This window comes from Magnolia sinica, chromosome 7 (assembly GCF_029962835.1).
Source record: "Magnolia sinica isolate HGM2019 chromosome 7, MsV1, whole genome shotgun sequence".
Classification (NCBI taxonomy): domain Eukaryota; kingdom Viridiplantae; phylum Streptophyta; class Magnoliopsida; order Magnoliales; family Magnoliaceae; genus Magnolia; species Magnolia sinica.
The window spans coordinates 61,802,346-61,874,434 of record NC_080579.1 but is presented as its reverse complement, the minus strand read 5'-3'; the positions used below and the strand labels follow the sequence as shown (position 1 = coordinate 61,874,434).

The 72,089-nt window shown below is 40.6% G+C and overlaps 1 long non-coding RNA gene across 1 annotated transcript; it reads left to right on the top strand.

Moving 5' to 3' along the window:
* Positions 1-34,257: 34,257 nt before the first annotated feature.
* On the top strand, positions 34,258-37,600 carry LOC131251376 (uncharacterized). The gene is made up of 4 exons (XR_009173791.1): positions 34,258-34,497; positions 36,440-36,534; positions 36,650-36,687; positions 36,796-37,600. It is a non-coding gene; the product is annotated as an uncharacterized LOC131251376 (long non-coding RNA).
* Positions 37,601-72,089: the final 34,489 nt, after the last annotated feature.

Here is a 72,089-nt window from a genome sequence, read left to right as displayed (position 1 = left end):
GATTCATTTACCTAATGTACCCAGACAAGTTCCTGACAAAGTAAAGGAAACATCCTCAAGGAAACATGTCATAACATGGGTAGTGAAAGAAAAGAAAAATTGCCTTGTCACTCACCCCAATCATATAACAGGCAGTAGTACTAAGTGGTACCTAGATAGTGGGTGCTCAAGACATGTCATGGGTGACAAATATCTTCTCTTAAATTACTCAAATCTTAATAATGGGATAGTTTCTTATGGTTATGGAAGCACCGCTACGGTAGTAGGGCATGGAACCATAGAAGGAATGGAGATGCTCAAAAATGAGAATGCTTTTTGCATAAAAGCTCTGACTCACATCTTTTAAGTATCTCTCAAATATGTGATAATAAGCATGTGGCCATATTTGATAAGCTAAAGTGCAAGATTCAGGACTTATCAGGAAAACTAATTATGGAGGGTCTTCGCACCAGTGACCACTACTATGTCATCAAAGGCAAAGGAAAGGTTGATCCATATGCCTAGTAACAATTGAGCATTAAAAGTAAGTCCAGGTCATGACATCTAGACCTACATAAATGTGTGAAATGATGCATTCTTGGTAATTATCATGATATATCTAAGGGTTCTATACCTCAAAAACTCCTTTTGTGTATAAGCATGGTTGATGTTTATAATTTTGGTATCATAACTTTTTGTACAAATTTTGTTGTGTATACAAGCTGATAAGAATATATTTTGTGATATGCATATCTATATGATTATCGAAATCTAGAGATAAAAAGTCATATTCTTCTCCTCGATAAGTTAGTCGTCAAATCGAATGGCCCATTGGTATCATCGAGAACATATCGATATCATCGGTGGCTTCTTAGAATCAGAAATGTCGATCTAAATGATCCGTTATCGAACTCTTTTTGTGTATAAGCATGGAAGATGTTTATAATTTTAGTGTCATAACTTTTTGTACAATTTTTGCTGTGTATACAAGCTGATAAGAATATACTTTATAATATGCATATCTGTATCATTATCGAAATCTAGAGATAAAATGTCATATTCTTCTCCTCAATAAGTTAGTCATCAAATCGAATGGCCCGTCGATCATCGAGATCACATCGATATCATTGGCGGCTTCTTAGAATAAAAAATGTCAATATGAATGATCTGTTATCGAACTCCTCTTCGATAACATCGAATGAGGCATATCGATATCATCGAATAAAAACTCGATGATATCGAAGGACACTGCTCGATAACAAGTGGGCGAGCGGAAAAATCCTATTTCTTCTTCTCACTTAACTATTCATCTTCTCTAGCTGTTTTTCCCTCTTTTGTCGACCGCAAGCAGCTTAGGGTGGCTTGAATACGGTAATTTCTTGGCATTGCTTTTTTATTCCTCTAGGCATTCTTCATCCTTGGGTCTTTCAAGATTGTTTGAAAAGTTTTCTTTTGGGGAATCTCTGGTGGGTCTGTCTTCTATTAGATTCTCTTCATCTGTCAGTCCTTTTTGAATTTCTATTTGTCTAAATGAGTAAAGATAAAGGAAAAGCACTTGTTATAAGGGAATCCTCAGGCAGAAACCCCTGGCCCTAAATGATAGGGCTACGACACCGGTTCAGAGGTACTCAACACGTCAACGGAGCACCACTACTCGATAAATGTCGCGTGGTGAGGCTCCTGCTGCTACACCTGCATCCCCACCTACTGCTGTAGGCCCTTCACCACACATTATTGAAAAATACATTGGGAGGCGCCTGGTGCATGAACGAAGGGTTGACAGGGAGTGCATCAAACCCTTCAATTTAGAACCCCTGTTGGATACGATCGATTGGCTGTCCGTTCCATATTTCAGAGGTTCGTGTCATGATGAGAGGACCTACCATTTTCTTGCATATTGTCATTTTCTAATTATAGATCCACCATCCATTATTGTCACTGTCGGGGATGATAGCGTTGAAATTACTACGGAATCCATTGACAACATTTTCAATCTTACCTTGCTCCTGTCGGTCTATCCGATCTTGAGGACCCAACAACCTGATCTAAGGTTACAAAATTCCTATGCCAGGACAGAGATATCTCATGGTATCAAGGGAATGTTTTGAAAGAAAAATATATAAGTCTAAAATATCGAGTCCTGCATGGAATATTCGCCATACATGCGTACCCTCGAGGAACGAATAAATCCGATCTTACTGGGTTCATGGTTATGGTCATGTACTGTGTTGCAACTGGTATCAAGTTATGTATGCCTACGTTGATTCTTCACTAGTTGGCGAGTGTCATCCACATCTCAGAGAAGTCCATTTGCCTTTTCCTCACATCATTCATGTGTTATGCAATACAATCAATCTTCCTACGACAGATGATCCTAAGCGTCCACTACAAAATTTCAATAAGGTCAATATTTGAAAGCTGGACCTTAAGTTTCATCCATATCTAGAAGGTCAGCCTAAGGAAGAAATTCCTAGAGAAGGAGAGATGGGAGAACGAGCAGTGCCAATAGGAGGAGATCCACAAGAGCCTCGGCCAGTTCCAACTTCAACCAATTCCACATAGACTCAACGATTCGAATTTCATTAAGATAGGGTCAGGGTGACATTGCATGGAATGACTCGGATAGAGGACAAGCTAGAAAAACATAATGATCAGTTCTTAGCTTTGAAGAAAATGGTGTCTGGAGGTCTAGCAGCTCATTGATCAGATGACGTGCCATCGAGATGACACGACACCATCTTCATCGGCCCCATCATCATAGTGTCGATAGCTCTCATGCCATCACATACACCGGTTACTCATCTATACATAAGGGCATGGGTATCTTTTTGAATGCCCTATGTTCTTATGAGTGTATGTGGTGGCAAGCTAACATTGGAAAGTCTAACAAGGTTTTTTTTTGGCGGTTAGTTGTTGTGTTTTGTGGTTGTCCTCTAAATGCGGAAAATACTTGTGTTTTCATGTGCCCATGGTTGGGCTGGATATTTGGATGGTTTATTTATTTATTTATTTATTTTGGATGCTTAATTACTGCCACGCTTAGGCAGTTTCTTTTGGATATTTTGATGGCTGAATGTTAAATATATACATTTGATGCCAATTCTCTATCAAGTCTATCTACTCACATTATTCACTGATCATCTATTTGAATCTTATTATGCCTATCTATGGAATGCATGGTATAAATGGTGATTGCTTTTCTAATAATTATTGTATATCCATAGAGGTTATGAGTTGGTTGGTGATTTATAACTTTTTAATGATATTTTGCTATCTGCTATTGAGAAATCTTAACTCTCCTTTACCTTAATTCCCCTAGTTTATTATTTGTCAACTTCAGTCATTTGATCTGTTATTGGAAATATGATAAACTTTGTCAATGACTGACAAAAAGGGACAAAATACATCCCACTATGAGAACACATTTGTTATATTTTTTTAAAGCATGGTGGTACAGGTGTTAAGGGGAGCAGCTGCAAAGAAGACAGGGGGAGCAACTATTTAAGTCAACATTGTTTCAACTATGTAGTATCTTTGTAAAATTGTGTAAAGGTTCATATACACATAATTTAGGATGTTGTTCTAGGTGTGATTAGGTGTTTTACCACATAATTGATAAAGGGGGAGATTGAAAGTGTCATAGTTTGTCATTAGTGTGAGGATTGGGTCAATGAGTAAAGTGAGCTCCACATGAAGATCATTCAAGCATCTACCTCAACTGGATGTATGCTCTGAACTCGTCAAAGGTAAAATTAGCCTTACATCCTATGTCCCAAAACACCCAGGTATATAAAACCTTAAAATGAGTAGAACAACATAGGAGTATGAGTATGAAAGCTTATCTTGTAAAATAGGAAAATTTATAAGTTTTCAACCTTTCTTGATATATCAATATCACATCAATGTGATCGAACATCTGTTATTGATGTCCTCGGAAAGTACTCGATATCATCGAATTGAGGACATCTTGTGTCCAGCAACCAGCTTGATCATATGACAATATTCTCGATAAATCGATGGACTCTTTGATATCATCGACATTCAAATACCGATAACATCGAGACTACTCAATATAATCGAACTGGCTAGTTTGTGTCTAGCGTGCTGATAAGGCAAATCATATATTTATCGATATCTCGAAGTAAGCCTCAATTTCATCGAAACTCAAATTCTAATGACATTGACAAAGCTTCGATGATATCGAATTAGGACAAAACTAGTCCAGCAAGCTTTTAGGAAAATCTTCTGGATATATTCAAGGAATCGAGACACTCTCGATAATATCGATATTCAAATTTTGATAATATCGGAAATAAGTCGATAACATCGAAATCAGACAAAGTATTACCCAGCGTGTTTACAGAAAAATCTTTTGGAAAAGATCGATGTATCGAATTGGGTATCGATATCATCGACATTTGAAATCTGATGATATCGAGGGACGCTCGATAATATCAAACCCAAGGCTGCTCTCATATATTCATTATCGAGTTATCGAGCTGTGTGTCGATGAAATCGGCGTTTAAATTCCGACGCCATCAAAGCATGTTCGATATCATCGCCTTGGTCAAAAATATTTAGTTGCGTTTGACAGTTAAGTTCTTATCATCGAACATTCCTTCGACATCATCAAAAGTATATGTTCGATGATATCAAAGCCTGTTCGGTGACATCGAACTTCATAAAATATCTGACTGTTTTATTATCGTTGGATCTTTTAGCCTATTTAAGGAGAGCTTGTTCTTGGTTGCTGTATTGAGAAAAAATAGAGAGAGTAACTTCATATCATCTATCCTAAGCCCTTTTTCTCATGAGAGTTCATCCTTCAATCCACTCTCATCATTGACATTTAATAGAGTTGATTGAGGAATGAACTTTCGCATTCAAGGATCTTCCAACTACCACCATAATGGCAAATCATTGAGCTGAGATCCCTTGAATGCCTACGATCTAGGAATTACTCTGTCACTTCTATGATTATCATTTAATAAAGTAATTGCCACAATAACCTTGACCCAACCCGTCGCCATACATTGGAACATCATCAGTGTTGTGGTTTAAGGGAGCTGAAGATTCTTCATCATCAAAGGAGGAGATCTTCATCATCGTCCTTAATGGGGCTCATCTACTTATCTGTATGTGATTAGAGTCCAGAGACCCTATTGATCATTCCTTTATGTAGGATTGGGTCACAAGTGATTCTCACCCCTTTCAAGTCCTCAGAGGAGGCCTCCAACGAGAGAGTACATTTGGGTGTTGTGTGTTGACCCTTTCTCTTGTAGACCAAAAACTTAGGTCCTTAGTGTAGGTCCTTGGCATGTGTGGCCTAAAGGTTAGGTTCCTTGTGTGGATCATTGGCTTGTGTATCCTAAAAGATTAGGTTCCTTGTGTGGATCCTTTGCTCCTGTGTAGAGGATAAAATCCAGGTGTTGTGTGTTGACCCTTGCTCCTGTGTGGGGCATAAACTTGTGTCTCGTGGAGAAATATCTAGGTTCCTTATGTAGGTCCTAGAGTCGACCTTGTGTAGGTTGTGAAGGTTAGAGGTGAACCTGATTTAAAACCTCCATTACTAAGATCCTGTATACTCAAGGGATGAGTGCATCCGCCGAAAGTGGAGTAGGCACGTAGTCGAACCACTATAAACGACTATGTTTAGGATTGTTATTTGTGCATTACTCTTTTATATTTTCTTTGAATGTTCTCATGAAGCATGCCAACATGATTACTTAGAACTGATAAGAACCACATCCCATACACAGTCACATAATTCATTCATCATAGACTAAGTTGTCATATTGTTGAATTATTGAATAGTCTGATTATTAGATCCTCTGTCTAGCTTGAAAGCCAGTAGAGTTGAATTGAAGATATCTTGATAAGTTTGGTATTAATTCAAGGTTAGGATAATAGGATTTTAAATTATCATAAAATTTTATAAAGTCCTATTCACCCCCTCTAGGACACTTTGACCTATTCCTACTTCAACTAGGGCGGTCATTACCGCAATTTCATGATGATCCTAAGCGTCCTCTACAACATTTCAACAAGGTAAACATTCGGAAGATGGACCTCAAGTTCTATCCTCTCACTGAAGGATAGGATGAGGAAGAGACGCAAGGTGAGACTGAAATAGGGGAAGCAGCAACACCAACTGATGGAGAAACACAGGGATCATGAGTAAATTCGACCACTCCTAACTTCACGTTGACACAACGATAAAAGTGGCATCAGGATTGGGTTGGGGCAACTCTACGAGGTGTGGCATGACTTGAGGACCAGTTCGATCGACAAGAAGAGAGGATAGACACATAAAGGAGCGACTCTCAGGCCTGGAGCAGATGGTGGCTGCATTACAATGCACAACTTAGCAATTCATTGATCTACTAATGTACCAACGTGATGACACGACTTCATCCGACTCGGCCCCAGCACCAAAGTGTTGACTTTAACATCACATACACTGATTGATCATTCATACTCAGGACATGAGTATCTTTTTTAAATGTCCTAAGTACTCATGAGTGTATGTGATGGTCAACTAACTTAGTTTAACAGGTTGTGTTGGTTATTTGGCCCACGGGGGGCTAAAAAATGTTAAAAATGATCGGGTATTTTTTTTAGGTTGGTTGTGCATAGGCTTGATATTGCCCATGGATGGGAAAAATGCTTGGAATTTTTTATTTTTATTTATTTATTTATTATTATTATTTTTTTAGGGGGGGGGGGGTAAATGTGCCCATGGATGGGCTAGATGATTTCTTTTTGGTCTAAACACTCGGTCACTACCAAGTTTGCGCAGTTTCTATGACTACTCTTGATATATACTTCACGCTGATATTTCTGAGCCTCATGTTCAATGTCTGTGGGAATGGATGCTGACTATGGAATGGTGATTATTGCTATATGCCCATGAAAGTGTTTTCATTATGTTGTGAAATGATAATTTTAGTGCTTTATATTCAAATGCATATCTATGTTTATAATGTCATCTATGGAATGTAAATTGTTTATACATTTTGAAGATATGTTTACAAGTTATGAACTGATAATCATTTTTTCTACGAAATGAGGTTTCTCTGCCATGAGTTGATCCCCACATGGCCCTCCTATTAAATTAGTTCTCCTAGTTTCTTCAATTTCAACTTCAGTCATTTGATCTGTTATTGGTATATACTAACCTTTACCAATACTGACAAAAAGAGGGTGAACAAATCCCACCATGAGAACAATTGTGTGTATGGTTTATATGCATGGTGATACATGTGATAGGGGGAGCAACTGCAAGAAGATTGGGGGAGTAGCTACTTGAAGACTCAATGTTGTGTGGGAACTCAATAAATTATTTGTAAAATTGTGTAAAGTTCATGTACACACAATTTAGGGTGTTGTTCTAGGTATTGTTCTAGGTGTTTTGTGTTTTGTCACGTAATTGTCAAATGGGGAGATTGAAAGTTCCCAAGTTTATCAATTGGTGTGAGGGTTGAGTTGGAGATGTCAAGTGAGCCTCATATGAAGATCGTTGAAGCCATTGCCTCAACTAGATGTATGCTCTGAGGTCATCAAAGGTAAACTTAGCCTCACATCCCATGTCCCAAAACACTCAAGTATTTAAATCCATAAAAGCCTTCAAACAACATAGGAGTTAAAAGCTTGAAAACTTATTCTCAAATAGGAAATTTTTCTAAGTTTTTCATCTTAGTTCGATAACATTGAACTTGTTTGATGACATCGAACACTCAGTTTCAATCAAATCAAATAGGCCTCGATAACATCGAAATGAGGCTTTTTATGTCCAGCAACCACATAGTATTTGGATGGAATTTTTGATAGATCGAACATAATTCGATGACATCGAACATCAGTAATCGATAACATCGAAGGCTAGTCGATAAAATCTAAGGATTAGACCATTGACCAGCAACTCTTTTTGGAAAATATTCTGACATTGCTCGAGTAATCGAACAATCTTCGATGTCATCGAAATTCAAATTTCGATGACATCAAGAACGGTTCGATGACATCGAATCTGAGCATGAATGGTCCAGCAAGCTTGATGGGAAAATCATCTGAAAAGTTCGAGGAATCAAGACTACTCTGGTTGTCATCGAAATTCAAACTTCGATGATATTGAGGGAGCCTCAATGACATCGAAAAAGGATAAAGAAGTGTCCAACGATCTTTCAAGGAACATCTTCTAAAAAGATCGATGAATTGACCAAGGGTTCGATGACATCAAACTTTGAAATTCGATGACATCAAATCAGGCTCGATGACATCGTAGTTAACCTTTAATTTGTCCAGTAAGCTCTTGTGTTTATAATGTCGAGGAATTGAACTATGATTCGATGACATTGAAGTTCAAATCTTGATGACATCGAATCAGGTTCGAAGACATCGATTTTTTATCAAAAAGGTCTCGGAATGTGTTTCAGTTGAGTTCGTATCATCGAACCGATATTTGATGGCATCGAAAGTATACGTTCGATGACATTGAACTTAGTCAGAAACTAACATTTTTATTTTGGTTGAGATTTTTGCCTTTATAAGGAGAGCTTGTCCTTAGTTGCTGCATTGAGAAAAAAAGAGACAGCTTTGAGAGAATAATTGCATATCACAGACCCTAAGCCCTTTTTCTCATGAGAGTTCATCCTTCAATCCACCCTCATCATTGATATTCAATAGAGTGGATTGTTGAATGAACTTCCTCATTCAAGGATCATCCAACTACTACCATATTGAAAAATCATTGACTTGGGATCCCTTAAATGCTTACGAGCTTGGAATTACTCAGTCGCTCAAATGAGTAGTGTTCATTAGAGTAGATTCCAACATAACCTTGACCCAACCCATCACCTTACATTGGAGCATCATCAGTGTTGTGGATTAAGGAGCTGAAGAATCTTGTCATCAAGGGAGATAGTCTTCATCAACATGCAGAACGGGGCTCATCTACTTATCTATAAATCATTAGAGTCCAGAGACCCTATTGATCATTCCTTGTATAGGATTGGGTCACAGGTGCATCTCACCCCTTACAAGCCCTCATAGGAGGCTTCCAACGGGAGAGTACATTTAGGTTCTTAGAGTAGGACCTTTGCTCTTGTGTAAGGCATAAACTCAGTTCCTTTATGTAGGTCCTTAGTATGTGTGGCCTAAATTAGGGTTCTTGTATGGATCCTTGGCCCGTGTGGCTTAAACTAGAGTCTTTGTGTAGGTCCTTGGCCTGTGTGGCCTAAACTAGGGTCCTTGTGTGGATCCTTAATCTGTGTAGTCTAAACTAGGTTTCGTGTGTGGATCATTGGCCTATGTGGCTTAAAACCTAGGTTTCTTGTGTGGATCCTCTGCTCTTGTGTAAGGCATAAAACCCAGGTTCCTTGTGTGAATCCTTTGCTCTTGTGTATGGCATAAAACTTAGGTGCTTTGTTTAGGACCTTTGCTCTTGTGTAGGGCATAAACGTTTACCCTGTGTAGGCATGTTTAAGTACCTTATGTAGGTTGTAAAGGTTAGAGGTGAACCTGACTTGAAACCTCTGTTAGTGAAATCTGGTACACTCAAGGGATGAGTGCGTCCACCGGGAGTGGAGTAAGCACATAGCCGAACCACTATAAACGACTGTGTTTGGGATTGTTATTCGCATATTATTTTATTGATTTACTTTGAATGTTTACATGAAGCATGATAAAATGAATATCTAGAACTGATGAGAATCACATCCCACACACTTTCATATAGTTCATCCATCATAGACCAATTACTATATCTTGTTTAAATATTGAGTAGTCTTGTGATTGGATCATCTACTTGGCTTGGAAGCCGCTAGAGTTAGAATGAGTATATCTTGATAGTTGCACATTGGATCAAGATTAGGTTAATTGGATTTCAAATTGGCATAAAATTTTATAAAGTCCTATTCACCCCCCTCCAGGACACTTTTACATATTCCTACTTCTACTATAGTGGTCCTTACCGCAATTTCAGTTTTGACAAGAAATAAATGCATTTGGTTTGAAAATTATCTTATTCAATTACATAGAAAGAAAATAGAAAGAGAACAATCATCATATTTATTCTGAGTACATTTACATCCTTCGATTTCCCTTGATTCTAAAATAGAATATCCCAAAATACAAATGTTGAAAGAGTTTGAATATCAAATCTGCCAGCATTTCCTCTTATGATTTATTCATCTTATTTAGAGGAATGTTGTGTGGATATGATCATCATATATATCCTTCTCGAGCTCATATTCCTATATGGAAGAAAGATCTGATCTTATCTAGCGATTTTGGCAGCATTTTGACTTCTTAAGATTCATTATCATGTAACAAACAGGTTGTTGTGTGGGCCTGCGCAACACCATGCTGTTGCGCAGCCCAGCACAACTTCTCCTCTTTCTTCTTCCTTCTTTCTGTTCTTAATACGTTCAGATTTCTCTTCTTCTTTGGTGCTTTGATCTTCTCTCGAATCTTTAATGTGTACAAATGAGAGGGGGAGTGAGGTATTTATAGGCCTCCACACATGCGAACCCTCAATCTTTGTGCCATGGGGCCCACCTTTCATCAGATTTCTACTGTTCGAATTATCTTGACCACACCCATGTTGTGCAAGGGGGTGCAACCCTTCAGACCTTTTGCGCGGTCCTGCGCAACCAACATGGTTTGCGCGAGTCTATGCAAACACTATGAATTTCTTTCTTTTCTTCATTTTCTCTACATTTTTTCCCATGTATCTTCTTTTCCTTTTGATTCATTCTCAATTCTTTATTTTTATGCCTCAACAGATGTTGTCACGACCCAAACTTGGAAACCAGGCTCACAAAATTTTCAATCGTCGAAACTGGTATCGACAACCTCCGTAGTACCCCATTCTCGACTCCCATCACCCATACGCTAGATTTCGATACTGGGATCTTACAAGAAGGATTTTTCAATGTATATTTATCTCATAAGAAGCATAACCACAAGTCTACCCAAATCACAAAGGCAACATCATCATAACATATCCACTAATATAAATAATTGAATACAGTGCTAAAAGAAAAATATATATATTAAAAATCAAAGCTCTAGAAGACAGCTACATGCTCCAAGTTTAACACTGTTGTGACCTAATGCCACCTGCACGCATCTGTTGTGCATTAGCTTATAGAAAGCTTAGAGGGTGGTGAAGTGTGTACACAAGGTAAATGCCAAGTATGCAATATCAGAGCAATGCGGAAACATGCCGGTAAGACCATAAATACCATCAGCCTTATCCAGGCTTTGCGATGTAAAAATATAATAAGCCAATATTATATATTAAGGAAGTAATATAGATCAGCTATACAATGCGGAGACCTATTAAGCCAAATATCATATACTAAGGATACAATGCAATATATAAATCCTAACAAGTCCACAAATATCGTTAACCTCATCTAGGTCATATAAATGTAGAAACATAGCAACCCAAAATGTCATATGCCATGGATGTAGTGTAATATGAAGTGCGAATGAAATAACCAAGCTAGAGTGTGAAGTCAGAATGATAGTACGTAATATTGCAAGTTGTGGGGTTCATCACAATGGACTTCTATTCAAACCATTCCCATACCTAAATTTGGATAGCTAGACTCAATGTGGTAAACTCCAAATCTCAGGTTAGTCACGTGCCCCAACTGAAATCCTGGCCATTGTGAAGGTACATATAACAATTAGTTGTACACCACTCGCCCAAGTGGATAGTGAATGAATGAATGAATGAGTAAATGTTGAATATGCAACCCCTACTCAATAAGTTTAGATATCAGTACTTTACATCTTAAGGATCATCACTGGGGTCTATTATACTCTACACAGATTGCCGCCCACTAGATGCACAACCATGCAAGTGGAAGAGACCTCACTATCCGCCTAGCCAATAGTCAACTAATATTTACCCAGCACGTCGATAGGGGACCCATTTATGAGTTAGTTAAACTCAGCCTAACTATACCCCTTACCCGCGGGTGGGTAAGGCCACATCCTCTTCAAACGACCACGACACAGTGGGAGACAGGGCCTACTAGTATTCGGTATTTGGGCGCTCACGTAGACGTTGGAGTGTCTCATGACCACAGAGGTTTAGGGAGTTTCACCCAGGGACATCTATAGCACCCCATATAGAAAAAGATTTTTAGTGTCCCATCTGGCCATCCACGATATGCTTGTGGAGGCTACGACCCTATTATCGCTAGGGCATATAGTAGTCATATCCCAAAATGCAAGATGCATGAGTCATACCATTCAGTCATGCATCAAACTTGCGTGTACCATGTGCTCATGTGGGGCAAATCCATCTCTTAAGGAGTCTCATGATAATCTGTCCAATGACATGTGTTATGTAACGCCCCGGATTTCGAGGGTCGAGTAAAGCTCTACTCTCGAGATCTAGCATATCACTTATAAAATATGGATAATGATGTTCAGATTTCGTCCATATTAATGAGTTAAACATGAATGAGATTATACCAAAACAACATATCATACTTTAGATATAAATAATTTAAGCAAGCGGAAGATTAAAACATATATATTTGAACAGTTGAGTGTTTCACAACCTCCAGAGTATGATTATGTAACCGGGCTGAATATATACATGTATTGTTTCAAAATTGATAAAATATCAAAATGTAAAGCGTCCAACTAATCCATATGTCCCTGTAATCCCGTCGAATCGGCACGACGTCTACATAGACACGCCTGAGAGTTGAATGTAGGAGAATTCATCCTCCTCATCTATGAAGTATAACTCTGCTGCATAGACATCATCAACACCTAAATCTAAACCAGAGTCTGGTTGGTGTTTTAAAACACCGTCCCAGGGTGGGAGTGAGTGATCAACTCAGTTGTACTATAAGAGATGCAATGTCTTGAATTTGTAGAAGTGCTACACAAGACACAGATTCCAAGAGGTTTTGGTACTACAAAATTTGACAATAATAGGAACTAGAAAACATAACACTTACACCCTCACACAAAGCTCCCTCACAAGCGACTCTGACAACCAAGTTCACGCATGACAACCTCCCTAAAGTGCACCTTCCTCGCCAAAGCACATGTAATGCGGTGCATGGTCGTGTTAGCTGAGTACTTAATTAGGCTCATTCATACAACATGTTTGGGAAGCTAAGGTACCTCCCTTTTATATCATTGACCCAATTGAAGGATCCATCTAGGGTCGTCAATCCTAGTTAACCACATACGATAGGTAAATTATAGGGCATCACCCCTAATGGAAAGTAGTCGATAGACAAATTTAAGAGTTTATACTCGTGGTCACTATGGGGAGGCTCGTCACCTTAGCGTGGGTCAACAGCTCGAATAAGGTGTCCCATACCACTATGCCCAGGTCACGAGTCTGGGTTGCTCACTAGTAACTAAGGGGAGGCTCGTCACCGCAGCGTAGGCCGACAGCTCAACCACGGTGTCCCATACCACAATGCCCGGCTCATGAGTCTTAGCGGATCATGGTACTATGGTTGAAATAGGCTTTTACATTGGTAAGTGGTACCTTAGATTCAAGCAGTGATGTCCATACATGGTAAATACACAATAGGCCAATCGGTTTATTTGGTAAGTTCGATTAGTACAAGAACACATAGACTTGATCGACATGGAGTGCATGAGCGCCCCTTGTGGCCTAACCACTGTCCACAATCGTCGTGTGACTCAGATTTTTTGAGTTACCTAATGTGGCGAGACTAATTCAGCCATTCAAACAAGAATTGTTACCGATTGCTTGAGCTTGGTCATAGCCCCAGTCTTACTTAGATGTAGCAATTAAGTACATGGGATAACTAATTCAACATTTAAAAAATAATCCATGTGAAAATTTTCATTTGAGCATTTCATCAAACACATCGAACATGTTACCAAACACATGCATTTTATCCATAAATCGTGTAGAGACAAATAAGATTACATGAAGGAAACTATACGTATGAATAAAGTAATTAAGAATCCTATGTCAATACCCTTAATAAAAACAAATCATCAACAATTTCTCATTCAAACAATTTATCAAACACGTAAATTACACTTCACCAAAAATACATAGACTAGATTAATTACGACATATATTATGGCAATTCCTTACACAAAGAGGTCATCGTGCATATGACAAACATGAATCCTAGATTAGTAGTCATGGCAAGCACAAATCACATTTACATGATCATTCAAACATTTCAACAAACACATAGGATGCGTATTTTGTTCAACATAGTTCATACATGTAACATACATTAAAATCGGCGTGTTTAAGACGATATGGTACCAATCAAGTCAGACATAAATCATTAACTGACATTGAAAACATTGAAAACCATAACCTAAATGTTTATAGTCCGCACCTTTTGTCGAAATTCTCGATTCGGACTTAGTTTGAATTCTACATTCCCAAAAACAGAATGACTGGTACCTAAATCATGAAATAGGTTAGCTAGTTTATCGATTACTCAAACTGGATTTGTACAACGATACTAGGGTTAGGTTTTCTAACCTAAATTGTAGTAAAAAAATGATTGTGTAGTTAAGTGGGGAGGTGAATCAATACGTGGGGTAGTGGGAGAGAACCACTGCAGCAATCTCTAAAGATTTCTCATCTCTCCTTCCTCTTTTCCCTCTTCTCTCTCTTACAGTTTGGAGAAATTCGTATGAGAGAGATATGGGGTGGTTTAAGAGCTATATAGAGGCCCAGAAGTGATGCAAATGGATGCAGGGCCATGGTATACTTAATTTATATCCAAAGGGCAACTGTTTTTGACAAACAGGGCTCATAGGAAGGCCCACTGCTCACTTACGTCATAGTGTAAGTTACCTAACAATGGATCTATGTCGGGATGTGATTTTGGTGCGATTGGATAAGCAGGTCGACCGTGGAGGACCTGTTTCAGATCAATGGTCGTTCTTACTCGATCGAGGCCACTAGTATACAGATATTTGTAGGGAAATTTTCTTTTCCTAAGGGTGAAGTTTGGTCAGAAACCGACGGTTCGAAATCCCCAATTTCTCGCGTGAGCGAATGGCCCAATTCACTTAAGTTCCATTACATTCTCTAAAGATATTCGCGTTTCTTACACACTTCACTTAGGGCTCAAGTTATGCATTTCTGGACACTATCTAGGCTTGATTCCCATGATAGTTATCAAGCCTAGTAGGACGGATATAATCCTATAGTTTCACAGTCATCGGACTCTTAACGTGTGGTCTAGGTCTGATACGTAGTTTCAATGTACTCCCGAGAGCAACAAGCTCTTGGGATTTCTCCTGGGTCTTGAGATAACATTACGTTAGTGATACTCATGATTTTAAGTTTTCTTATTTGTGAAGATGGTGGTCCAAGCTAAATCCACTGATTATTTAGTTTAGTACTAAGCTAAATTTTGCCTAAATTATACTACAGGATGTGGTCCTCGGGTAGTTCTATATTTTTTTGGCACTTTTATTTAGTATATTATTTTAATAGTTCATCAGAAAGTCTACTTTATCTTCACCAAATTTTATTAAATTTCGTGTGCTAGAAAAATTCTAAAAATTCTGAAAGTAGCAGATGCCTGAACTAATAATTTTTAGACAATGGTTACATCATCCTAGATTTAATTATATTAAATATTTTATTTTATTTTTAATTTATATTTATATGAAACTAGACTTATCAAGATTCAATCTGGTATTTGAATCGCCTAAATTGGAGTTATATTGTGGGAGATATGACTTTTTGAAGTCGGCTTGGAAACACAAAAAATTTCAGCGAGGGTCCACCGAAATTCGGTGCACTGGCTGTGCACCGCCGACTGGGCAGTGCCGTCACAGCCGTCTGGTGGTCCTGGTGGTGGTTTTGCCACTCGATTTTTGAAACGAGTGTATCTTGCAAATCGGAATGAGTTATTCGACATACAATATATGATTTTGGGGTAGGAGAAGCTAAGATATCTAGATAACCTAGTTATTTTGTCAGATTCCCAAATATTATTGGTCAAAATCTATTTTATTTATGTATTTACCATTTATAGTAAATTTTAGTTTAATTATAGTTCATCATCCTTTGAGCTTTAGGATTTGTATCTAATATGAAAGTACTTAGAAAATTTTAAAGAATAAGGTGGTGAAAGGTGAGATTATTGAAGGAGATGGGTTGAAAGGGGGATTTGAACTTTGGGATTGAGTTTTAAGAGCTTGGGAAGAGAATGGGGTGATGACTTGAGAGTGAAAAGGGTATAACGTACTAGAAATGGGGTATAAGTGAAGTAGAAATGGTCCTAGGTGAAGCCCATGGGGCTTCTATGTGATTCATGAGAGCAAAGAGGGGTTGCTTCTATAGCTGAACCCTAGGCTAAGACTTTAGTGTTTAGATTAGCCGGATGGCTTGGCCCTAGGGTCCTTTAACGTCACTAAGTTCGATTGCTCCCTCCTAAGTCTACAAGGTGTTATGATAGACCCATTACCTAAGGACGTCTAACTCCAAGTTGGCAAAAATTTGGGACATTACAATCTGCCCCACTTAAAAATAATTTCATCCTTGAAATTGGCTAAGGCTTCTATTGGGTTCGTATTCAACGAGCACAGTTGTAGATACACTGACCTCGGTTATTGTAATTTAGCTCGTACCCATTGTTAGGCCTATTCTTTATTGATATAATTTTTTTAAAAATTATGAATTGGTTTAATACTTGAAGCCTAATTGTTTTCCTTCAATGACTTCATTATTGACATTCTAATAACCTGGATCAATTTCCTTCGATCTTGGGCCACTAGGCTATTAGCCCACCATGCTTCCGTTGTGCCAATGAGTGGGTAGACGTGTATACCTACTTAACCTGACTGAGTTCATAACTTTTCTACCCCGCTTAAAATTGTTTCTACTCTCAGGGTTCAAGAATTTGTGTATTGATTTGTAAGTCAGAACGAGTTGAAATTTGAGACCTATCTTTAATATGAAATGGGAAGCGATCTCTCAATACATTGGTCTTCTTTTCATCGATGATGTGTATTTTGGCATTGGTACCTATGATTATAGAAAGGATTTAAAAAATGATGGGTGTTGTGGTTGATTTCAGGGACGGGTGTGAGTTTGTGGAAAGATGCCTAATTCTACTAAAGAAGGACTTTTACCACGGTCCCGACTTACCTTCTTTAATCATGTCCAGTTTAATAGTGTAAGATAATCTATACATTATTAGTACAAAAGGAATTTAGACAAAATAGGTTAACGGGCAGACTATCTTTCTAAGTTCATATGCACAATATGTATGCCAGAGTGGTTTATGATTCGAGACCTAATTCCTAACTGTCTGTTGCCCATTTGAGAAATTTCTTGGGCAAAAAAAAAAATAATCACTATTGGCTATATGTTCTTAACACTTCTCAAAGGTGGAGTAATAAACTTTTGGTTGTAAGTGGTCGGGCCAAATGGAAGGAAGGTTGTGTAGTGGGTCTGAGCTGGATATATAGACCTTCTTCCTAGCTATGACAGAAAATTTATCATATCAGTTCTTAATCCTAGTTGATCCCGATCTTCTGCTTGATCAGAGCATTAAGTTCATTGGTAACTACTAGGATTGAGAATTCGACTCAAACCGCGAATACTTCACTTATATATAGTTTCTCTACTTTGTGTTCTCGATTGTAATAAGTCCTTGGGAAGGCAATTCTAAGGGGTGTATTGATTTGACCTAACATTCAATCCGAGGGATATATAAGTTTTCTCTAAGCGTGAGTAGTTTATAATCAAAACAAGCTTCCTAAGAGTTATTAAAGAAGCCTATCAGTATTAAGGGGATCCAACGAAGGGAATGAGGTCTCACTCCAACCTAATCAAGCCAACTAAGTAGGTCTATCTTTCAATTATGTTAGCATAATCAGTCTTTTACATTCCTTAGTATAACCAGTAACCTAGTCTTAACTTGGGAGTAGTGGTAATCCAATAGTTGTGATCCAAAGTCTACACTCATATCCTAGATGATTTCATACCATTTCTAATATAAGAAATTATTCTATCGCTTAGGGTGAAAAGTTGTCTGATTGGAATTGAGTTGCCCGAACTGGAATTTAACTGCGCTCGAGCACTTCACACATGACCATACCAGCTAAGGAGGTCCCAGGGTTCACGTTATTAATTTATTGGATTTCCTATATTGTAAGATTTTTTGAAATCTAGGAGTACCAACTTCAGGTCTAAAAACTCTAAATGTCTCAACATTTGATGATCATTGTGGTTTGTATAATCCTCATTCCCTGGGTCCTAGTTATCTTAGTATTTCACTCTAATACCACCTGGGCCCCTCTGAACTTCTTGGTTTGGGTCCCGTATGTGAGCATAGAAAGCTCATACGGTGCCTTCACTTGTGTGAGTTTTTCCTTTGAATATGGGACCCCACCTAGCTTCCATAACGATGTCCATCACTAGATATAATCCAAATAATTTCTCATTAACATGAGCTTCAAACACAACCTTTTGATCATGAAACTTACCGAGTTCGGCGCCTGCCGGTAGAGACCTTTCTATCGGGATTCGAGGGTCGAGGTCCCATTTCGACCTTCACTCGGCGCTTGCATTAGTCTCAGCACTTGTCTTCTTCCTAGAACGGCTAGGCCCGACCTCATCCAAGGCTGCAATCTTCTTTCCCATTAGGGAAAGGAGCATTGAGATGGAGAAAAGGGCGTTGATGAGCTCAAGAGATCCATCGAGGTGGGAAAGCTTAGAGAATGAAGTGGATTGGAGGATATGAAAGTATGATACACAAGAGAGGGTTTTTGTGCCCAAATACGTGAGAATAAGGAAGATGGAGAGTTGTAATGGTGCAGAGGTATAAAATGTATAAGATTTGGAAGATTTGAGTGAATGGAAGTGGGGATTTGAGAGAGAAATGGGGTTTTGGAGGGTTTAGAAGTGTTTAAAGGGTTAGAAATGATGAAATAGGGGTGAAATAGTGTGAAATGAGCAAAAGGGGGGCAAATAAGGGTTAAGTGGGGGGTCCCACACCTAGGACAGGCCCCACATGCGTGGCCAGTCGGTGGTGCACTGCCGCTCGCACGGTACCACCATACCCCACTGTGGAGGTGGGCGGTGCGTCGCTCTGCCCCCCCGGGCTGTCCGGCGGTGGCCACTCCCTCTCGAGGTGTCGTATGGCTACGTGGAACCCCATAGGCCCCACTTAATCTTGTGCATTGGGGTTTTAGGCCCGCATGGTATGTTTTCGTAATTCATCGCAGGCATATTCGGGCCCTTTGGATCTATTCTAGGTTCTAAATTTGTCGACTTATGGTTCTAACCCATCGATTGATGGCCTAAAAGTGACTGAGATCAATTCAACTGATCAAGGACGCGTACGGGCTACACTACAGTAGTCAATCTCGCCGCTCGGTGAAACTTTGGGATCCTACGATCATTTCTAAATTTTATCACCCCCTTCCTAAGTCATAGTGCTTCAGAGTGCATTGTGTTACCTATAACCTAGGTCCAGTTTAATCCAAATCATGCTCTAATGCCAACTTGTAACGCCCCAAATTTCGAGGGTCATGTAAAGCTCTACTCCCGAGAACCAACACATCACTTATGCAATATGGATAATGATGTTCAGATTTTGTCCATATTAATGAGTTAAACATGAATGAGATTATACCAAAACAACATATCATACTCCAGATATAATTAATTTAAGCAAGCGAAAGACTGAAACATATATATTTGAACAGGTGAGTGTTTCACAACCTCAAGAGTATAATTATGTAACCGAGCTGAATATATACATGTATTAATTTAAAATTAAAAAAAATATCAAAATGTAAAGTGTCCAACTAATCCATGTCCCTATAATCCCATTGAATTAGGACGAGGTCTACATAAACCCACCTGAGAGCTGAACATAGGAGAATTCTTCCTCCTCATCTATGAAGTCCAACTCCGCTGCATAGACATCATCAACACCTGCATCTAAACCAGAGTCGAGTTGGTGTTTTGAAACATCGTCCTAAGGTGGGAGTAAGTGATCAACTTAGTGGTATTATAAGGCAAAGGTTAACATGTTATTAAGTTAATCAAGAAGTAATGATAAAGCAATACAACAATCATATCCTAACTAATCTTGTTAATGCAGGGATAGTATGCAGTAATGATTTATGCCCTCGCACAAAGCTCCATCACAAGTGACTCTGACAACCAAGTTCGCGCATGACAACCTCCCTAAAGTGCACCTTCCTCGCCAAAGCACATGCAATGCAGTGCATGGTCTTGTTAGCTGAGTACTTAATTAGGCTTATTCATACAACATGTTTGAGAAGCTAAGGTCGTCAATCCTAGTTAACCACATACGATAGGCAAATTGTAGGGCATCACCCCTAATGGAAAGTAGTTGATAAGCAAATTCAAGAGTTTATACTTACGGTCACTACGAGGAGACTCATCACCTCAGCGTAGGCCAACAGCTCGAACACGGTGTCTCATACCACCATGCCTGGTTCACGAGTCTGGGTTGCTCACTGGTCACTACAGGGAGGCTCGTCACCGTAGCGTAGGCCAACAACTCGACCTCGGTGTCCCATACCAACATGCCTGGCTCATGAGTCTTAGCCGATCATAGTACCATGGTTGAAATGGGCTTTTACACTAGTAAGTGGTATCTTAGATTCAAGCAGTGATGTCCATACATGGTAAATACACAATGGGCCAATCGATTTATTTAGTAAGTTCGATTGGTATAAGCACACGTAGACTTGATCGATATGGAGCACATGAGCACCCCTTGTGGCCTAATCACTATCGACAATCGTCGTGCGACTCAGATTCGTCGAGTTATCCAATGTGGCGAGACTAATTCAGCCACCCAAACAGGAGTTGTTATCGATTGCCTTGGCTAGGTCGTAGCCCCACTCTTAATCAGATGTAGCAATTAAGTACATGGGATAACCAATTCAGCATTTAACAAACAATCCAAGTGAAAATTCTCATTTGAGCATTTCATCAAACACATCGAACATTTTACCAAACACTTGCATTTTATCCATAAATCATGTAGAGACAAATAAGATTACATGTAGGAAACTATACATATGAATAAAGTAATTGAGAATCCTATCTCAATACTCTTAATAAATATAAATCATCAACAATTTCTCATTCAGACAATTTATCAAACACGTAAGTTACACTTCACTAAAAATACATAGACTAGATTAGTTACGACATATATTATGGTAATTCCTTACACAAAGAGGTCATCATGCATATGAAAAACATGAATCCTAGATTAGTAGTCATGCCAAGTACAAATCACGTTTACATATTCATTCAAACATTTTAACAAACACATAGGATGCATATTTTGTTCAACATAGTTCATATATGTAACATTTATCAAAATCGACGTGTTTAAGACGATATGGTAGCAATCAAGTCAGACATAAATCATTAGCTAAGATTGAAAACATTGAAAACCATAACCTAAATGTTTATAATCCGCACCTCTTGTCAGAATTCTCGATTCAGACTTGGTTCGAATTCTACGTTCTCGAAAACGGAATAACGGGTACTTAAATCATGAAATAGGTTAGCTAGTTTGTCGATTACTAAATCTGGATCTTTACAACGATACTAGGGTCAGGTTTTCTTACCCAAAACGTAGTAAGAAAAGATTATGTAGCAAAGTGGGGAGGTGAATCAGTACGTGGGGTAGTGGAAAAGAACCACTGCACCATTCTCCATAGATTTCTCCTCTCCTTCCTCTTTTCTCTCTTCTCTCTCCTAGGGTTTGGAGAAATTCGTATGGGAGAGATATGGGGTGGTTTAAGGGCTATATATAGGCCAAGAAGTGATGCAAATGGCTGTAGGGCCATGGTATAGTTAATTTATATCCAAAGGATGACTATTTTTGACAAACAGTGCTCATAGGAAGGCCCACTACTTACATACATTATAGTATAAGTTCCCTGACAATTGATCTATGCCAGGATGTGATTTCGGTGCGATCGGATAAGTAGGTCGACCGTGGAGGACCTGTGTTAGACAACGATCATTTTTACTCGATCGGGGCCACCAGTATCCGGATATGTGTAGGAAAATTTCATTTTTCCCATGGGTGAAGTTTGGTCATAAACTGATGGTCCAAAATTCCTAATTTCTCACATTAATGAATGGCCCAATTCACTTAAGTTCCATTATATTTTCGAAAGATATTTGTGTTTCTCACACATTTCACTCAGGGCTCAAGTTGTGCGTTTCTGGACACTATCTGAGCTCCATTCCCACGATGGTTATCAAGCCTAATAAGGCAGATATAATCCTATAGTTTCTGGACACTCTTGACGTGCGGTCTAGGTCTGATACAGAGTTTCAATGTACTCCCGAGAGCAACAGGCTCTTGAGATTTCTCTTAGGTCTTAAGATAACATTGCACTAGTGATACTCACAATTTTAGGTCTTCTCATTTGTGAAGATGGTGGTCCAAGTTAAATCCACCAATTATTTAGTTCAGTACTTAACTAAATTTCACCTAAATTATACTACATGATGTGGTCCTCGGGTAGTTCTATATTTTTTTAGCACTTTTAGCTAGTATATTATTTTAATTATTTGTTTTTTTGTAGTTCATCATTAATTCTAATTTATCCCCACCAAATTTCATTAAATTTTGTATTCTAGAAAAATTCTAAAAATTCTGGAAGTAGCAGCTATCCGAACTAATAATTTTTAGATAGTTGTCATCCCAGATTTAATTGTATTATTTTTTTTTTCGTTTATTTTTATATGAAACTTGACTTATCAAGATTCAATCTAGATTTTGAATCGCCTAAGTTGGAGTTATATTGAGGGAGATATGACTTTTTGAAGCTGGCATGAAAACGCAGAAAACTTCAGTGACGGTCCACCGAAATTTGGTGCACCGGCGGTGCACCGCGGCCGTCTGGTGGTCCTGGTGGTGGTTCTGCCACTCGATTTTTGAAATGAGTGTATCTTGTAATCCAGAATGAGTTATTCGACGTGAAATATGTGATTTTGTGGTAGGAGAAGCTAAGCTATCCAAATAACCTGGTTATTTTGTGAGATTCCAAAAGGTTAATGGTCAAAAACCTATTTTATTTATATAATTACTATTTATAATAAATTTTAGTTTAATTATAGTTTTTCATCATTTGAGCTTTAGGATTTGTGTCTAATATGAAAGTACTTAGAAAAAAGTTGAAGAATAAGGTGGTGAAAGGTGAGATTCTTGAAGGGGATAGGTTGAAAGGGGGATTTGAGACTTTGGGATTGAGTTTTGAGAGCTTGTGAAGAGAATGGGGTGATGACTTGAGAGTGAAAAGGGTATAACGGACTATAAATTGGGTATAAGTGAAGTAGAAATGGCCCTAGGTGAAGCCCTATGGGCTTCTATGTGATTCATAAGAGCAAAGAGGGGTCGCTTCTATAGCTAAACCCTAAGCTAAGACTTTAGTGTTTAGATTAGCCAGATGGCTTAGTCCTAGGGTCCTTTAATGTTGCTAAATTTGATTACTCCCTCCTAAGTCGATAAGGTGTTATGATAGACCCATTGCCCAAGGACGTCTTACTCCAAGTTGGCAAAAATCTGGGACGTTATATGTTATGATCAATCACTCTTCATATCAAGCATGCAGATGATGCATATGGGCATGTGTCATGATGATATACTATCACGTACTCATAACTGGTATCAATAATCGGCCTAACAAAAGGCCTAAGGGAAGGTCATAATGTGGACATTTAACCATCATTGCTTATCAATGTGGACATTTAACCAACATTTCTCCCAAGGAGTGACCCACATAAAGCCTAAAATATTGTGGGGCCCATGGCCTCAAACAAGGGCCTAATGTACTTTTCAATGAGCTTTAACATACGGGCCTTGTATATATCATATTGGGCCTCATCATATAGGCCAATATACATCACATCGGGCCTCATCATATGGACCAATATACATCACATTGGGCCTCATATGCATCATATCGGTCTCATCATATTGGTCAATATACATCACATTGGGCCTCTCTCATGGGCCACATACACATCATAATGGGCCTCATCATATGGGTCATATATACATCATATTGGGCCACGTCCCATGAGCCTCGAATACATCACAATGGGCCATAACCCATGGGCCTTACACATCGCAATAGGCCACATCTCATGGACCTAACACACATCACAACGAGCCTCAAATATGGGCCGCATATACATCACAATGGGTCACATTTCAGGGCCTCATATACATCACAATGGGCCACAATAAATGGGCCGCAAATGCATCATATTGGGCCTCAAAATATGGGCCCATATATATCACATCGGGCCCCAACAGCATCATATTGGGCCTCACCAAATAGGCACAAATACATCAAGTGGGCCCTATGCACACAGCAGGTGGGCCCTGTAGATGAACAACGTGGATATACATGCATCAAGGAGGGTTCCCATGGATGCATGGAGTGGTTGAAGCACACCTAGCAGGTGTGTTCCATGGATGGATGATGTATATACAACACATTCATCAAAGTGGGGTCCATAGCTAGACGGATGGTATAGCTAAAGCACATACAACATGGCAGATCCCACTATTTAGATGGATGATGAGGATAAAACACATACATCGTAAGGTGGGTCCCACCATCTACGTGGCTGGACAGTGTGACAGCTCATACATCTAACAGGCCCCACCTTTGATGGCCAGCACGGATAAAACACATACATCACGTGGACTCCATAGTCGTGGATGGTGTGGGCATGACACATACATCATGGTGTCCATCTCCAAAGACTGGACGCATGTGGACTGAAATATATCCAGGTGGTCCCATGGATGGATGATATGGATGAAATGCAAACCACTAGGGTGGGTACCACCGTCCCATGTGAGGATGGTGTGTGCAACACATAAATCATGGTGGGGTTTCCACAGAACATGCTGACGTAATACAGTGGCCATTTAGCTGGTATGAGGTACCCTAGCCAATCCAATCCCCACCATCTAGGGATCGGACGGTGCGGATACAACACATCTTATCAAGGTGGGTCCCACGTGGATATGGCCCACCCATTTTAGAGCAGTTGACATTTTTGTTTTCCTCTCAACTAGCCCTATCTAAATGAATAGGCAGCTGGCCTGTTTGCTGGATAGGCAGTAAAGGTGGGCCGCATGTGTGGACGGTGGAGATCAAACCCATACATCACAGTGGGGTCCACGTATGTGGGCCGCTCGGATAGGATAAAGTCGATATTTGTGATTTCCTTCATCCAGGCCCACCCCAAAATGGGAGGCAAGGTGGGCCCCGGATGGATAGCGGTGTGGTCCACGTGGTGGACGGTATGGATAAAAAAACATCATGGTAGGCCGTAAGATGGGAAGGAGAGATAGAGATAGAGAGAGAGAGAGCATGATGATGGAGGGCTCTACCACTATGAGCCCTCCTAGGATTATAATACATACATCAAGATGTGTCTCAAATGGGATCCATACCATCAATCGGTTGGCCCCACTTGGTTCATCAAAAAATTGCAATCTAACCCTACAAAACACCCACCGATTCTACTCCTTCTTGGCTCCTTGGACTCCTAAACTCCTTGGCATTCCCTTTGATAAAAGTTGATGAAGGTTGAAGGGTGGAGATGGGAGATTAGGGGGTAGGAAGTGGGCCACACCTAGCTTCTCCTATTGGAAAGCTTGGACATCAACCCTTATTGCTTGGAAAGAATGGTGGAGAGAATGAGAGAGAGAGAGAGAGGAGACGTAAGGAGAGAGGGATGGGTGATGGATGGAGTGATGGGTGATGGGTGGTATGGGTTGTATAAGAGAGTGACATGAGAGGCATGAGTTGTATTGACTTTTGGGTGAGAGAGGGATGGGTATTGTACTTGATTAATTGATGGGGTTGATTTAATGATTGTAGAAATTCTCATCTCAGGATTACAATGCGTGGCATTTTCTCAAAATAAATGCGGGCCCATAACTCCTGGCTTGGATATCACATTGGTGTATGAGACACGACGTTGGAACCATAGCGACGGTGCGGTCACTAGGGTACAAGTCTCAGGTCGAGCCGACTCAGATCTATGGGATACAACTTAGGGTCACGCGCAAATGCCGATTATAGGCTGCGGGTTGCCAGAATTCGACTGGGAGGATCGTGAGTGTCTAAGGAATGGTATGAACTAGGATACGGGCCTTACAGATGCCCTCTTGATCCTTTTTGTTTATCCCTCTTTGGATAAAGGAACATGATCAACTTTACCCTCTTCTATCCATTGTCTAAAATTTGTTTGTGCAGCCCTGCATAAAGGCTAATTGGGTCTCATAAACGGGTCCGATTTTCTATAAGTATTAGAGCCAACCTTCATTCTTCATTTCATGTTTTCCTGCTGAAGTTCTACCCACCTGAATAATATTTGCACAACTGCATACCCTTACGCGCTCATTTCATGCAACGAATATTCATCTGTGCGCAGTCTTTATACTTAACGCGATACCGCATAATGAAACTCAGTTTGCGTGGGTTCGCGTAAATGATCCTTTGCCTACAAAAAGTTTCTATACTTTGAAAATTCCTTAAAAAACTGTGTTCTTTAAGAAAACCTGTGTTCTTTAAGAAAACCCTTTCACTATAATACCCATCTTCTTCTTTTTTACCATGGTCCGCACCAAAAGAACATTCCGTCTTGTAGAATCATCTACTGCACAACCTTCTCATTTAGAATTACCAAACCCTTCATCTTCTCATGCACCTGAACCTTCTCCATCTCCACCCTCAGAACAACCACAAAGGAAGCGTATCAAAACCACTAGCAAGCGCCTTGCCTACATAAAAGAACCTGTTCTTCCCACATCTAACTTCACTGACCAGATCAATACACTACATTCTCCGATTCAGAGAGCCATCTCAATGGGTGATATTGAAAGGCCTCCTAAACATGGCTGCGAATTTGATTGGGCAGAATGGCTAAAGTCGACGACTCATCTTCAGACTATCAGTCAAAAACTGCCAGTAAGAGAAGATACCCCACCTCCGTCCAGATTGAAGAAGCCTCGTCTATCACGCCGCAAACTTAGAAACTGGGCTCACATATTCTTGATCTCCGAATCTGGTGCTGACATCCTCCGTAGTACCCCATTCTCGGCTCCCAACACCCATATACTGGATTCCGATCCTGGATTCCTACAAGGAAGATTTTTAACACAATTTTTTTTACCAAGAAGCATAACTATAAGCATAACCCACAAACAAAAACATCACCACATATCCACTATAATAAAAAAAATTTAGAGTACAATTCATAAAGGGAAAATACAAGATAGATATCAAAAGTCCAGAAGGTCAGCCACACGCTCTAGCTCCTACTTGGCTACGTCCTAGCGTCACCTGCATGCAACTGTCATGTATAAGCATATAGAAAGCTTATAGGGTGGTGTAAGTGTGTGTGCAATATATGTGTCAAGTATACAATATCAAAGTAATGCGAAAGTACTGGCAAGTCCATGAATGCTCTGCGGAAATGCTAGCAAGTCCATAAATGCTATCAGCTATACCAAGGCTATACGATGCACGACTTACATGGCTAAATGTCATATGCAAGATGCAATGTAAGCACACCAGTCCTCAGCTGGATCCATATTTTAGTATAGTTCACCTCTGGAACATCATGTATCAGTACAATTCCTCTTTAAGAAATCCACATATCAGTACAGTTCCTCTTTGGACAATCACTAGGGTCTAGTACACTCTAAGCTAGCTTGCCACACCATTTAAGCACACATCTGGGCAAGTGGAAAAGACCTCACTATCCACCTGCCAATATCAGCTCAACCTGTTGATAGCGGACCCATTCCTCAAGTTGGTCAAACTCAATCTAACATTAACCCCTCCCCTCATGCAAGTAAGGCCACACCCCCTTCCAACTGACCATGACACAGTGAAAGATGCAGCCTTCTGGTATTAAGCACTCTGGCACTCATGTATCTACTCGGTCTCGATGTTGGAATATCCTCCTAGTACCATAAGGGTTTAGGGACTTTCATCCAAAGACATCTATAGCGCCCCATGTCTAGAACCAAAACATTTCCGATGTCTAATCCTTCCATCCACAATATGCTTGTTGAGGCTACAACCTTGATGTTGTTAGGGCATATAGTAATCATGTCACATAAATGTGAGATGCATGGGTCACACTATCCAGTCATGCAATAATCCTGCGCATATCACGCGCTCATATAGAGCAACTTTGTCTCTCGGGGAGTCCCAAAAATAACCAGCCCAATGGAACATGTTATGATCAATCACTCCTCATAACAAGCATGCAAATGATGCATATGGGCATGTATTATGATGTTCTACTATGCATATCCAATGGTGATGTTGTACTCTCCTATAATCAATCGATGGCCTAAATACTACACTTATATCAAGGATGAGCCTAAGTAGAAAGAGTGGGTTTCCTCACCCTCTCCATCACGTAGTAACTGGGCTTCCTATGGGGCCGAATAAGCACAAGATGGGCTTTATCTCTTGCACAAATCTACAAGACATGGTGAAAGCACTATCAATAATGGGGGCCCAATAGTTTGGATTAGCCCACTACGAGATGATGAGAATGGGCCTAGGAAGGTTACAACGTGGATATTTAACCACCATTGCCTCCTAAAGTGTGGCCCGCTATAGAAATTATCTCACAATGGGGCCCATGGCCCTTAAACTAGCAAAAAAATGAATGAGAAGCATACATATTATTCAATCGTTATGGTGGGCCTCTTGGGTCAGCTCATGTAATGCCTTGAAAATCGAGGGTCGAGCAGATGCTCAACTCCTGAGTTCCAATGCATCACTTATGCAACATAGATAATGATGATTAAATGTTGTCTATATTTGTGCATTAAACATGAGTGGGATTATACCAAATCAACATATCATACTCCAGAGGCGATTAAATTAAGCAAGATGAAGACTGTGATAGATATATAAAGTGTGTAAGTGGATATAAACCCAAGAGTATGATCATGTCACTAAGATGAGTAATTACATGTATAGTTCCAAAATATATAAAATAATAAAGTGTAATGTCATCTAATTCATATTCCTGCAGCCCCGGTGACGCAACTTCAGGTCTACATAGACCCGCCAGAGAGTTGCAGGTAGGAGAACTCCTCATCGTCGCAGAAGGCCGGCTCCAACTCGTAAGCCTCGCCATCATCTGAAACTACAACAGAGTCTGGTTGGTGTTTTAAAACACCATCCCATAGTGGGAGTGAGTGATCAACTCAGTGGAGCAATAAGGCAAAGGTTAACATGTCATCAATTCAGTCAAGCAGTAATGATAAAGTAGTACAACAAGCATTCCTTAGTACTCTGGTTAATGCAATGATGATATGTATTAATGATGCATGTCGTCGCCTGCACTCCCTCTGCGACATCATCTCACAATCGCGCATGTTAGACTCCCACTATGCTCAACACCCACGCCAAAGGCACATGCAATGCAGTGCATGGTCGTGTTAGCCAAGTTCTTAATTAGACCTACTCATACAGTAGATTTGGGAAGCTAAGGTACCTCCCTTAATATCATTTACCCAAACAATGATCCATCTAGGCTCGTTAATCCTTGTTAATCATATACGATAGGCAAGTTCATGAGTTTACACTATAGGTTACTACGAGAGGCTCGTCACCTCAGCGTAGGCTTAATTCACACTCAATTTCACTACGAGGGGCTCGTCACCCGATCGTAGGCCTATTTTATACTTAAGGTCACTATAGGAAAGGCTCGTCACCTTAGCGTAGGCCGACAGCTCGAATACAGTATCCCATACCACCGTATTCGGTTCACGAGTTTGGTTTGCTCACTGGACACTGCGGGGAGGCTCGCCACCCCAGCATAGGCTGACGGCTTGACCACGGTGTCCCATACCACCGTACCTGCCTCATGAGTCTTAGCAGATCATGGTAACATGGTTAAATGGGTTTTTCAATGGTAAGTGGTACCTTAGATTCAAACAGTAGCATCCATACATGGTGAATATACATTTGGCCAATCGGGTTACTTGACAAGCTCGACTGGTATGAGCGTACTTTGAATTAATCGACATGAAGCGCACACGCACTCCTTGTAGTCTAACCACTATCGATTATCACTGTACGACTCGGATTCATTGAACGTATCCGTCATGGCAAAACTAGTTCGGCCACTGATCGTAAATCATTACCGATTGCATGGACTACGTATTAGTCCCAATCGTACTCAAACATGATAGGCATTCATATGTGATAGTCCAAGCAGCATATGACAACCAATTTAAACATAAATCTCATTTGATCCTTTCACAAACATATAGTGCACATGTTATTATACATAGGCATTTCATCCATAAATTACATAATAGTAAGAGAGGTTACATAAAGGAAACTGTAACTATAGATAAGGTAATTGAGAATCCTATATCAACACCCTCATTAAATACATTTCAACAAATATTTTCTCATTCAGGCATTTTATCAAACACTTAGACTACACATATCAATATACATGTAATAAATTAGTTATAACATATATTATAACAAATCCTTTCACAAGGGAGTTGCTACACATACAACAATTATGTACTCACAAACAACAATCATGACAAGCACAAATCAAAATTCCATATTCATACAAACATTTCAACAAAAACATGGAACGCATTAATTTCAACATAGTTCATAAATATATGTCATACATGGAAAACATCGCATCTAAGCATATGTGATAGCAATTAAGTCAGTCATAAATCATTAACTGACATTGAAAGCCTTGAAAACTATAACGTAAACATTTATAGTCCACACCTTTTATCGGTAAACTTGTATCAAACTCAGTTCGAACACTATGCCTTTGTCTACGGCACAACGGCTACCTAAATCGTGAAATAGGTTAGCTATTTCACCGATCTACCTATCTGGATACCTAAAGCAGATTGGGGTTAGGATTCCTTATCCAAAAGTGGAGTCAAAATCGCCAGTATAACGACATGAAAGAGGTGATTTAGCACGTAGAGTGGCGGGAACGAATCCCAACAACTATCTCTCACTCTCTCTCTCCTCTTCTCTCTCTTTCCTTCTCTTTTCTCTCTTCTCTCTCCTAAGGTTAGGAAATTCATATGGAATGAGAGAGGGGTAGGTTAAGGCCCTTATATAGGCCCAGAACTGATGTTAATGGCCCCAGGGCCATGGTATACTTAGGTTATAGCCAAAAGTTATCTGTTTCGGGCCAACGGAGCTCATCTGGAGGTCTATTTGCTGCATACGGTCCAAAGAAAGTTCCCTGGTAATGGATCTATGCCAGATTAAAGTTTTGGTCCGATCGGGTCTATAGATCAACTGCGGAGGACTAGTTTCAGTTCAACAGCCATCGTCACTCAATTAGGGCCACAAGTACACTGACATCTATAGGAAATTTTCCCTGATCCAAGGGTGTAGTTGGGTCAGAATCTGACGGTTTAAAACTTTAAATTTGGCCTGCAAGTGAACGACCCAATTCACTTAAGTTTGAGTCTATTTTCTAAAGATATTCATGTTTCTCACACACTTCGCTCCAGGCTCAAGTTGTGCGTTTATGGATACTATTTGGACTCGATTCCCTAGATGGTTGTTAAGCCCAATAAGGCGGTTATAACCATATAGTTTCGTGGTAATTGAACTTTTGACGTGCGGTCCAGGTCTGATATGGAGTTTCAGGATGCTCCCTAGAGCAACTAGGTTTTAAGATTGATCCTAGGTTTTTAGGTAATGTAGAGTTAGCGATTCTACTGGTTTTAGGTCTTGCAGTTCGTATAGAAAGTGATTCGAACTAATTTGCCGAATAATTCACTTTAGTACTTAATTAAATTTCGTCTAATTTCTACATAATTCAGTCCATAGTGATTTCTGCCTGAGGTGATACTCGGGTCTTTGTACGAATTTTTTCGATACATTACAATCTACCCCCCTTAAAGAAAAATTTCATCCTCGAAATCAGTACCTTTTCGTACTCCTCGAGAATCTGAGGATAGTTCTTACGGACCTCAGCTTCTGTTTCCCAGGTAGCCTCTTCCTCAGTGTGGTGTGTCCACGGTACCTTCAAAAGTGGAATAACCTTGCTACGCAGCACCTACTCCTTCCTGTTTTGGATACGCGTCAGTTGTAGTACGTAAGTGGCATCTTCACTCAGCTGTACCTGCTCCCATTTGATAATATGAGACAGATCAGGAACATATTTCTTCAACATGGATACGTGAAATACGTTGTGCAGGCCTGTGAGTGGGGTGGGCAAAGCAAGGTGGTACGCTACCACACCCACTCGATCTAGAATCTGGAATGGACCAATAAATCATGGCGTGAGCTTCCCCTTCTTGTAAAATCGAAGGACTCCCTTCATTGGGGAAACCTTAAGAAACACATGGTCCCCAACCTCAAACTCTAGCAGTTGCCGCCCTGTATCAGCGTAACTCTTCTGTCTGCTCTGTGCTGCTAGGAGTCGATGCTTGATAATGTTGATATTCTCTGAGGTCACCTACACTAACTCTGGGCCAATCAAACTCTACTCGCCAACCCCTGCCCAGCAATGCAGTGCTCTACATGAACGCCCATATAATGCTTCGTAGGGAGTCAAACCAATGCTCGCCTGAAAGCTGTTGTTATAAGCGAACTCAACATAGGGAAGACAGTCATCCTAACTATCCTTGCAATCAAGCACACAAGCTTGCAGCATCTCTTGCAACACCTGATTCACTTGTTCTGTCTGCCTATCCATCTGCAGGTGGAACATGGTACTGAACTTCAGTTTCACACCCATTCCTTCCTGGATACGATTCTAGAAGATAGATGTGAATCGTATGTCCTGATCCGACATGATCTCCATAGAAACTCCATGCAGACGTACTATCTCCTTGATGTACAACCTGACCAACTCGTCTGTGGAGTTTGAGACTCTAATTGAGAGGAAATGAGCTGATTTCGTCAATCGGTCCACGATCACCCAAATGGAGTCTTGCCCCTTCCTCATCTTCGGTAACCCTAAGATGAAGTCCATAGAAATGAAATCCCATTTCCATTTTACTATGGGCATGGGCTGAAGCAGTCCAGGAGGTCAGTGGTGACCTTGACCAGCTGGCACGTGAGACAATGGGACATAAAATCTGCTATGTGGGCTTTCATGTTGTCCCACAAGTACGAACGCTTCATATCTCGATACATCTTCATACTACTAGGATACATCGCCATCTTTGAATTATAGGTAGCTTCGAGAACTTCCCTTCTCAAGTCATGAAGGTTTGGGATGCATAGGTGGCCACGATAACGTAAACCCCCATTCATACCAACTCTCCATTGCGAGGCTTCACTGTCACTAGCTCGCTTCCTCAACTCTACCAACCCTTTATCTTCCTTCTGAGCCACAATGATCCGGTCATCAATAAGTGGCTATACACAAATATGTGCGACGCTCTCGAACGGCTCCTCTACCGTAAGTTTCTACTCAAAATCTCGCATAAATTCTATCATGTTCCACTCATCTATCATTAGCGGAGCCGCGAATGCTATCATCTTCTTGTGGCTCAACACATCTGCCACAAGGTTAGCCTTGTCAAGATGGTAGCGCTACTAAAAAAATGAGCAAAGGATACAAACTACGTAGATTTTTAGCTACGGATATAAACCGTAGCTAGATTGCTACGGATTTTATCCGTAGCAAAAAAGTTGCTACATCACTAGCAATTGACGGTCATGTGAGGGACTTTTTTATGCCCACCATAATATATGTGTTCTATCTGATCTATCCATCTATTTTGAAATATAATTGTAGAATATCATCCCAAAAAGTGAAGTAAATGGAAGGCTCAAGTGGACCACACGATATGAAACAATAGAGATTAAATCACATATGATTCTTATGGTGTGGTCTAGTTGGACCTTCAATATACCTCATTTTTAGGATCATTCCCTAAATATATTTTTTAAAATAAATGGGTAGAATGGATAAACCATATACATCATGGTGGGCCCCACGTTGATACTGAATCCATGCCCAAAATCATTGGGCGCGCATTAAAATAGAGTTGCGTGCACAAACGAATTTACGGCACCCCGTCTACCCATCTCTCTCACTCTCTCACTCTATCTCCATGCCCAAAACGGAATCTCCCTATTTACGCCCAAAATCCTCTTTATCTCTATCTCTCTCTCTCTCTCAATCATCCCATTTTCAAAGCACTAGCAATATCTCTCTTTCTCTCGCTATCTCAATAGACGTGGAAAGGTGAGCGATTTCTCCTCTTCTTTTTATTAATTTCCTTATGCATGTTTTGTGAATCATCTCCAATTCTCGACCGCACCTGATTAGTTCATCCTAGCCGTTCGTCTCCCATCTCCTCCCTATAAAAACCAGTATCTCTGCCCAAGGTCGTCTCTCTTTGATTTCTCTAGAATTTCAGTCCTCCCACAAGCAAGAAGAGAGATTGTGAGGGTTTCTCGGTAGCCTTCCCAAAGGTCAGTGAGAGTGCTACTATTCTTCCCTCCCCTTTTCGTGAATCTGGGGTTTTGATTAGTCCTTTTGTGATTTAGGGTTTCGATCATTCCTTTTGCAAATCAAGGGGTTTTGCTAATGTTTTACATTTTATTCTACTATTCAGTGCAGATCGTAGCTATAAATCGTATATCTAATTATTTTTTTTTTAATTTTGGTTGTTTGTGATTTGTTGTTAGATCTGTTACTATCTGTTGAGATCTTTGATATATTTCCCTGATGTTGTTTTTGAAGACCTGTTACATGCGAGCCATGGGTCCTCTGGCAATAACTAATTTATTTGGAGAGAGATTGGCTTTGGTTGAGCTTGTTTGGATCTTTCTTAATCTGATTTTACTCAGGCCTCTATTCAGTTGCTTCTTGTGAGGTGGTGAGATTAGGCAAATTGATGTTGTGTTATTGTTTTAAATTCTCTGTTTATGGCGTCTCATGTGGTTAGAGGATTTGGTTTTGAGATTTCTCCCTTTTTTGTGGGGGTCTTTGTCTATATCACAATTGGGATGGATGAGAATTGGATTTGAGTTGTTCTTATATCACTCTTTTTCCTGATTTCGAGCAGGGATAAAATCCCAATGAGGAGTGCCTCATTTGGTTACATTTATAGCTCTGCAAGGAATCGATCCTTGTTAGGAAAGCCTTTGGAATGGACTATTGTGTAGTTTAATGAGGTTTACTGGGCTAGATTTTTTCATGCTTTGCGTATGGGTGCATTTGGTGGCACCAAATGTCATGAACTTCATGATATTCTGCACTAAATTAGACTTATTGATCTTGAAATATCATGATATTCATTGCACCAAACGTACACTAGGTGTTTGATTCTGTAAATGAGTCTTTTTTCCGTGATAATAAAGTTATGGGTATGCTTATTGTGGGTGTTTGCAAGTAGGATTTGTAGTTCTATAACTAGAAGCAACGGTTAATTTGTGGGTACGCGATTCTCTCGTCGTATAATTCGTAAAGTAAACCCTAGATTTTTCTCAAATCGCAACAAAGAAGAGAATCGTAAGAAATCTCTCCCATTTTTTTCCATCTGTTCTCCCCGATCTCGTGAAAGTTATCTGCAATTTGCGATAAATGATAAGGTTTTTAGTGAATATGTCCTCAGTTGAGGGCATAAAATGCGTGTTTTTTTTTTATTATTTTGATGGTTTCTATGTGTATTTTCTCTGATTTTTCTATGGATCGAGTAGAGAGGAGTGCTTCTTTTGCTTGCATTTGCTCCGTTTGTGAATTGTTTTAGTATTCGGATGTAGATCGAGTGGTGTTTGCTTCTTTTCCTTCATTTTTGTATGTATTTAGAGAGTTTTTGGTTTTGATTGTTCCTTCTTAGTTAATTTCTTTGATTTTTCTTTCAATCAGGCTGGGATGGCTGTATTTTCAGCTTGCTTTTGCTTATGTTTGGTTATTTTGTAAGATTGACTGTAGATTGAGTTATTTTCACTTTCATTTTCTTCATTTTTAAAAAAGAATCGAACAGGAAATCTAAACTTTTCAGTTTTGATTGCATGTTTTGTTTGTTACCCAGCTGAATGTAGTTTTTACTTATCAATTTTGTAAGATCAACTATAGATAAGCAATACAACCCATGAAAAAAAAAAACAAAATAATAAAAAAAAGAAAAGAAAACAAAAGAGTAGAAGCAAAGAAACCTCAATAAGAGCTCCAGGCAAGCAATCCAACTTAGTAAAGGTCTCCATTTCATTAAATCCCTTTTTTTTTCTTCGTATTTTCTTTTTTCTTTAAGGGCTGTTCAAAGACATGTAATAGTTGAGGCAGAAATTTTTTATCTTGTTGCAAGAACTTGTGCTCCCATTTGGACACTTGATTTGACTTGGCAAGTTTTTTATCCCTAAAAGTCCTATTTTTGGATTAAGCTCATATTTTTGTTTTTACTCCATCCAGGTCCATGTGACCTTATGAACAACTTTGGATCAGTCTCATTTTTTGCCCCATGCCTCATCTATTAAGCAAAAAGATCCACTGATATGTAACCTTGTGTGAGTATTTAGTTGCTTTCTCTCTTTTAAATTAATTGATGTATTGTATCTTTCATGGTGTTTATTTTTCTCTGTCATTTAATATACTTCTGTTTCTCTTATATTTTTATGGAAGTTCGAGATAGCAAGATCTGGGCACAGTTTGTGGTTGAGGTGAAAACAGAAAACCCAAAAGGCTTCCATTTATGCAGAAGATTAGTCCTTGTTTCTTCCATATTTTCCCCTCAAAATCTCAATCACTTGTTCTTAATTATGTTGTAGGCAAACTGTGAGATTACTAGGATGGATATATTTCTCTCTCTTGTTTAACTTCTACAAGAAACAACAATGGGCAGCATCAGTTCTGGTGGTCAGCCGACTGTTGCTCCCGATGGTGGAGTTCCAGTATTTTCCAACTATTAGAAATCTCCCATACCACTCCCAATCAGCTTAGCAGACATAATGCAGTAATTTTGGCATGTGGGTCTGATCTGGAATTATTGTGAATAGGCGACTTATCTATAGTTAAATAACTGGATCCTTATCGCTCTTCTTCCTATTCTTCTTCAGATGAGCTTTTAGACCCAAAGGAGTCTTGGCAAGCTGAGGAAGGGTTTTGAGGTACTCTTTTGACATCAGACATCTTTCTCTTTGTTTTCCCTTTTGTTTATGGTAGAAAGCAGGCTTGTAATCTAAAATTGTGTCATTGATACAAGATCTAAAAGGTGTCAGTGCTTTAAGGTGACATGCTGAGGTGAGATGCAATTCTTTTCTCCCGATCCTCTCTGTTCATATTTTGGCTTTCTACCTTTTCCTCTATTTTATTAGATATCTTGGTTCCTATTAATATGGCATTGGGCATGATTTGGTTAAATTCTTGAAATTTCTTTAGAGTTTATGTTTGGGTTAGTTGGCTGCACACCCAGTTCTCACAAGCACCTAGTTCTTGAAATTTAAGTCATTTTTTTTTCTCTATAACTTGTAATTGGCACTGAAGATTGCGAAGTTCCTTAGAAACAGGTTATGAAAGTCTAAAGAATTTCAATCTGTTGTGGTATTAGATGTTTGCTGAGGTGACAATTTGCTTTGTAAAAAATGCAAAGCATCGTATTGGTGTTCAAAGATTCAATGTTTATCACAAGAATGGGCTTGTAAAGTTTTGCTTATTGATCTTGTATTCTAGTTGTGTAATTGGGATGAAATATTGTTTACATCATCTTGAAATTCTATTTGATCTTTTCATTTCCCTTGTTGCTGACATGTGCAAGTGGTTTAGGTAATAATGGTCCCTCCCTCAAAAACTTGACGCTACTTTGATATAATGCTATCAGCATATCTCCTAGTTATGAACATGGTATAAACCTAAGTTATATTTTGTGGTAGAGAATATGGTAGATTGATGCTGTGATTCCTTTTTTAATGGAATGATTTTGAAGTGGTTGTCTAAATGTGTTCCCTCCTTTTTCTTTATTTCTTCAAGATAGTGTACCATTACCCATTCTGCAACTTATGCCGCCTTGGAAAGGGACTTAGTGTTGACTTCTTTCATTGCATGACATGTAATTGTTGCTTAAGGATGAATTCAGTCGAGCACATTTGCCGGGAGAAAGGTCTGGAGACTAGCTGCCCCATATGTTGTGATTTCTTGTTCACTTCAAGTGCATCAGTTAGAGCCCTTCCATGTGGCCATTTCATGCATTCAGCTTGTTTTCAGGTCTACCCATCTCTTCTTTGCTTTGATTTCAAATTGCATTATGTGTGAAGTTCCACCTTGTTCTTTCCTTTTTCCCATTTATTGGGAAGTGGAGTATGATGCATGAACTCAAATCTTATTCTCCTTTTGCATTGTGTTCAGGTGCACACATGTAGTCACTACACCTGTCCAATGTGCAACAAATCCTTGGGAGATATGGCGGTGAGAAAGCCTTTTCCTATTTCTCTTTAATAAGCATTACATGGTTCAGGGACTATATTATCTTCTTTTCTCTATCATTCCCTAAACTTCCTCAAGTCATGGTGATTTATATCAGTCGGTATGTACATTGATCAGTTGGTAGTTTTTATTTCCACTTAAAACATCGAATAACTAATGAGGTAAAAAGCTCTCAAGGTTAGTTCATTTCCACTTAAAACATCGAATAACTAGATAAATCAGCCAGTATGTACATTGATTAGTTGGTAGTTTTTTGGCTTTATCTCGTTTTTCTACAATGGAGCTTGAATTCATAGATAAATCAGCTAGTATGTACATTGCTCACTTGTGCGATACTACCTAAACTGCACTTTTGTTTTGCTGTTAATTTATAGGTTTGATCTGGAACTATAGATATTTCCATGGGATGTGTCTCGCATTTGAGCATCAACGTAGGCAAAAGCAATCCCAACAAAAATAAGACTGATTCAATTCCATCTTCAATAGACAACAAGGTGCATTCTTGCACACACTTTTTATTGTAATTGGTGCATTCTTGCACATGTTTATTTTTAAATTTCAATGCATTCAATTCTTATGATATATTGAGCAAAGTGAAGTATTGTTTATTTAGAAATGTGAATGTAGGATCCATTATATGATTTGATTGTTATTTGTAATAAATGCATCATTTTTTTTCTAATTACATTTTATGTACTATTTCTATCAGCATTAAGCTTAGATGAGTTATCAATCACAGCAAGTTCTTGCAATGGAAACAGGTCGTATTATTACAATTTTTTTTTTAAATAGCTACAAATATAATACATAGTTATAGCTATGGCGTTTATCCGTAGCTATTGATATTTATTGTTATAGATATTATTGGTGCTATTTGTATCTATTGCTATGGATAAAATCCCTTTTGCTACAGATATGATTCGTAGCACGTCCGTCGTTATTGGTGGGGTAGCTAAAGGTATTGCTACGGATATAATCCGTAGCTATTGGTATCTATTACTACGGATATAATCCATAGCTATTGGTATCTATTGCTACGGATTATATCTGTACCTATTGGTATCTATTGCTACGGATATAATCTATGGCTATACCTTTAGCTACCCCACCAATAGCGACGGACCTGTTACGGATCATATCCGTAGCAATAGATACCAATAGCTATGGTTTTTGGCCGTAGCCATTGCCCGTTTTTCTTATAATGTAAGAGACTTCGAACTTAAAGTCCTTCAAGGATTCCATCCATCATCGCTACCTCATATTCAGGCCCCTCTCCGTAATTATGTACCTAAGGCTCTTGTGGTCACAAAAGTGCTCGAACTCCTCTCCATAGAGGTAATGTCTCCAGAGCTTCAATGTAAAGATGACGGCCGCTAACTCCAGGTCGTGTGTAGGGTAGTTTTCCTCGTGTTTCCTCAACTGTCGCGATGCATAGGCAATAACCCTGTCCTTCTGCATCAGAACACAACCCAAACCAACATGAGACACGTCAATGTATATCGTATATTTGACCCCTTGCTCTAGCAATACTAGCATGGGTGTAGATGTCAACTTGTACTTCAGTTCTTGAAAGGCTGCTTCCGCCTTCTCATTCCAAGCAAACTTAAGGTCCTTCCAAGTGAGTTGAGGCAATGACCTATCTATCTTGGAAAAGTCCCTAATGAATCGGCGATAGTAGCCAGCAAGTTCCAGAAAACTACTCACTTCTGTAACCGAACCAGGCTGCTCCCTGTCCTGAACCGAGGTCACCTTAGCAAGGTCCATAGCTATTCCTTCCTTGGACACCACATATCCCAAGAACTTGACCTCTTCTTTCCAAAAGTCACACTTCTTGTATTGGGCAAACAACTAGTTCTTCCTGAGAGTATCAAAGACTGCTCGTAGGTGCTCCTCGTGATCCTCTTGACTCTTGGAGTATATCAGGATGTCATCTATAAATGCAATGACGAATCGGTATAGATACGACCAAAATACCTGGTTCATCAGATCCATGAACACCGGCGGTGCATTCGTGAGCCCAAATGACATTACAAGAAACTCGTAGTACCCAAAGCTAGTTCTGAACATTGTCTTCTACACGTCTTCATCCCTGACGTGTAACTGGTGATACCCTTGTCCTGCATACAACACAAGATAGCCTCCAAGGTGTGAGACACCTTCTTGAATTTCTATTTCATGAAGGCCTGACCCTCTTCAAGCTTGGCTTGGGTCTCACAGACCTCCTGTCGCAGAGCGACCTGACCCTCCTCGATCTGAGCCAAGCGGGCTTCTATAGCAGCCCGATCATGGTGAGGCTTATGTGTAGCAAGTGGAGAGCCCCCATCAGAGTCTTGGGCCTCCTCTTCTCCCTCTTCCTGCTCTTCCTCTTCCTTGCTTTCTTCCTCTATCTCATCTCTGCCTTCTTCATCACTCTCTTCCTCTTCACTTCCCGTCTCATCCTCACTCTCATCGAGTCAGGCTTGACGTTGTCATGGCCTAATATTCATGTTGTTGAGAGTAGTGTCGTTGATGAAATGGATCGGTGCAAGCCTTTCTAAGCCAAGTCTATACCGAATTCACGAGCAAGCTTGCATATAAGTTGGCCAAATGGGAGTGAAATGTATGTCCTAGGAGAGCGTCTGGTCTGAACTATCTATAATAGTAATACGTAGGCAGGCACAGCCTGTCTCCTTGCCTAGTTCGGTATAAGAAATCCACCATCAAATGCATGCATTTGGAGCAATTGCTCCATCTAGGATACACTTTGTGCGTGAATATGTGGTGGAGTAGGCGGATGTCGTGAGTTATCTTGGTCACTAGGAGGTAGTTGCCTCGACTCCAATGGACCAGTCGGTCATAAAGAAATCATGTACGTCGATCTCTTTTACAGACACTCTTAAGACTCTTCTCGCTAACATGAACCTCCCCACGTGGCATCCCCATGATTCGACCTACCAAGTCCACATTGACAATGGCTTCCCGGCTTCCTATGGGGATAGAGAATAGTAGAGGCTCCAACAGTGTCTCTCGTATATGGGCGTAGAAAGCTTGGACAGTGCTCTCATTTGCACGAGACTTGCCCTCAAATATGGGACCCCACCTGGTGTCCAGCAGGAGATCCATCACCGGATAAAGCCCAAATAGTTTCTCGTCCACGTATGCTTTAAAGAAAACCCTACGGCCTTAAAACCTTTCATGTGCCATATCTACCAGTAGAGCTCTTTTGAGAGGAAGCTGGGGATTGAGATCCCGCTTTATCCTTAGCTCCCAATCGACGCTTGTGCTAGCCTCGGTGCCTTTCTACCTCCTTGAATGGGTAGGGTGGCTAGGCCCGACTTCATCCGTGGGAGCTCTCATCTTTCCCATGAGGGAAAGAAGTGTAAAGTGGGGGAAGATCACGACCACAGGCTTAAAAAGAGCCATGAAGTCAAGGGAGCTTAAAAGATGGAATGGATTGGTGGATTTGGAGGTGTATGAGACACAAAGATGGCTTGGTGTGCTCAAATGAGAAGGATTAAGGGAGGTAGGTGGTTGTAGGAGATGGGTTTGAAAGGATGGTGGAGATGGGTGCAAGAAAAAGGAGGAAGATGAGATTGGAGGGGGAATTTGAGAGAGAAAAGTGAGGTTTTTAGAGGTTTGAAAAGCTTGGAGGGGTCTAAAAGGGAGAAATGAAGCAAATGGGAGGGTTATAGGGGCCCCACATGATTTCATGGGCCCCACATGCATGTACAATGACTGGCCCGACCGGCCCGACAGGCCTGGCTGAACCGTACCGCGAGGCCTCACCCTAGGGATAATGCCATCGTGGTCCGCTGGACCTAGGGCGATGGAATTCCCCCCGCCCCGGGGTGCTAGAAATGTGTGGGCCCACCTCGAGTCCCACTGTTTTATGTGGTTTAGGCTCCCCAGTCCGTTTGGTGAAATTTTGGGTTCCATCTCCCGTATATTCACGCTTTTTAGGTTATTTGAGTATGGGATACACTGAATCATCGCCTAAACCCATTGATGGATGGTCTGGAAATGAATTGGGATCATCTCGCATGATCACAGATGCCTAAGGGTCTGATTTTAAAGGTTAGTTTTCACCCGTGGGTGAAACTTGAAATCTGTAATGACCCGAAAAATTTCGTGCCAAGACCCGAGTACTACCTCTATTGTCCTTAGAAGTTATTTGTGGGTTAATTAGCTCTAAACTCGATTGCTTGTGAAATTAGCATCAATCACTTTAAATTTGATCTGCAGGACTCAAAACCTGTAGAATATTTAGCGCTACGTTACTCTGAAATCTGGGATTCAACGCTAAATCCAGTTGCTCTCGAGAATTTTTAGAAGCTTTGGATCGGACCTGGACCGCGGGTCGAAAGTCCAATAGTGATGATCTTAGACAGTTATGGTCACCATGTTGGACTTGACCATCACCTGAAAAATCAAGTCCAGATGATGCCCTGGGTCGATTTGATTGAGTCCGGAGTGAAGAGTGTGAGAATAGTGAGAAATTAAATGTGATTTTATAAAATCTGAGTCGTGTTGTTTGCGCGATGATTTTAAGCAATCTGACCGTTGGATTTTGACCCAATTTCACCTTCGGAGCAGGGAAGATGGCCCTGGCATGTCATAGTGCTTGTGGACCTGATTGAGTTCCGGTGATCGTTGAATTGAGTGTGGTCCGCCATGGCTGATCTGTGAAGCCGATCGGTACGAAAACTCAGTCTGACCTAGATCCATGGTTAGTGAGCTTAAGTCCGACCGCACATGGAAAAAGGACCACCGGAAGTGTTCCGTTGGATCAAGAGAGGCTTGATTTGGTTATAACCTAAGTATACCTTGGCCCTGGGGTTATTTTCATCAATATTAGGCCTATATATAGACCTTAAAACCCTCACTCTCTTTTCCATACGAATTTCCTAACCCTAGCTAAGAAAGAGGGGGTAAAGAGAGAGAAAGTGAGAGAGAAGTTGGTGAATCATCTTAGGATTCTTTCTTGTTACTCTACATCCTTAAACCATCACTTTTGAATCGTTATTCCAGCGATTCTAAGTTCATTCTTGGGTAAGTTAATCTAACCCTAATCTGTTTAGAGCTTAGAATAGTCTATGTGTTGATGTAACTCATTTCTATTCTTGCCTTAGGTTATCTAGTCTCTGTTGACAAAGACATATCGTCTGAATCAGTTTGGTGTGTTTTTTCTGGTTTAAGGTGCGGACTATATTCATATAGGTTATGGTTTTCAAGGCTTTCAATATCAGATAATGGTTTATTCTTGTTATGGATGCAATTTCACATGTCAAATGCTATGTTTATTTTACGTTCCTGATATGTATGCGTTATCTTGAGATTTGTGTATTCTATGTATATGTAGGAAGTATCGTATATGTATAAAATATGAACATGTGTTTGCCATGATTATTTGTCGTGTACTTGTGCTAGATGTATGTGTGCCAACTCCTTCGCAAAAGGAATTGTCCAAATGCATGTATTCCAACATACATAATGTATGTTGAACTATGTAGTCTAAGTGTTTGTAGAAATGTCTAAATGGTCTGAAGTGTAATATGTTATCCTCTTTGCGGGCGTTGAGAAGCGATTCTCAACTCTCCTATTGGTGTGTATGATTTCCTATATGCAAGTCACAATCTTTGTTGTTTAACTTCCAGTATTACTTATGTGTAAATCCATGTTAAGTTGATATTCTTCAAATGCTCACATACTACATGATTTGAATTGTTGTTCCATTACTGTTCTAAATTGTATATGCATATCTGTTATAATGGAATGTGTTTGGGACTATGAAATAGTCCAGGAAATCGGTAATCGTCCTTGAGTTCGTGGCTGAGGTTGCTTTCGCCACGAAGGACGTGATTTGACGAACCCGAGTCGTATTAGAGTTGTCGGCAGTGGTTTGGCCACACGGAGTGTTTGTGCACTCTATGTTGTTCAACCCAACGTGCGCTCGTGCTAGTCGAGTTCGTCAAGTAACCCGATTGTCCGATGTATGTTCACCATATATGGATGTTACTGTTTGAATCTAGGGTATAAAACTTACCGATGAAATCTCATTAACCGTTATACCTTGATCCGCTAAGACTCATGAGCCGGACATGGTGGTATGGGACACTGTGGTCGAGCTGTCGGCCTACGCTGGGGTGACGAGTCTCCCCGTAGTGACCAGTGAGCAACCAAACTCGTGAGCCGATTATGGTGGTATGGGACACTATATTCGTGCTGTCGACCTACATTGATTGGTGACGAGCCCTTTGTAGTGACCTCAAGCATACCTTGATACTGCATTAAGGCGACGAGCCTTAGAGTAGTAACGGAGGTATGATAGGTGTGCATTGATTGGTGATGAGCCCTTTGCAACGACCTAGACCATATGATCATATGAGATTGTCTAGGACTGACGACCCTAGAATGGATCATTGTGTGGAAATTGATATGAGAAAGGTACCTTAGCTTCCCAATCCTTCTGTATGAAAAGGACTAATAACAACTTGGTAATCATGTTCATGCACTGCATCTGCATGTGCGTGGAAGTCGTTGGCACTGTGGGAGGATGTCATGCATAACGTAAGATGAAGACGCTGAGGGAGTAAGGCGAGGGCATACATCATTTATACATACATCTTTGCATTAACATGAGTAATTAGGACATGTTTGATTGTACTGCCTTATCATTACTGCTTGATTGATTTGATAACATGTTAACTTTTACGTTATTGTTCCACTGAGTTGATCACTCACTCCCACGTTCTGGGGCGGTGTTTAAACACCAACCAGACTCTGTCTTAGATGTAGATGTTGATGCGACCCCTGAGGCAGAGCAGGAGTTCAAGGAGGATGAGGCCGCATTTTCTTTTATGCAGTTTTCAGGCGGGTTCTTGTGAGCCATGTCCCGATATGCGGGGATTCTGGATTTTCTTTTGGAATAGATAATGTCATTTGATGCTTGGATTTTTTATAGAAATACTTGTAAGTATGACCTGACATGTATACGTATTTCAGGGACTTGCACATGTACACATATATTTCTTTAAGTCTTCCGCTTGCGTCCTTCACTTATCCCTGAATTATGTTTGCAGTTTGGCTTAATCTATTCCATGTTTTATGTACTCTTACAGACAACATACATCCATCATTAAATATGTTGCATAAGTGATGTTTTGAAACTCGGGAGGTAAGTTATGTTCGACCCCCAAATTTCAGGGCGTTACCAAATCGTACAACTGTTTCTAGGTTTCATCGCCCCCTCCTAAGTCAAAGTATGTCAGTGTACGTCATGTTACTATAACCTAGGTCCAGTTTAATCCAAATTATGCTCTCTACCAACTTGTAATGCCCCGAAAATCGAGGGTCGAGCAGATGCTCAACTCCCAAGTTCCAATGCATCACTTATGCAACATAGATAATGATAATTAAATGTTGTCCATATTTATGCATTAAACATGAGTGTGATTATACCAAATCAACATATTATACTCTAGAGGTGATTAAATTAAGCAAGCAGAAGACTGTGATAGATATATAAAGTGTGTAAGTGGATATAAACCCCGGAGTATGATCATGTCACCAGGCTGAATAATTACAGGTATAGTTCCAAAATATACAAAATAATAAAGTGTAATGTCATCTAATCTATATCCTTGTAGCCCCAGTGATGCAACTCCAAGTCTACACAGACCCGCCAGAGAGTTACAGGTAGGAGAACTCGTCATTATAGAAGGCCGGCTCCAGCTCGTAAGCCTCGCCATCATCTAAAACTACAATATAGTTTGGTTGGTGTTTTAAAATACCTTCCCAGAGTGGGAGTGAGTGATCAACTCAGTGGCGTTATCAAGCAAAGGTTAACATGTTATCAATTCAGTCAAAGAGTAATGATAAAGTAGTACAACAAGCATACCTAAGTACTCTAGTTAATGCAATGATGATATGTATTAATGATGCATGCGCTCGTGTCACGCCCCAAACTCGAAAAACGGGCTCACAAAATTCCCGATCACCGAATCCGGTGCCGACAGCCTCCGTAGTGCCCCATTCTCGGATTCTGGCACTCTCATGCCAGATTCCGATCCTGGGATCCTACAAGGAGGATTTTCAGTATAAATTTTTTTTTTTTTAATAGAGCATAACCACAAGCATAACTCAGTCACAAAACAACATCACCACATATCCACTATATCGAAAACTTTTAAGTACAATGCAGAAAGGAAAATACAGGGTGATCAAAAGCTTCAAAATAAACTGATGTGCACTCCTACCTCAGCGCTGCTGCTGTCCAACACTACCTGCACGCAACGGTCGTGCATAAGCTTACAAAAGCTTAGAGGGTACTGAAAGTGTGTGTGCAAGGCCAGCGCCAAGTGTACAATATCAGAGTAATGCGGAAATATACGATAAGTCCATGAATGCTATCAGCTGTACCAACGCTATATGATGCAAGACATGTATGCTATCGGCCATACCAAGGCCATGCGATGCGAGGCCTATGTGGCCAAATGTCATATGCGAGATGCGAAGCAAGCATGTCAGTCCTCATCAAGTACACATATCAGTACAGTTCCTCTCTGGATATCACCGGGGTCTAATACACTCCACACAGACTGCCTCCTCGCTGCACAGTCAAGCAAGTGGAAGAGACCACACTATCCGCCTGACCAGTAGTCTGCCAATATCTACCCGGCTCGTCGATAGCGGACTCATTTGCGAGCTGGTCAAACTCAGCCTAGCTTATAGCCCCCTCACTCGGGCGGATAAGGCCACACCCCCTTCCAACCGACCACGAAACAGTGGGAGACGCGGCTCACGGTATTCGGCACTCGGCGCTCGTGTATCCACTCGGCCTAGACGTTGAAGCATCTCCCGGTACCAAAAAGGTTCCGGGACTTTCACCCAAGGACATCCTAAGTGCCCACAGCTCTAGAATTAATTTTCAGTATCCGATATGGCCATCCACGATGTGTCTGTGGAGCCACGGCCCTGATGTCGCTAGGGCGTGCAGTGATCAAGTCACACATATGCAAGATGCATGAGTCACACCGTGCAATCATGCAGCAATCTCACGCGTACCACGCAATCATGTGGGGCACTCCGTCTCATAAGGAGTCCCGTAAATGTCTCAGTCCAACGGCTTATGCTATGATCAAACATTCCTCATATCAAGCATACAAATGATGCGTATGGGTATGAATCATGGGGCTATACTAAGCATGTTATAAAGTGGTGAACTATCAACAAATGTGGGCCTACTAATGGGCCCTAGGGAGAGTTATAATGCGGACATTTAACCAACATTATTCTTACAACGTGGACGTCAAACCAACATTTCTCCCAAGGCATAACCTGTCATTACACACACTATGGGGGAATCCCTCATTGCAATGGACCCTAAGGACATCCTGTTGGTCCTCGACCCATGGGCCTTATATTCATCAAATGGGCCGCATCATATGGGCCTTTTATAAATCAAGTAGGCCACATCGAAGGGGCCTTATGTACATTGCAATGGGCCATATCCCACGGGCCTTTGAATGTATCACAATGGGCCTTGTAACATGGGCCTCAAATACATTGAATGGGCCCCATCACATGGGCCTTACATGTATACCAAGGTGGGCCACACCAAAAATACAAGTGGTGATGATGATTTCCACCATTAAAATCCCTAAGGCCCACCAACAAATATATATTATATAATATAATATATAATATATACAAAATAACATATATAATATAATATATATATATATATATATATATATATATTATGATATATATATATATATATATAGATAATAATAATATATATATATACACACACACCACACGCACGCACGCACAGCAGGGGGTCCCACCGTCCAGGGTGGACGGTGCGGACGAACACATACAGCAAGGTAGGCCCCACCGTCTGTCTGGACGGTGGGTACAACACATACATCTCTGTGGGTCCCATGTGGGGCCCACCATAACGTTTATCTCCCATCCAACCCGTTCACAAGGTCGCACGGGCCTGGAAGAAGAGGAAAAAAATGAATTTCAGCTTGATCCGAAACTTCTATGGCCCATAAAAGGGTTTCAATGGTAGAGTTCAATCACCGCTGTTTTCTTGTGGTGTGGGCTACCTGAGGTCTGGATCTGACTGATTTTTGGAGGGGACCCACCTCAAGGGGTGGTCCACCTCATGGACGACGTGGATACAAAATATACATCATGGTGGGGCCCACATGAGGGGCCGTGGGTCCCTGCACGGACGCCCGCCTACACGCAGCGCCTGCGTCTCTGGCGCTGTCAGCGGCAGCAGTGAAAGCTGCTGCCCTTATATATATATATTTTTTTGAAAAACCTCTGTTCTCAAGGTTTTGCATACGTGGGGCCCGCATCAGGGAGATCCGAGCTCGCCATCGATCCCCATAGCTCAAGACAAGAAGGATGAGCCCAATATTCAATATATTTTGGTGAATAAAAACAGCAGTTGGATTTTTAACGGTAACCACCACTGTTTCTCATGCTATGGCCCACCAGTTACTCGGATCTGCTTCATTTTTCGGTTCAACGCCTAAAATGAACTCAAGAATGGAATGGACGGCATGGATTGTTCTCATACATCAATGTAGGGTCCACACAAGTGGACCACCTCAATAGGGTGTGAACCAAGCTGATATTTGTGCTTTCATTTCAGTCCAGGGACGTCCCTGGACAGGGACGGCCTATGCATAGTGCATGCACAAGGTGGGCCTTGCTCCTGTGGGCCACCAAATGGATGAATGGTAAGGATAAAACATACATTAAGGTGGGGCCCATCCAAGTGGGTCACATGACCACCCTATCACACACAAAGATAAATAAATAAATAAATAAAAGAGAAGGAGAGAGAGAGATAGAGAGAGAAATGGGACACGCATGATGGAGGGCTCCGCCACTATGAGCCCTCCCTTACAAGCAATCATACATCGAGTGGGTCCCATTGCATGTGGGCCCACCAAATCAGGGATCAACGGTGGAGATCCCTTCTCCACCAAAATGAAAGGTCTAGATGACCCTTTACAAGCTAGAAAATAGACATCATGATGGGGTTCATAGAGAATGGCCCCATCACGGAATGATCATGAAGATCAAGGTGGGCCATCGACCACATCTTAAGGTCCCAAGTGAGATCCATACCATTGATCGGTAGGCCTCACTTGGTCCATCATCAAAACATGAAAAAACCTATCCTATAAGGCACCCACCGTCCGATCTTCTTGGTCCGATGGAAAGCCGACCTCCTTGTGCTTCACTTTGATGGTGGGAGATGAAGATTCAAGGGCTAAGATGGAAGATTTTGGGATGGAAAGTGGGCCACACTACTCACTTCTCTTTTTCTCTCCTTGGAAAAAATGTGGACGTGTGAGGCTTATGGGTTGCTTGGAATTGGTGTGAGAAAAGAGAAAGAGAGAGAGAGAGAGATAAGGAGAGGTGATGGGTGTGATGGGTGAGTGATGTGAGGTGAGGGATGGGTGAAGTGAGAGGTGGTTTGACTTTGGTGAGAAAAAGCATGGGTTGCTTTACTTGTGGAGAAAGGTGATGTGTACTTGACATGAGGTGATGGATGGGATTGATTGATGGGATTGATTTGACACATTGAAGAGATTCTCTTGGGATTGCAAACGCGCGGCGTTTTCTTCGAAATAAACGCCGGTTCACATCTTCCTGCCAGGGTATCGGATCGGTACAAGAGACGCGGCGTTGGAACCGCGGCGACGGTGCGGTCGCAATGGTACAAGTCTTGTTTTAAGCCGACTCAAATCTACAGCATAAGGCTTAGGGTCGATCGCAACGTCGATTATTCGTCACAGGTCGTCGAAATTCGACAGGAAGGATCGCGGGACTCAATGGAACAGTATGGACTAGGATACGGGTCTTACAGCTCTCCCCACCTAATAAGAAATTTCGTCCTCGAAATTTGCACTACCATCACAACTCAACATAACTCATAAGAGAATAGGAAATATAATATCATATATAATCAAAACACATACATCATACAATCAAACATCGAAAAGATGGGGATAACGCTCTCGAATCTCCGCCTCGCTCTCCCAAGATGCCTCATCCACACTATGATGGCTCCACTGCACCTTCACCAGGGGAATGACCTTGGTCCGCAGGACCTGCTCCTTCCGATCGAGGATACGAACTGGCTGCTCAATGTAAGAAGCGTCCTCACGAACCTCCAACGGCTGCCAATCAATAACAGGCACGATGTCTGACCCACACTTCCTCAACATAGAGACGTGGAAAACGTTGTGGACGCCAGACAACTGAGATGGCAAGGCAAGCCGATAGGCCATGGCGCCGATGCGCCCGGTGATCTCGAAAGGCCCTATAAATCTCGGGGCAAGCTTACCCTTCGCTCCAAAACGAACCACACCCTTCATGGGTGAGACCTTGAGATACACATGGTCCCCAACGGCAAACTCCAAGGGACGACGCCGACGGTCAGCAAAACTCTTCTGCCGGCTCTGAGCTGTGCGCATCCTCTGCCTAATGATGTCGATAACCTCTGATGTCTGCAGCACAAGCTCAGGACCTAAGAGACGCCGCTCTCCAACCTCGGTCCAACAACTCGGAGATCTGCACGGTCTGCCATATAATGCCTCAAAAGGAGCCATGCCAATGGTCGCCTGATAGCTATTGTTGTACGCGAACTCAGCCAATCGCAGGTGCTCGTCCCAACTACCCGAGAAATTAATCGCGCAGGCCCGAAGCATATCCTCAAGGATCTGGTTGACCCTCTCAGTCTGGCCATCGGTCTGCGGATGATACGCGGTGCTGAGCTGCAAATCAGTCCCCATCGCCCTCTGAAAGCTCCTCCAAAACTGAGATGTGAACCTTGGGTCTCGGTCTGAAACGATCGAGACAGGAACACCGTGTAGTCTCACGATCTCATCAACAAACATCTTGGCAAGCCGGTCCGTATGCCAAGTCTCACGAATCGTAAGAAAGTGTGCCGACTTCGTCAGACAGTCCATGACCACCTAGATAGCGTCATGACCGCGCTGAGTCCTTGGCAAACCCATGACAAAATCGGTAGATATGTGCTCCGACTTCCACATCGGGACGCTCAACGGCTGTAATAGACCAAGGGGTCTCTGATGATCGTCTTGACACACTGGCATGTGTCACACTCGGCCACAAAACTGGCTATCTGGCGCTTCATCCCCGCCCAAAAATACTGACGCCTCATATCGCGATACATCTTCGTCGAGCCAGGGTGGATAGAGAATCGCGATCGATGTGCCTCGGTCATAAGATCTCGGCGTAACTCAGGAATATCCGGGACACATAATCGGCCTCTGAAATGAAGTCCACCATCAGAACCAATCAGCCAATCTGTCTGACTCTCAGATGCTGCCTCTGCTCGGTGATCCTGTAACGACTCGTCTGTCTGCTGAGCCTCGATCACCCTTGCGACAAGAGAGGGTTGAATCGACAGGCTCGATAGCTGAACGATAGAAGACTGCAGACCAAACTCGAAGTCGTACTCTGCTATATCCTCGAGCATCCTCCATTCCTGAATCATCATGTGCGCCACTAGGCCTCGTGGCTGACGGCTGAGGGCATCCGCCACCATGTTCGCCTTGCCTGGGTGGTACTGGAGATCAAAATCATAGTCCTTCAGGAGCTCCATCCAACGCCTCTACCTCATGTTCAGCTCGGACTGAGAGAACAAATACTTCAAGCTCTTGTGGTCGGAGAAGAGCTCGAACCTCACCCCATAAAGATAGTGTCTCCACACCTTCAGTGCAAAGACCACTGCTGCCAGCTCCAAATCATGCGTAGGATAGTTCGGCTCATGGACCTTGAGCTGACGAGACGCATAAGCCACCGGTTTCCCGTGCTGCATTAGGACAGCACCCAAACCAACACGCGAGGCATCGGTAAATACAACAAATCCATCACTCCCAGAGAGAAGAGTGAGGACAGGAGCAAACGTGAGACGGTCCTTCAGCTCCATAAATGCCTGCTCACAAGCATCGCTCCACACGAACTCGGCACCCTTCCGGGTCAACCTGGTCAACGGGGCTGCAATGCGAGAGAATCCCTCAATAAAATGTCGGTAGTAGCCCGCTAAACCAAGAAAACTACAGATCTCGGATGCGTTCGTGGGCTGGCCCCACTGACGTACGGCATCAATCTTTGAGGGGTCCACTGCGACACCCTGCCTCGTCACCACATGACCGAGGAACTTCACCTCCTCTTGCCAGAACTCGCACTTCTCCAGCTTCGCGTAAAGCTGGTGTGCACGGAGGGTCTGCAATGTGATCTCCAGATGCCGCTCATGCTCCTCACGGGTCCTCGAATAGATCAGAATGTCGTCGATGAACACCACAACAAACTGGTCGAGATATGGACGGAAAACCTCGTTCATCAACTGCATGAACACAGCGGGCGCATTGGTCAGTCCGAAGGACATGACCTGGAACTCAAAATGACCATAGCGAGTCCTGAAGGCTATCTTCGGAATATCCTCATCTCAAACCCGAACCTGATGATAACCGGACCGCAAGTCTATCTTCGAAAAGAACTGCGCCTCCTGCAGCTGATCAAACAAATCATCAATCCTCGGAAGCAGGTACTTATTCTTGATTGTGACCTTGTTGAGCTCGCGGTAATCTACGCAAAGCCTCAACGAGCCATCCTTCTTCTTCACGAAGAGTTACATCAAAAGGAGTCCTATCACAAGTGGACCTTACATCAAAATCAAGATTTAATGCTATGAACACCCACTGATTTCGCTCCTTCTTGGCTCCTTGGAATGTTAAGCTTCTAAGCTTTCTCTTTGATGTTGGAAGATAAAGATTGAAAGGTGGAGATGGGAGGTTAGGGGGTAAGAAGTGGGCCACACCTAGCTTCCCCTTAGGAGGCTTGGACTGTTGCTCTCTCTTGGTTGTTGGGAGTGAAGAGCGTAAATGAGAGAGAGGATGGGTTGTTGTAAGGGAGATGAGATAGAGGGTATGGGTTCTCTTGACTTTTGGTAAGAAAGAAATGACTAGGTATGGGTGTTGTTGACTTTTGGATGAGAGAGGGATGGGTAGGGTATGGGTTGGTACTTGACTTGATTAATGTGATGGATTGTAGAGATTCTCTTGGGATTTGCAACGTGCGACGTTTTCCTCGAAATAAACGAGGGCCCAAAAATTCGGGCCTACAATCACATCGGTGCACAAGACACGGCGTTAGAACTGTGGCGATGATGCGGTCGTAAGAGTACAAGTCCGTATCGAGTCAACTCAGGTTGACAGGGTATGACTCAAGGTCAATTGCAAATACTGACTGTAGGTCGCGAGTCGCCGGAATTTGACAGGGAGGATCGCGGAAGTCTATGGAACAGTACAGACTATGATATGGTCCTTTAAAAAATCAAGTTTTGCCACTGGACAAATTAGATACATTCTTCGATGACATCGAAGGTTATTCAATGACATCGAAGACTTAGCAGAATTATTGCGAAGTGCATAAATTTGATGCGGTTTTGCGAATCTATGAAGATAAGGTTATAAATATGGGTTCCCTATGGACTTTTTGGGATATCTAGGGTTTGGAGGAGTAGAACAAAAGGGTAGAGCTGCTTCCCAATAGTTCTTCTTCCCTTCTTCTTAATTTTTAAGGCTTTCTTCTAGGATTTTAGATCCAATCATGTCCATGGTGGGCAAAATCCCTTAGCTAGGGCTAAGAGGTGAAGCTTGTAGCGTGATGGGATGTTTCTCTTGCTTTGATTCATCTTTATAATAAACCTTCTTTAATTCTAATTTAATTTTAAAGGAATACTTTTAATTTTTAATGGTTTATTGTGACTTAAATTATAGTAGATCTGCAATAGCTTTGAGTATCTTCTTTTACTTGTTTTGAGATTATGGGATTGGTAAGTCCTATTGTTGGCCATCATCCCATGGGTATGGTTTGGTGATGGAATCCTTTCTAACCTTCACAATTCTCCATCCTTTGAGAATTAGGTTAATGAAAGCTCAATTTGATCTTACTTACTACATCTTCCAATTGGATAGGATAGGACTCCAATTCCAATTGTGTGACTTGAATCAAGTAAGAGGGCTCCCTGATATTTATAAGTGGATCCTTGGAAACCCTAGTTCTCACCTTTAAATTATTAAGTTTTTAAATTCATCATCTTAGAATTACTCTTTACTTTCCTGATTTAGGTTAGATCTTTTCCTAATTTTGATTCTAAATACTCTTGAAATAAATACACAAGATTTGTCCCTGAGGATTCGACCTCGGTCTCACCGATATTATTACTACATCACGACCCTATACTTGGGGTTGTGAACAAGTTTTTAACTTCATTGTCAGGGATTAATGGTTGCGTTTTTCTGAGATTAGATAGTTTTGGAATTAGTTTAAGATTAGGGTTTTTCTATTTTCTATTTTTAAGATTATGGTTTTTCTAAATTATTTTAGAAACTAACTTTCCTATTTTGTAGGATCCTAATATAGAAACTTCTAATTTTTCTTCCTTTCTTTCTTATAGATTAGGGTTTGTTTGTTGTTTTTAGAAACTTTCTCATTATAGGATTTTTTTTTCTATTTTTAGAAACTTTCTGATTTTAGAATTTTTGTTTTTAGAAATTGATTTCTTTTGTTTTGTTTTACAGAATCTTAAATTAGGAACTTCCAATTTGGTAACTTCTTTCTAATTCTCTTCCCTTCTTTTTTCAGAATTCTTTTTTCCTTCTTTCCCTTTTAGGTTTAGGTTAGAATCTGAAATTAAGGGCTAAGAGTGTATAACGCCCTGAAAATCAGGGGTCGAGCAAAGCTCAACTCCCGAGTTCCAACACATCACTTATGTAACATAAATAATGATGATTAAATGTTGTCCATATTAGTGCATTAAACATGAGTGGGATTATACTAAAATAGCATATCATACTCAAGAGATAATTAAATTAATCAAGTGAAAGACTGAGATAGGTATATAAAATATGAAGGTGTTTCTCAATCCTTAGAGTATGAGTATGATACCAGGCTGAATATATACTTATATGATTTCAAAATTTACAAAATATCAAAGTGTAACTATCCAACTATTGCATGTAACCCTATAATCCCGTCAAATCAGAACAAGGTCTACAAAGACCCGCCTGATAGCTGAACACAGGAGAATTCCTCCTCCTAATCCATGATGTCCATTTCAGCTGCATAGACTCCGCCATTACCTGCATCTACAAAAGAGTCTAGATGGTGTTTTAAAACACCATCCCAAGTGGGAATGAGTAGCTAATTCAGTGGAACTTTAAAGGTTAACATGTTATCAATGCAGTAATGATAAAGCAATACATCAAACAATCCTAGCTACTCTTGTTAATGCGAGAATGATATGCATAATGATGTATGCCCTCGCCTGCACTCCCTCAGCGACATCATCTCACGGTCACACATGCTAAACTCCCACAGTGCTCTTCCTCGCCAAAGGTACATGCAATGCTGTGCATGGTCGTGTTAGCTAAGTTCTTAATTAGACTTATTCATACAGCAAATTCAGGAAGTTATGGTACCTCCCTTTATATCACTTACCCAAACAATGATCTATCTAGTGTCATCAATCCTAGTTAATCACATACGATAGGCAAGTTATAGGACAACAACACCCCTTAATTTAATAGCAGTGGATAGGTAAGTTCAATTGATTATACTCGTAGTCACTCCACCAATGCCTTACCAACTAGAGTGCTATTTTTGAAGGGGGTCCGGATCAAAAGGTACACCCAAACCCACGCTAGGATGGCAGTCAGGCTACGCCGGTATAGGCCAACAACTCAAATACAGTGTCCCATACACCACCATATTTGGTTCACAAGTTTAGGTTGCTTACTGGTCACTACGGGGAGGCTCATCACCCCATTGTAGGTCAACAGCTCGACCACAATGTCCCATACACCACTATGCTTGGCTCATGAGTCTTAGCGGATTGTGGTACCATGGTTGAAACGGGTTTGCATTGGTAAGTGGTACCTTAGATTCAAGCAGTAGCGTCCATACATGGTAAACACACATTAGGCCAATCGGGTTATTTGACAAGTTTGATTGATACGAGCGCATACTAAATTAATCAACATGGAGCACATAAGCAGTCCTCGTGGCCTAACCACTATCGACAATCAGCATATGGCTCGGAGTCACCGAACGTATCCCTTGTGGCAAGACTAGTTCGGCCACTCAATCGAAAATAGTTACTGATTGCCTGGACTATATAGTAGTCCCAATCACACTTAAATGCAACAGGTAATCATATGTGATAGTTATAACAACATTTAATAACCAATTCATATATGATTCTCATTTGAGCATTTTAACAAACATATTGAACATGTTATCATACATACACATTTCATATATAAATCACGTATTTAAAATTTAGGTTACTTAAAGGAATTTATACATATAGGTAAGGTAGTTGAGAATCCTATATCAGCACCCTTAATAATCTCAATTTATCAAACAATTACTCATTAAGACATTTCATCAAACACTTAGCCTTCATAATACTATATACATAGACTAAATTAGTTATAGCATATATTATGGCAGATCCTTTCACAAAGGAGTTGCCATCCACACAACAAACATGTATTCTAGATTAATATTCATGGAAAGCATAAATCATAATCTCACTTTCATTCAAACATTTCAACAAACACATGGATGCATTTTATATTCACATAGTTCACACACATGTATAGTTTATCAAATACATCGTAACTAAGATCATATGGCAGCAATCAAGTCAGACATAAATCATTACTGACATTGAAAGCCTTGAAAACCATAACCTAAACATTTATAGTCCACATCTTTCATCGGAAAACTTGTTTCAAACTCGGTTCAAATCCTACGCTTTCGTCTACAGAACAACGGCTACCAAAATCATGAAACAGGTTAGATATTACGTCGATTACTCTATTTGGATTTATAAATCAATATTAGGGTTAAGATTTCTCAACCAAATCAAAGTTGGAATCGACGGAGTAGCGATGATAGGGTGGCGATTCGGCGTATGGAGTCGTGAGAGTGAATCCCAGCAACAATCTCCATATCTCTCTCTCTTCTTCTCACTCTTTCCTCCTCTTTTCTCTCTTATCTTACCTAGGGTTTGAGAAAATCGTATGGAATGAGAGAGGGTGGTTTAAGGGCATTATATAGGCCCAAAACTAATGTCAATGGCCCCAGGGCCATGGTATACTTAGGTTATAGCCAAAAGGTGGCTGTTTCGGGCCAACGGAGCTCATATGAAGGTCCATTGCTCACATATAATCAGGAGAAAGTTCCCTGACAATGGATCTATGCCAGGTTAAGATTTTCGTTTGATCAAATTAGTGGATCAATCGTGGAGGACCCATTTCAGTTCAACGGTCATCGTCACTCGATCAGGGCCACAAGTATACTGACATGTGTAGGGAAATTTTCTTGATCCAAGGGTATAGTTGGGTCAAAATCTGATGGTCTAAAACCTTAAATTTGGCCTACAAGCGAACGGCTCAATTCACTTAAGTTTGAGTTCATTTTCTAAAGATATTCGCGTTCCTCACACACTTCGCTCTAAGCTCAAGTTGTGTGTTTCTAGATACTATGTGAACTCGATTCCCACGATGGTTGTCAAACCCAATAATGTGGTCATAACCTTATAGTTTCGTGAAAATCATACTTTTGACGCACAGTCCCAATCTGATACGGAGTTTCAATGTGTTCCTGCGAGCAACTGGGTTTTGAGATTGCTCCTAGGTTTTTAAGTAATGTTGAGTTAGTGATTTTAATGGTTTTGGGTCTTGTAGTTTATATAGAAAGTGGTTCAAGCCAAATTCATCGATTGTTTAGTTTAACACTTAACTAAATTCTGCCCTAATTATGACAGAATAAGGTCCTAGGGAAGTTATATGTTCATTTTTGGCACTTTTAGTTAGTATATTATTTTAATTAATTTTTTAATAGTTCATCATCAAGTCTAATTTATCTCTACCAAATTTTATTAGATTTCGTATTGTAGAAGAATTCTAAAAATTCTAGAAATAATAGCTATCTGAACAAATAAAATTTGGACAGTTGTCACATCAATCTAGATTCATCTATATTAAAAATTTTATTATATTTTTCACTTATTTTTATATGAAACTAGACTTATCAAGCTTCAATTTGGATTTTGAATCACCTAAATAAGAGTTATAACAAGGGAGATATGACTTTTTTAATTCGGTCAAAAACTGCAGAAAACTGCAGCCAGCGATGCCTCGTGGTTGGCACGATGGCATCGTGGTCCACTGTCCTGTTTGGTGGTGGTTTCACCGCCCAATATTTGAAATAGGCATATCTTTCAATCCAAAATGAGTTACACGACATGCCATATATTAATTTGGGGTAGGAGAAGCTGATCTATCCAAATAACATATTTATTTTGTGAGATTCCATAAATTTAATGGTAAGTAACCAATTTTATTTATATATTTACTATTTATAGTAAATTTTAGTTTAGGTATTGTTCTTCATCATTTAAACTTTATGAATAGTGTTTCATATGAAAGAACTTAGAAAAGTTTGAAGAATAAGGTAGTAAAAGGTGAGATTTTGAAGGAAATGGGTTGAGAAGGGGATTTGTGACTTTGAGATTAAGTTCTGAGAAGTAAATAAGGTGTTATGATAGACCCATTGAACAATGACATCTAACTCCAAGTTGAAAAAAATTCAGGATATTACAGAGTGTTTCATGCCCAAGTGGGTCCATGACAACACTCAACACCTTTTGAGTGAAGGAGGATTAGTTAAGGGGTTATCTATCCATCATAGGATTAGACACCACTCGAGATCCTTAGAGTTAAATGAAGTAATGGCTACCAATCAACTGGTTAATCAACTGGTCAATCAACCTCAACCTCGGGTTGAGGAAGTCCGGGATGAGAATGAGGTGCATCAAGCACCCCTGCCTCGTACTTTATGAGACTATTTACAACCGGCGGGGGTGAGTACACCTCCATGCATGGTTTTTCCATAAAATATGGGGCACATGGATATCAAGCCAAGGGTGATCCAACTCCTTTCAGAATTTCATGGGCTTAAATTCGAAGATCTGTATCTACAGTTGAAAGAGTTTGATGAAATCATGGCCTCTACATTTTCCTAACATGTCTGACGACACGGTCAGGCTGAAACTCTTTCCTTTTTCTTTGAAAGAGAAAGCTAAGACATGGTTGCATTCACTTCGTCCTCGATCTATTGGTACATGGAATGACATGACAAGGGAGTTCATAAAGAAAAATTTCCCATACCATAAGACGAACACCCTTAGAAAGTGATCATGAACTTATCCCAAATGGAAGATGAAACATTCTTCCAATGTTGGGAACGGTTCAAGGATCTTGTCAGTTCATGCCCACAACACGGTTTTGAAATGTGGTGCATCACAAATTTCTTCTATGATGGACTGACGTCTTCCATGTGCCAATTGGTTGAGACAATGTGTAATGGGGAATTCATGAATAAAAGTGTCAATGATGTGTAGGATTATTTTGACAAGCTTGCTGAAAACACACAATCATGGGACATCTCCCTAAAATCAAGCACAACATCTAGGCTGACTCAATCCAAGGAGAGGGTCAAAATGTATCTCCTAAAAGAGGATGATGATATCAATGCTAAAGTGGATAATCTCACCAAAAAACTTAAGGCCATGGAATTAAAGAAGGATAAGGGTAAGGAAATTATTTGCAGTATTTGTGCTTGCAACATTCATACAACTGAAATTTGCCCAACAATATCTACTTTTTAAGAGGTACTGAATGAGCAATCTAATACCGTAAATAATTACCAAAGACCTTTCAGTGGGCCCACCTCTAATACGTACAATTCTAGCTGGAGAAATCATGCAAACTTCAGTTGGAGAAACAGACAAACTGCTACACCTCAAGGATTCCCTAATCAAATTTCAATTCAAGGGAAACCACACGAGGATCCAGTTTTAAAGGATCTTTAAAACCAAGAGCTTTTCAATCAGGGTATGCTACAAGTCTTTCAAGACCTCACAAAGGCTATACAAGGACTTGAAACTCAAAGTGCAATTGGGAACAAGGAGAGCCTTCCAGCTCAACCTCTTCCCAATCCAAAACCACAATATGAAGTTAGTGACCTAAGCTCTTCAAATTAGATGGATCAAGCTAAATCTATCCCCACTATTAGGAGTGGGAAGACCATTGACAAAACCATTCTGGTTAAGGTTGAAAAGCCTAAGGACCCAAAAGAGGACAATAATGATAGATCTAGCCATGCCCCATAAGAGTTAGAACCAGAACCTCAAGGGAAGTCGATTTCCCCATTTCCCCAATGGTTGATTGCACCAAAACCTCTCTCTAACTCTCTGGACATTCTAGAGGGGTCGAAATAAGTGAAGGTCAATATTCCTCTACTTGATGCCATAAAATAAATACCTTCATATGCTAAATTTCTAAAAGACTTAGGTACGACCAAAAGATGGAAAAATATTTAAAAGAAAATCTTTTCAACTGAAAAAGTGAGTGCTATGCTAAAGCAAGATGTGCCATTGAAATACAAAGTTCCTGGTAGCCCAACCTTCGCTTGTGCAATTGGAAACTACAGAATTGAGCACGCACTTCTTGACTTAGGAGTGAGTGTAAATCTGATTCCTTACTCGGTCTACGAACAACTAGGTTTGGGTGAATTGAAATCCACCCCAACCACATACAATTTGTTGATCACTCGGTTCGTGTACCAAGAGGGATAATTGAGCATGTGTTGGTCTAAGTTGACAAATTCTACTACCCATTAGATTTTATCATGTTAGATACTCAACCCATCATGGACATGAGCACTCAAATTCTTATCATTCTTGGTCGCCCATTCCTTGCTACATCAAATGTAATCATTAATTGTAGGAATGGAGTCATGAGTTTTCCTTTTGGAAATATGACATTGGAGTTAAATATCTTTTTCAATACAGGCAAACAAGTGGAGAATGATGATGATGCCCATGATGTTAACTTGATTGATTCTGTCATGGAAGATAAAATACTTCTGACCTTATCCTCTGACCCTTTAGAGATGTGTCTAGCCCACTCCCATGATTTTGATGATGACATGATTAGTGAGATGGGGACCATGCTTAATACTGTGTCAGTACTTGAAGCTAACTGGTGGAGGCCATAAATCGAAGAATTGCCCTAAATTGATGTAGTGCCTCTACTATCTAACCTCAAGGCACCGAAGCTTGACCTAAATCCTTTACCCTCTGATTTGAAATATATCTATTTAGGTCAAGATGAGATATACATGGTAGTCATTTCTTCCCACCAGGAGCAAGAACAAGATAGTATGCTCATTTCTACTCTCATTGAGCATAAGGGAGCCCTTGGATAGTCGATTACAGACCTCGAGGTAATTGACCCTTTGATTTATACTCACCACATTCATCTTAAGGATAATGTAAAGACCTCTCAGTAACCACAACATAGACTAAATCCAAACATGAAGGAAGTGGTTAAGGTCGAGGTTCTTTAGTTATTGGATGTGGGTATCATATACCCTATATCCGATAGGCAATGGGTGAGTCCAACTAAGGTGGTTCCCAAGAAGTCTGGAATCACCTTCGTAGTTAATGATAATAATGAACTCGTGCCAACTACAGTTACTACTGGTTGGAGAATGTGCATTGACTACAGGAAGTTAAATACCATCTCGAGGAAGGACCACTTTCCCTTGCCCTTCATTGATCAAATCTTGGAAAGGCTAGTTGGTCATTCCTATTATTGTTTCCTTGATGGATATTCGGGCTACAATCAGATTGACATAGCCCTTGAAGACCAAGAAAAGACCACGTTCACATGTCCTTTTGACACCTGTACTTACCGAAGGATGGTATTCAGACTGTGTAATTCCCTCGCCACCTTTCAGCGATGCATGTTGAGTAATTTTTTTGACATGGTGGGGCAATATTTAGAGGTCTTCATGACGACTTCCCTATCTTTGGTCCATCTTTCAGCGATTGCTTAGAAAATCTTAAATGTGTGCTAAAAAGATGTGAAGAAAAGAATTTGCTACTCAATTGGGAGAAGTTCCATTTCATAGTTCATAAGAGAATAGTCCTTAGACATATCATTTCATCCAAAGGAATTGAGGTAGATATAGCTAAAATTGATCTTATCTCTACCTTACCCCGACCCAAAAGCATACGAGACGTGCGATCCTTTTTACGATACGCTATATTTTATAGAAGATTCATAAAGGACTTTTGTCATATCTCTTATCCTTTATGTAATCTACTTTAAAAGGACATTCCATATGAGTGGACTAAGCAATGCGAAGAAGCTTTTGCTAAGCTCAAGGGCATGTTGACTATCACACCTATTATACAACCACCCGATTGGAACATTCCTTTTAAACTTATATGTTATGCGTCTAACTATGCTATTAGGGCAGTTTTAGGCTAGAGAAAAGAAAAGAAGCCCTACATTATTCATTACGCAAGTAGAACTCTAAATTCTGCCCAAGTGAATTACTCTATTATGAAAAAAGAACTCTTAGTCGTAGTATTCGCTTTGAATAAATTTAGATCTTACTTAATCGGATCTAAGATCATTTTCTACAACGATCATGTGGCACTCAAGTATCTTCTTTTAAAGAATGATGCTAAGCATCGCTTGACAAGATGGATCTCCTACTCCAAGAATTTAATTTGAAAATAAAAGATAAAAAGGGAGTAGAAAACATAGTGGTTGACCACCTTTTGAGACTTAACCTACCTGATTCCATTGAGACGACACCCATAAACGATATGTTCCTTGATAAACAACTGTTTAAAGTCTCCCATTCACCTTGGTTCGCTGATATTACTAATTATCTTACCACAGGTTCCACACCGACACATTTGACTACGCAAGATAAGAAGAAATTTTTTGCTGAGGTGCACATATTCTTCTGGGATGATCCTTATTTATTTAAATATTGCCCAGATGAGATTTTAAGGAGATGTGTGCCAGACAATGAACACTAGAGTGCTACCTCCTTCTTTTATTATCAGGCCTGTGGTGGTCACTTTTCTGCTAAAAAGACCACGACCAAAATTCTACAGTGTGGCTTTTATTGGCCCACTATGTTCAAGGATACTTATGAGCTTTACAAAGCTTGTGAGCATTGTCAGAAGTTAGGAGCATTGTCCCCTAGAAATATGAGTCTTTAAACCCCATTCTGATCATTAAAGCATTTGATTGTTAGAGCATCGATTTCATGGGAACATTCCCCCGATCTTGTTGAAATTTATACATTCTATTAGTCGTAGGCTATGTCTCTAAATGGGTTGAAGCGATCCTGTACAAGAACAATAACCATTAGACAGTCATTAAATTCTTAAAAGAAAACATTCTTTCCTGGCTCAGAATGCCTCAGGCCATCATTAGTGATGGAGGCTTACATTTTTGTAATAGGCCATTCACAAACTTAATGAAGAAATATGGCATCTCTCACAAGGTAAGCACTCCATGCCACCCATAGATAAGTGAACAAGCTAAGATTTCTAATAGAGAGATTAAACACATCATGAAAAAGATGGTTAACCCTGACCGTAAGGATTGGTCAATTTGATTGACTAATGCTTTATGGGCTTACCATACCACATTTAAAACTCCTATTAGAATGTCTCCCTTTAGACTTGTCTATGGAAAAGCTTGTCACTTACCTGTGGAGTTGGAATATAGATCCTACTGGGCTATTAAAAATCTAGTTTCGATTTGGACAACACTGGCTCGTTGCATAAGCTACAATTGAATGAACTTAAGGATATCCGGAATAACGCATATGAGAACTCAAGAATTTACAAGGATAGGATGAAGGTGTTCTATGATAAGAACATCCTTCGAAAATCATTCTTAACATGTCAGAAAGTCCTTTTGTACAATTCTCGATTACATCATCTTTTTTTCTAGGAAAGTTCCAATCTCGTTGGTCCAGCCCTTTCACTGTTACAAATGTCTATCCTCATGGGGCTGTTGAGATAGAGAATTTGAACAATGGCAATATGTTTAAAGTGAATGGACATCGTTTAAAGCCATTTGTGGAGAAATTAGATTCAGGGGACATGTCCATACCTTTGACTGATCCTGTGTACCAGGATTGATCTCCTAGTCTGATGGAGGTATAGTTAGGTTTATTGCTTTCATGTTATGTTTATAATAGTTTACTTTATGTTATTTACGATAGTTTGCTTATACTCTTTTAAGTTATGTTTATGCTAACCCATTTTATGCTAAGAGTCTTAGAAAAGCTTCAAATTCATTCCTCCAGGTATTATCTTTCCATCACCATTCCATTTCTTTTCATTGCCTCATATGCACTACATGCTTCTTTCTTTTACATTGAGGACAATGTAGGTTTTTTGTGGGGGGTGTGGGGGATTAGGTAAACTAATCAGTGTTTCCTCAGTTTTAAGTAAAAAATTTTAAAATTTTCAAAGTTTCAAGTTGAAATCTGTTTGGAAAACAAGAAATTGTGTATTTAAGAATACTTTGAGTATGATGAGAAGTGAGATTAGATTTTAAATTGTTGAAGCTTGGTCATCTAAGTAAAATATCGATCACAGTTCTTACATTTGAATTGATTAAGAAAAATCTTGAATATCATGTTAATCTAAACCACAAGACACGTTTAATTCACTTTCTTGGAGTGTGTTTGAGTTTCTAATAGTTAGTATGTGGATCATTGTTAGATATTGAGAATTTTGTCCACCTTAAAAAATGAAAAGCTAGTTAAAAAATAGGAGATCGATAAAAAGCTCATAAAGAATGAAGAATGACAACACCTCTTAGGGGAATGGAAAATGTCTTTGAAGAGGATGTAATATCTGAAAAAAGAGGAATAAATAATAGTGACTGTTGATATAAAATCAAAAACTGAAAAAAGAATGAAAAGGGGGATAGGTTTAGAATCAATACTTGAGTTTTCATCTAATCTTACTATGGTGAACATGACTAACATTACGAAATAAAAAGTAGCCTTCTGAGAAGCAAATTAAGTTTCACAAAGCACATTGGAAAACTTGATATTTGAACATCCATTATGATTTAATTAATAAAGAACCTACTTGATTAATTGCATAGTTGATTTGGCTCTAAATTTTCAAGATCTTATTATCTCACTTAATTCTACTCATTCATACTTGATTGCACAAACGATTGTTTTCTAAAAAAGGATTTTGAACATGAGATTGAAGAATATTTATCGCATATTTTTCTCAGGACTAGCAAAATGTTGGTTAGGAATTGTGTTGAGGGTCAAAATTTCATATTATCTCCCATTTATATATTGGTTTTATGAACATGATCATGCTTAATGGTATATTTTATACATGTTTGTGTTGCATGGTGAATCTTAGAGCTTAGATTGAAAAGACTGTTAAAAGTATGGATTTAATGCTCAAGAATCATCAAGCAAAGAATGGATCTTTGGATACCAAGATTGAAGATTTCAATACCCCAAGATTCAAGAAAATTAAGTGGAAAAGGAAGGAAGTGTAGAAATTAGTGCAGAAATTGATAGGATTTGAGCTTAGATGTAGTCGAAGGTCTTAGATGACATCAAAGCCAGCCTTCAATGACATTGAAGGCTAGTCAATGACATCGAAGAATTGCAGAAAAATTGAGTTTGGTTGCTAGACAAACTGGATGCAATCTTCAATGACATCGAAGGTAGTTCGATAACATCGAAGCCAGTCTTCGATAACATTGAACACAGATGACATCGAAGAATTACAGGAAAATCAAGTTTTGTCGCTAAACAAATCAGATACATTCTTCGAAGGTTGTTCGATGACATCGAAGATTTATGTAGAATTCTTGCGGAGTGTGTAAATTTGATGCAGTTTTGAGAATCCATGCAGACAAGGCTATAAATATGGGTACCCTATGGACTTTTTGGGATACTAGAGTTTGGAGGAGCAGAGAAAAAGGGCGAAGACGCTTCCCAAGAGTTCTTCTTCCCTTCTTACTTTTTAATGCTTTCTTTTAAGGTTTTAGATCCAATCATGTCCATGGTTGGTTAAATCTCTTAGCTAGGGCTAAGAGGTGAAGCCTGTAGCATGATGGGATGTTTCTATTACTTTGATTCATGTTTATAATGAACCTTCTTTGATTCTAATTTAATTTTAAAGGAATACTTTTAGTTTTTAATGGTTTATTGTGACTTAAATTATAGTAGATCTACAATAGCTTTGAGTATCTTCTTTTACTTGCTTTGAGATTGTGCGATTAGAAAGTCCTGTTGTTGGCCATTGTCCCATGTGCATGGTTTGGTGATGGAATCCTTTCCAACCTTCACAATTCTCCATCCTTTGGGAATTAGGTTAATGAAAGTTCAAATTGATCTTAATTGCTATATCTTCCAATTGGATAGGATACGACTCCAATTCTGATTGTGTGACTCGAATCAAGTAAGAGGGCTCCCTAATCTCTATAAGTGGATCCTTGAAAATCCTAGTTCCCACCTTTAAATTCTTAAGTTTATAAATTCATCATCTCATAATTACTCTCTACTTTCCTGATTTAGGTTAGATTTTTTCATAGTTTTGATTCTAAATACTCTCAGAATAAATATACAAGATTAGTCCCTGAGGATTCGACCTCGGTCTCACCGAGATTTTTACTACATCACGACCCTACACTTGGGGTTGTGAACACTTCCTTTACGGATATTCAGGCTACAATCATATAGAGATAGATCTTGAAGATCAGGAAAAGACAACGTTCACATGTCCTTATGACACCTTTGCTTACCGAAGGATGCCATTCGGACTGTGCAATGCCCCTGCCACTTTTCAACGATGCATATTGAGTATTGTCTCTAACATGATGGGCAATATTTAGAGGTCTTCATAGACTGTCTTTGGTCCATCCTTCCTTGAATGTTTGGAAAATTTGAAAAATGTGCTGAAGCGATGCGAGGAAAAGAATTTGGTACTAAATTAGGTGAAGTGCCACTTCATGGTTCATAAGGGAACTATTCTTAAACATATCATCTCGTCCAAGTAAACTGAGGTGGAGAAAGCTAAAATTGATCTTATCTCTACCCTACCTCCACCCAAGAGCATACAAGACGTGCGATCCTTCTTAGGACACTAGATTTTATAGATGATTCATAAAGGACTTGAGTCACCTCTCTCATACTTTATGCAATCTACTTCAAAAGGATGTACCATACGAGTTGACTGAGCAATGTCAGGAAGCTTTTTCTAAGCCCAAAGGCATGTTAACCACTACACCTATCATGTAGCCACCCGACCGGAGCATTCCTTTTATAATTATGTGTGATGCATCTGACTATGCTATTGGGGTGGTGTTAGGCTAGAAAAAAGAAAAGAAGCCCTATGTTATTCATTATGCAAGTAAAACATTAAATCCTGCCCAAATGAATTACTTTACTATGGAGAATGAACTCTTGGCCATAGTATTCGCTTTAGAAAAATTTAGGTCCTACTTGATTGGATCTGAGATCATTATCTACATTGATTATGCGGTGTTAAAGTACCTTCTTTCTAAGAATGATGCTAAGTCCCGCTTAATAAGATGAATCTTTCCACTCTAGGAATTTGATTTAGAAATAAAAGATAGAAAGGGAGTAGGGAACATAGTGGCTGACCATCTTTTAAGACTCGACCTCCCTGATTCCCTTGAGACGACACCTACAAACGATATGTTCCTTGATGAAAAACTGTTTTAAATCTCCCACTTACCTTGGTTTGCTACACCCAAGCTAACTCACGAGGCATCGGTAAATACAATAAATTCATCACTCCTAGAGGGAAGAGTGAGGACGTGAGGCGGTCCTTCATCTCCATAAATACCTGCTCACAAGCATTGCTTCAAATGAACTCGGCACCCTTCCGGGTCAACATGGTCATCGGGGATACAATACGAGAGAATCCCTCAATGAAATGTCGGTTATAGCCCACCAAACCAAGGAAATTGTGGATCTTAGATGCATTCGTGGGCTGACCCCACTGACGCACAGCATCAATCTTCGAGGGGTCCACTGCGACGCCCTGCCTCGTCACCACATCACCGAGGAACTTCACCTCCTCCTGCCAGAACTCGCACTTCTCCAGCTTCGAATAAAGCTAATGTGCATGGAGACTCTGCAAGGTAATCTCCAGATGCTACTCATGCTCCTCATGGGTCCTCGAATATATCAAAATGTCATCGATGAAGACCACAACAAACTGGTCAAGATACGGATGAAAGACCTCGTTCATCAACTACATGAATACTGAAGTCATTGGTTAGTCCAAAGGACATAACCTGGAACTCAAAATGACCATAGCGTGTCCTAAAGGCTATCTTCAGAATATCCTCATCTCGGACCCGAACTTGATGATAACTGGACCGCAAGTCTATCTTCGAAAAGAACTGTGCCTCCTACAGCTGATCAAACAAATCATCAATCCTTGGGAGCGGGTACTTGTTCTTGATCGTGAATTTGTTAAGCTCATGGTAATCTAGGCAAAGCCTCAACGAGCCATCCTTCTTCTTCACGAAGAGTATTGGCGTTCCCCATGGTGAACTACTCAGACGGATAAAGCCTAACTCACGCAATTCGTCCGATTGCTTTTACAATTCCTGCAACTCCGATGGTACCATACGATACGGGGCCTTCGAAATAGGCGTTGTACCGGGCACGAGATCAATCTGGAACTCGGTGTGCCGACGAGGTGGTAACCCCAAAATCTCCTGGAACACATTGGGAAAACCGTAAAAGACCGATAGCTAGTCGACACTCAAAGCAACTGACTCCTCAATGGCACATGACAATATGCGGGAAAGCTGCTCTCCTCTGGGCTTGGCAACAAACTGGAACTCTGGCATGCCAGGTATATAGATTTTGACTGTCCTCACGGAGTAATCCAATATGGCGTGGTACTTGGCGAGCCAATCCATGCCCAAGATGACATCAAACTTAGACATCGGCAATACGAATAGGTCGGCAGGCAAAATGATATCCCCAACCAGAACGGGGCAAGACGAACGAAATCGGTCTAACACTATAGTCTTTCCCAAGGGCGTCGATACTGACAAACCCTCACTGGCAGACTCCATCGGCAAACCGGTTGATCGGTAGAAATCATCGGCTACAAAGGAATGCGATGCACTAAAATCAAACAATACATGTGTAATGTATGCAGAAATAGGGAGAGTACCCTCGATGACTGTTCCTGATGACTAAAGGTGCTGGGCGGCATAAAATCTACCCTGGGCCTGCTGGGGAGCTGTAGGTCCCCTCTGAGGTCTCTACGGCTACTACTACCACTGTGGTGGCCTAATCAGCTGCCTCTCCTGCTGTGGGGGAGGTCCCGGAGGCTATTGCTACGGTCGCTATTGTTGCTGTGGGGGGCTGTCGCGGAGGCTGATACGGTGCCCTCAGCTACTGCTGATGTGGATGGGGACACTCGTACTTACGATGTCCTGTCCTACAGCATCTAAAGTAGGTACTTAAAAACGGTCCCAAAGGTGGTGATGGGGGTGCTACTAGTGTTCAAAATGCTGGGCAGGTCGTGCATTGTTGCTTTGGACGATGCTTCTGCTGCTGGGAACCACTAGAGGGCGCCTTCCTCTTCTAGTCTCCTCTCTGGTCACGGGCTCTCTGCAAACTGGCCCAATCTGACTCTTAGATCTGGGCCCTCTCCACAATGTGCTCAAACGTTGGAAGCATGTGTCCGATCACACGGCTCCTGAGGGTAGGACGCAAATCGTTCTCAAAATGGCGGGCCTTTCGCCCCTCATCATTAATAAGATACGTCGTGAATCTCGAGAGTACGACGAAACGTGCCTCATACTGGAACACAGTCATCTTCCCCTGGACTAGAGTCTCAAACTCTAATGCGTGCTACTACCGCACATGGTCAGGAGAGAACTTCTAATCAAATCCGTTTACAAAGTCCTTCCAGGTCCATACAAAATTGGCCACTACTGCTCGGGTGACAGATGCCCACCAATGCTGAGCCTCACCCTGGAGAAAAAATACAGCTAATAGGACTCGCTGTTGGGTCGTACATCTCATGGTGTCGAATATCTTCTCCACCTCAGAGTACCATATCTTTGCTGTAGTAGGGTCTGGCTTACCCCAAAAATACAGGGGATTATGCTGTCGAAAGTCCTTGAGAAGGGCACTCACACGCTCCTGCTCGGCCCTGAAGAATAGCGGTCATCACCTGTAGCATCTTCTGCAGCTGGGTGACACTCACATGTATGGACAGATCCACACCTGTCTTAGGTAAAGGAGTGGCATCCTCATGCTGGAAATTAGGAATATCCGGTGGTGGAGTGGGAGTAACGGGTGGTAGAGCGGGAGTCGCATGTGGTGGAGCGGGATTCGCTTAGGTCGTTCTTCTAGGCGTTATGTACTATAGGAATGAACAAGGGCCTATTAGCCTTGAGAATTCTTGAAGACATAAACGTTAAGGGTTTATGTCAGAAAATCGCAAAGTCATTTCGAGTAGCATATTCATTCTAAGTTCATAGTAGATATGTGATGTGATCCTTAGGTATTCCCAAGTTATGCTCTAATACCAACTTTTGTCACGCCCCAAACTCAGAAAATGGGCTCATAAAATTCTGGATCGTCGAATCCGGTGCCAACAGCCTGTGCTCCATTCTTAGCTCCTGGCATTCATATGCCATATTCCGATCCTAGGATCCTAGAATGAGGATTTTTAGTATGATTTTTTTTTGTAATGGAGCATAACCACAGGTATAACCGAGTCACAAAACAACATCACCACATATCTACTATATCAAAAACTTTAAGTACAATAATGCGGAAAGGAAAATACAGGGTGATCAAAAAGCTCCAAAATAGTTTGATATGTGCTCCTTCCTCAGCGCTGCTGCAATCCAATGACACCTGCACGCAACGGTCGTGCATAAGCTTACAAAAGCTCATAGGGTGGTGTAAGTGTGTGCACAAGACAAGTGCCAAGTATGCAGTATAAGAGTAATACGGAAGACTGCTGGTAAGTCCATGAATACTATCAGCCGTACCAAGGCTATGCAATGCAAGACATGAAAACTATCGGCCATAACAAGGCCATGCAATGTGAGACGTGAATGCTATCGGCCATACCAAGGCCATGTGATGTGAGGCCTACGCAGCCAAATGTCATATGCAAGATGCAAGACAAGCATCTTAGTCCTCATCAAGCATATATATCAGTATATTTCCTCTCTAGGATATCACCGGGGTCTAATACACATCACACTGACTGCTGCCTAACTAGCCACACAACCCAATAAGTGGAATAGACCACACTATCCACCTAACTAGTAGTCTGCCAATACCTACCCAGCTCGTCAATAGCGGACTCATTTCCGAGTTGGTCAAACTCAGCCTACCTTACAACCCCCTCACTCAGGTGGATAAGGCCACACCCCCTTCTAACCGACCACGACACAGTGGGAGATGCAGCCTAATGGTATTCGGCACTCGGGCGCTCGTTTATCCACTCGGTCTAAACGTTGGAGCATCTTATGGTACCAAAAGGGTTCTAGGACTTTCACCCAAGGACATTCTAAGTGCTCACAATGCTAGAACCAAGTATTTTTTATATCCAATACGGCCATCCACGATGTGCTTGTGGAGC